The following is a 72,089-nucleotide window of genomic DNA, read 5'->3' as shown; positions in this document are numbered from 1 at the left end:
TCGCATGGCACTTACCTGGTGTGTCTTGGGTGGGTCGGGAGGAGTCAAGCTGGGTCATACCCACGCAAGCCTGTGGGTCGATGGTCTCCTACACCTGGTCCTCCATTGGGGTGTTCGGTGGGACGGTGGGCTCCCCTCCACCTGTCGCCAATTGCTCCCCCAGCCTCTCTGCAATCTTTTCTTTTGCCCGCCCTCTCAAGTCATACCAGCGCTTTTTCAGCTCGTCCACCGAGCGCTGAGTCACCCCCACGGCATTAACTTTGGCCCGGATGCGCAGCCATATGCGTCTTTTGTCCGCCTCTGGCACCCTTCGGGAGTCTCTGCCAAATAGGCGGTTGTGATCCCTGGAGACTCCTTCAATTAGGTGTTCGAGCTCCTGCTCCGAAAACTTAATTTTGCGTTTCCTCCCACTGGTGGAAGCTCCTGCTGCATCCTCTACCATGGCTGCCACTGTGGTATCTCTTGCTGTGGTCCTGTTGGAATGCTGGAGGGGAGCTCTGGTACTGCTGCCTGTGCTTCAGACTCTCACTGCTGAATGAGGGTGGGACCTACCTACTTCCTGGTTGTGATGTCATCACTGTGCGACTTCCCGTTTTTACGATCTTGCAGTTAGCGAGATCGCAATTTGCGATATCGGTAATTGTGAAATCGCAATTTCAACAGGAGTTTCGGCCGATTCTGCAATTATTTACCGATTTCGGACTTATCGCAATCGGCAATTGCGATCGCTTGCGATCGCATTTTTACATCGCAAAACATCTTGAATTCCGTTCTGCGATTTCTAAATTGCGATTCGCATTTACTCGCAATTTAAAAATCGCAGAATTGGACATTGATGAATCTGGCTGATAGTGTTTAAACAATTGTGGGTAATTTAGAAGAATTGCTTTTTGCCCACATTATTAAAATTGTCAATTATTACAGCTTTGTCAAACAAAAAATGCACATACATAGAGAGATCCTCGAGCCTATGTGAATAATCTAATGTTAGAGAGGGTGGACGAGAGGGCAAAATATACACAGCCAGTTCTATCTCTCCATTCACAATAAACAAAGTTTCAGATACATCACATTTTTCAACATTTTTGGGGCGTTATCTTAAAAGAAGTGTGTAAAATAACTTGAAACCACCAAACTTTTCCTTTACGATCATGGAGATTTAAAAATGATCAGATAGAGTAATTTCTATTTTGAAATTGCAGCCATGTTTCAGCTAAAACATATCCTGGAGTTGGTCCTTTTCTGTTAGATTGTATACCACCAATTGCACGTTACATAGGCCTGAGTCAATCAAGTTACTCAGTTTAACTTTTCAATTGCATTTTCTAAAGTTTTGAATTGACTTTTTTTCTGCCGAATAGATGATATAAATGTTCTTTTAGCAGTATAAAGATTGCTTCTTGGGTCAAGCCGCGATAGAATAACTCACCTATACTCGAGTAGTGTATGGAACACAAGGTTTATCAATACTGTGCGTTTCATTTGTGTGTTGTGTATGGAGTATTTTAATATTGCTACACACCTGAGTTTCTACATACCCACATGTCCAGAGTTTGGGCATTGAATAAGATTTGTATATCAAACTGTTGCATGTTAGTTATGTATTTCAGCATTTCTTCCCTTATCGGTACTTTGCCGCAAAGACTTCAACCTGTGTCTGTGTGTGTATAGCATTGTAGTTGGATTCATAAATGTCATACTCCAATCTACCCCACTCTAACCCAATTTACTCCACTCCAATCTACCCCATCCCACTCCCCTATGATCCACTCTACCCCACTCCAAGCCAATCAACTCCACTCAATCTAATCAAATTAACCTTCACCCCACTCCAATCTACCTCACTTCACCCAAATATACCGCCACTAAGATCCAATCTACCTCACATTACTCCACTCAAATCTAATCCAATCTACCCCACTTCAATTTACCCCAATCCAAACCACTCCACTCCAATCTACCTGACTCCACTCCAATGTACCCACGTCCAGTTTACCCCAATACATTCTAATCTACCCCGACTCCATTCCAAATTCCACTGCAATCTATTCAACTCCTCTCCACTCTAATCTACCTCACTCCAATCTACTCCACTCCAATCCAATCCAGTCTTCCCCACTCTACTTGGTCCAAATCTGCCTCACTTCAGTTCAAAATACCCCACTCAAATCTAGGACACTCCACTCCACTCCACCCTGATCCAATCCACTCCAATTTACCCCGGTCTAGCCCATTCCAATCTACCCCATCTACCAAAATCTACTCCACTTTACCCCAATCTACTTCACTTTCCCCAATCTACCCCAAACTACCCCAATCTACCCTACCCCACCCCACACCAATCTACACTACCCCCAATCTACCCCACTCCGTTTTACCCCCAGTCTACCCCATTCCACTGCTCTCCACTCTTCCCCAATATACTCCACTCCAATATATCACACTGCATCCAATCTATCCCACTCCAATCTGTCCCAACTCTATCCAATATACCATACTAAGTTCAATCCAATCTACCCCACTGCATCCCAATCTACCCACTACACACCAATCTATCCCAATTCAACCTACCTCACTCCTCCACTCCAAACTACCCACTCTCCCACTCCAATCTACCTACTCCCCCACTCCAATCTACTCCACTACACTCTACACCACTTCACTCCACTCCATTGTACCCCACTCCATCCCAATCTACCCCACACCACTCTAATGTATGCCACTTCCCCAATCTACCCCACTCCAAACTACCTCAATCTACCCCACTCCATTCCATTGTACCCTACTATAATCCACCCAATCTAGCCCACTTCAATCTATCCCACTCCAATCTCCCCATTCCAATCTGCCCCACTCCACTCCTATCTTCCTGACTCCACTCCAATCTACCCCACACCACTCCAATCTACCCAATCCACCACACTCCACTCTACCCCACTCCAATCTACCCCACACCACTCCAATCTACCCAATCCACCTCACTCCACTCTACCCCACTCCAATCTACTATGCTAATCTACCCAACTGCCCCTCCCCAATCTGCCCCACCCCAATTCAATTTACCCCACTCAACTCTACCACATTAATCTACTCAACTACCCCACTCCAAATCTACCCCACTCCACCACAATCTACCCCACTCCAAGTTACCACGCTAATCTACACAACTCCCTCACGCCGATTTATCCCACCCCAACCTATCCCAATCAATCTGCCCCATTCCAATCTACCCCACTCCAGTCTACCCCACTCCAGTCTACCCCACTCCAGTCTACCCCACTCCATTCTTCCCCACTCAACTCTAGGCCGATCTATCCCACTCCACTCTACCCCAATCTACCCCATTGCATTCTACCCCACCCGACTCCACGTCACAAACTTTTAGCCATGCTGAACAGCAGCTTCACTGGGGTACATAATGGCTAAAGCACATTGCCAAAGCCAATAACTCTTGTATGGGCACAACCTATTGGCTTTGTCAATGCTTGTTTTTCAATAACTTTCAAACGTGTTGCACAGCACAGTAGCTGTGCTCAGAGGCATATCTTCAAGGGGGAGTTACACCTCTCTAATAAATGTATTATTTAACAAATAGTTTGGTCCAGGAGCTTTCAGTCGGCTGTGGTACCTTGTCTGTCTGATTTCACTTGGGATTTTAAAATACTCAGGAAGAAAAAAAGACACACACATTCTCTCTCTCATCTGATTTTAAGGCCCTAAAAGTGGTTATTTTACAATTACCCCTACCTACCCTCTCCGCCCCCCCATCTTTCTGTCTAAACTGCGCCCCTGGTTGTGCTGCAGTACAGCACGGCTAACAACAAATTGACAAAGCTAATAACGAGCACAGGTGAGAACTATTGACTTTACCAATGCTTGTTTTCCCTGTGAGTGGAGTCCTTCCGTGCTAACGGTTGCTAACCTCATCAGTTCCTGTCTGCGCGAGCTGGGGTTGAGCCTTGGACGTGAGTTCTGTGCGTGGCGTCCTCGGGGAGCCTCTAAGTGCTGATCTCGGCGCAGGCCCAGCGCTCACAGGAGGCTCTCTCTGCTCTTCACATGCGCGGCAGACAGCGCCGGCTTTGATAGGATAATATCTTTAATTAGCTGCGCTGCTCCAGCTGTGTTTAATCCGGCCCCAGCTGCCGCTCACTCCCGCCCTGGCTCTGATGCACTTTATCTCGCGCCCGCAGACTGCTCCATGTGTGTCTGGTGGGAGGGGGGGCGGCCGCGGCTGGGAATGTACAGCTTCCTTGTTAGGTGAATTGCTGGCACTATATTCACAGCTGTCTTGGTGCCTCTTTTAAAGACCACCTGTGATGTACGGATCAAAAAGGAAAGCCTATTATAATTGCATTTACATAGCGCTTTCTCGATTTGTAGTTTCCGTGTGCTCTAACAAACAGAGAACCACTGCAAATATGTCCTCTTGCCAACATAAACGGATCTTTCAACGCGACAATGCGCTGTTGACCACTGCTTCAGAAGGAGGAAACGAGGTCAGTTGTCAGAAACGTCTTCCAGAGTCAGACAGGCACAGAAAATAGTCCCAGCTACCAAAATAAAAGTGGGCCATGTAGGCAAATCAGTAGCTAATATTAGCAGAGCCTAAGAGTCTCACATACGCAAGGTTTTGTGTTTTTAGCCTGTTGTACAGTATATTGACTGCTTTGCAGCATACCTAAAAATTTAAACAAGCATTTGCAATGCAATAGGTCACTCATTTACGAGTTTCGTAAATGCAACACCTATTGCATTGCAAATGTTTATTTGTAAACACGGACACACACAGACACCCTTTTTGGTCAGAAAGGGAGAGGGAACAGGAGGCTATGGGGAAAACAGAGTAAGCTGGCCTCCAACCAACATGTATAACACAACGAGAAGCTACCCTGGTTAAATGTCTGATCCTTAGTGAAGGTTAGCGTACATTTGTGCGCGTGGTTCAGGTAGTGTTGGACATCTCAAAAAAATGTATGGACTGACCAAACACACCACCAGGTGTCATGCTTCATCATCAGCTGTCCTCTCCCTTTTAAAAACCACGTTTGATAAAGGGCAGGCCTACACCTGGAGACAGGGAGGCACTTCTAAAACTAAGGGGCAGATTTATGTTAACTGGCGCATCCCCAGGGATGCGCCAGTTAATGTGCGCCATAGTGCGCCACAGCTACGCCACCCATGGTGCACCGCATTTACAATGCGGCGCACCATGGTGCAAAAACGGCACAGATGCGTGACGCATCTGTGCCGGAAATGTGGCGCATTGCTGGCGTTGCGTCGCAAGCGCGATGCAGCTCCAGCAAGGATCGGGGGTGCCCCATCTTCACAATGCTGCGTCAAGACCTACGCCTGCTTCAAGCAGGCGCAGGGTTTTGACGCAGCATTGGCCTGAAAGTGACTGAGTGAAATCTCATAGATTTCACTCAGCCACTTTTAGGAGGCGTTCCTGCGCAGGAACGCCCCCCCCCTGCGCAGGAACGCCTCCTTATGGCGCAGGGCTTTACAACGTGACGCATCTCCTAGATGCGTCACGTTGTAAATAGGGCGCATTGTTTGCGCCGCCGTTGCGTCAAATAAAGTGACGCAATTGCAGCGCAAAGAGGCGCAAGGGCATCATAAATATGAAAATAATTGAGTGAGTGATGTCTAAAAATCGATGCACAATCCTGTGTGAAATTTAATGATGCAGAGTGTGCTTGATATTAAAAGAAATGGTGGAGACTAGGGAGTCTAGTACCCCATCTCCATATGTGTTGCCAACATGTTTCTGCCGTTGCGGCCTGGAGGGTCCATGGCATTCATCAGGGAGTAAGTAAGAACAAGCATTGGCATAGCCAATAGGTCTTGCTTTTGGGACCTTATAAGTATTTAGTTATGCTTGGTGCAATAACATCAACTGTTGCATGGCTAAAAATTTATAAAGTCCCAAAGGCAAGACCTGTTGGCTATGCCAATGCTTGTTTCTGCTGTGACCTGTTGGCAATTTGCCCTCTAAAGCATAATTTTTGCAAACCAACATAATGTGCTTTGAGATAATTGTATGGCTGCACGTATATGTATACTTACACTTTGCTAAGTGCTGCAATGTCATTATCCTGCCGCCAATGTAGAGGTCTTATGATGGTCACCCACCATAGATTGCACAAGTGTGCAAAGTGCAGTAGTTTCTTTTTCAATAACACACATTTATCGGCAAATATATTTAATATCAAGGGCTGTTTCTTTTCTTTATACAAAAAAATATTTTGGTGTGAAATATGTCCTTGTGTCTATTTTTGACCCAAGGATGCATTTTGATTTAAAATAATAGTGCAAGAAAAACAGAAGCACCGTGAATAACAGCAGGTCATGTTCTCATTCTCCTGTGCATTCCCGGTCATTTTTTACCACGATTGGTGCATTCAAACTAAATTTATACTGCAAATGGCAAATAATGACTCAAAGTGACCTACTGCCAGAATTTTTCTTATTAAGTGTATGTAATCTTGGAATTTCACATAGCAAACGTAATTTGAAATTTCTGAAATTACACGAATTAAGCCCGTGTAATTTACATTTTGTCCCGGGCCTACTTTTCTCCTCTAACTCCATTTTTGATCTAGGCCAGCTCTGTTATCAATCTTCTCTTCACTTTGTCTTCCACTGCTTGTCAGAACCTCTGCTAGTCCCTTTAATGGACATGGGCTACTTTTCGAAAATGAGTTTCACATATGGAAAAGCAAATGAAGAGACTGAGGTCTGCTGTCCCTTGAAGTCCATAATCCCTGAATTTGGACAATCACAGGGGTTGCAAATTTCACCACCCTAATTAATATTAAATACTTGGTCATTTTGCGACCTATTGCAAAAGTTCAATGTGCAGAGTGAACACTTAGCGCGGAGGTCTTATTATAAAGTGGGCACCCATTTGCAACGAGTCAATGTACAAATTGCACATCACGGTTTGTAAATAGGTATTGGTTGATCGGGTCCCTAGAGCAAAGGAATCGCCTCTGATCTTTGCAGATTAAATGTACTCTATGATTGCAAGTAAAGCATTTCACCCGGGTGCGTGTCTATTGCAAAACCTTTGATAAAGAAGATGTGACCAATTGCATCTATCTCACTCTGAAAGAGGAGCGGTAGATCTGGTTGTAAACCAACTCAAGGAATGCGACAACATAGGATGTATTCAGCAAGCTTCTGCAAGCTAGTGAGAAGTGGAAAAGTAAATCCTGATTAATTACCTAATTCTTAAGGTATAGTGTCTAAGCAGCAATGCTAATATGTAAACATATCTCGGTGAGCACTACAGGTGCTGGCTGTTAGCATATGTGCCCCTTTTAGATGTGGACAAACAGGCACACTCACCTAAAACTTTAGAGCAAAAACGGAATAGAATACGAGTCATATCTAGAAGGGCATATTTTGCAAAACAAAGTGAAAGTGTGAGACGTGGAAAATATATGAGGTGAATAAAATTGTATACTGTATTGTTATTGGCCCAAGACTAAAAGTACGATAGATAGATAGATAGATAGATAGATAGATAGATAGATAGATAGATAGATAGATAGATAGATAGATAGATAGATAGATATGGCCAGTTAAATGAAGAACCTTGCAACCTTGTACAAAGAAGTAAAGGACAGGGTTCTAGGGTATCCACAATCGTAAACTAGGTATGCTCTGAGATTAGATATTTTATTTCCACCCGATTGAACCAACAGCAACCACCAATTAACACTACATCGAACATTCCAACCATCTCAAATTCAACAATTTCCCACTATATCAAGATGAATACAGTAAACAAGAATTCCCAGGATCTAGATTTCGGAGATCACTGCGAGGCCATACAAGTATAGAAATAGACGGAATTATGAAAACAGTGATCACAAAATAACATATAATTCAACTGTTAACAGTAGCCTCTGATATTTACAGTGTTTAGAATAAAGCAGAAGGGCGGGTTGGTTTCATTATGGGCGAGTAATCCGGGCTGACTGCTGCTCTGTGGGTCATCTCTGAAATATCCATTAACACTGAATGGTGCTCATGTATTCCTTTAGACTCTCCATCCTGAGACAATGCTGTAGTGCTTCGTTAGGGCAACGAGGCGCTATAAAGACTCATATAAAGACTCACCTATACTCATGCTCACACACAAAATTTGGTGGAGACCTATTTAGATACTGGTACGGGCTTAGGTTCTTCAGAACGATTACACATTTCAAAATAATACATGGTTACTTGCTGAGAATATAGAACAAAGGCATTCTGCACATTGTAATTCTACCTACCCTTAGACTGAGACCAGACACGCTGAATGTATCAGAGCATGGGCCCTGGGATGTATATAGCACACACTGCCTAATGCCTCTATTTTTAAGACGTTAGCCATCCTTTAACAATACTCTCTACAATTTTTGATCCAGTTGCAGCCAGGTTGGAACCAGCAAAACGGTCTGGAACACAGAGACAAAAACTCACTCTTTTTGTGACAAACATCTTTTTTTTGTGCAGTGGCTACCACATGCCAACCAGATATCATACGGCTTATTAATATGAAAATATTGTATGCCACCCACCGGTGCCCTGCTGAAGGCTGTCCATACAGAGTGGAAATAGGATTCACCCAGTGCACGAGAAGAAACAAATGTATAAAACCAAATGATAAATGGCAATGTGCGAGTGTCAGTAACAACTCCCCCCCCGCCCCACAAAAAAAAAATCACATTTGAACATTCTTCATTGCTCGGACCCCTTTCTTACGTAAACCATGTATCTGGAAATACTCAGCTCAATAGTAATGAATATGAAATATGTACATTTTGTAAGTAACAAAAATATGCTTATCAAGTGGTTTCATTTATTCACCTCCTTTGGTTAGCATATTCAAAGCAGCGGAGCCTCGCGCGCCCTGCTCTGTGCCCACACTCTATGGTGCTTGCTGAAATAGGAAGAAATGGTGCCAATGTCTAGATAATTGGGTCAAAGTTTCACCCTCCCTTCTAATTGAAACCATCAAAGACACCAGGTAAAGGTGTGAATGAGCAGGGACAGCTGTGCAAAAAAGTGCCTCTCCCATTATCAGAAACGGCGCTGACAAGGTCTGAAATAATTGAAAGTGACTCCAGATTTCAACACCTCTCTTTGTTCATAACTCTTTCCTCATAACAACCACTGCTGTAAGTCACTTTTAGAGATGTGTTTCATTTACACGCTGCGCACCACATGGACTACAACCAGAGACGAATCACAAAGGGAAACAGCCACCCGTACCCCACCTGACTGCACTATCATTCCCCGTTAAATCCAGCCTCCTGCTGACTTTAAACAGTGCCCTATAGATGTGGGGTTTGGGCAAAAACATGTTTATGTTTCTGCATTTGCCCGGCGTGTGGGCGCGAATATAGATCCAGCCGCTGCATCCCGGGGATGCTGGACTCAGAGCGGGTGGAGAGGGAGCTGAGGCAGCAGAAGGGCTCGGATGTAGGTGGAAACTGTAAAGCACACGCAAAATCAAAGCTGCGTCTTCTGAGCCCTCCAGAAATAAACATTCACAGAACAGAAAAAAGGGGAAAGAAAGAAATATGAGTAACTCAAAGCACACAGGCAAAAGCACACATGAGCACGCGAGGATACAAGAGATGAAAAGACACAACTCACCTTGACAGGTGGTTTTGGATGGGGTCAAAGAGGAGGAGGAAGGAGGTTTGATTTTAGAAGAGGTTGGTGGTGGTATTAATGAAAACACACAAGGGTTGGGAGCGGGGAGGAGAGTAGAACAAGAGCAAGAATGTCATTGTTGATCGGGTATGTGTTAGATAAATCTATGACATTCTTATATGGTGTCAAGGCTGCTTGTCATCATGGCAGGCGCCAACTGAAAAAGTGATGATAAGGCACAGCGGGCGGAACAGATTATGCCAGTGTGTGCGTAAGGGGCTATTGAAATATAAGCGAGAAAAAGATATAATCAAGCACGTCGATATTGCTAAAGGAACAAGCAAGAGATAAGAGAGGCAGATGCGGCCGTGAAAGTGAAAGTAATGGTCAGCAATGCGGGGAAAGAGATAAGAAAGGCAGATGGCGGCTGTGCGCGTGCACGCAAGCTTGAGGCCAGCAAAAGCTTTTGAGTAGCAATTTGAAAACCCCCTTACTAAAAGTCGTGCAAGCAGCGCATGCGCTGCTCTAGGCTCGACCTAATAAAGGGCTCCTATCCAGTCTCTAAGAGACAGAGATGCAACCACTTGCGTAGGTTAGCTTGTGGTCTAACTCTACTAGGCCTTTAATTAGAACTCCTGCAAAACAATGACATATCACAGCATAAGTGAAACAGTTTGATATGCACTCATACTGGTCAAAAAGGAAAACAGACAGCAATGGCATGCACATGGTACATTAAGAGTTCATGTGGTGAGCACACGTGTCACTGCATACGTGGTGCTCAAGATATAAAATGGATGAGAGACCAGCTCACACTCTTACCCTATTGTAGGTGTAGGGATGTCCCATGGGGAGGGAGGGGTAGAGGGACCCCTGTAGTCAAACTCTAGTTAAATTAATGAAAGAGTTGAGAATGCCTTGATTGTAGCCATGCAAGAAGCTCCATACATTCTTATCCTCAGTGGCTATTTATATCACCATATAACTCAGTCATACATCCATTCATTCCCTTACAACTCCAAGGTGTGTCCCTCGTGTCCTTCCTATGATCCTGCCTCGCTGCTCACCCGACCATAAAGGGTTTAGGTGGAGGCGCCGTATTTATACCATTGGTAATAGGCTTAATTGATAATTAAATTCTTAATTGGATGCCCCTGGGGCATCGACAAAGTTAGAGCCTGACGCTTTAATCCCTGTTGTGTTTCTGTTGTCCTAGAGATCACAGCCTGATCTGAGCGTCATGGCCTGGCCAACGCACTCCTGCGCATTGGTCCTGTTAGGAAGTTTTCAGGGTGGCGCAGGCGTGAGCTGACATCGGTGTGTCCCGAGTATCGCACATGCATTCAGAAATGCAGTCAGGAAGTTTCCTGGCTGGCGCATGCGCGAGCGGGTATCGCTATGTCCAGCTTATTGCGCATGCGTTCCAATGTGCAGCACGGTGCTTACTGTTGTGGCCCGTTCTCTGCCTCCCTCTGAGTTAAAAAGTAAGACAGACATATAGAGTATCATTACACGAGAGGTGGCAAAAATAAACCCTTAACCCCTTGGGCACGGCTGGAATTCTCCTGCGGTTCGGGCCAATTCCACGTGTGGGCAAATCGGACCGCCCCTGGCCGTCCGACGCACACACGCCCACCGTGAGGTTGGACGGCGGGGGCTGTCCGACGCATGGAAGGGGTTAATCGGAGGTATTTCTAGGGTATACATGGTTACGTATTAACCCATATCATTATGGACGGAAAACCAGGGTTCTTTTTTAGATCTATAAAGCAAGGCAAGGAGTACAGAGCGCATAGGGACCACACTCATGGAGGTAAAAGAGTGAAGGGCACTTTAAAAATACACCTTTATGGGGAGCATTTACACTGTCATAGATGAGACCATGTTAGTAAATATCAGTCAAGGACTGGGACCCAGGCTAGAAGATCTGATTTTACTCTTGCGTCTAGTACCATGAGTAGATGTAACAAATGGGCATGGGGGCCCCATTCTGTGCCATGTGAACTAGGCGTCTGCCCACGTGGTTGCTCATGTGGGTTTTTTTGTTTTTTTTAAACTGGAAGGACACATTATATTGTTCTCTGTTTAAACTGGTGGTTAAGTGATGTCCACATAACATCAAGTTGGGCCTAGCCTAGCCATGGTATTTCGTCATTTCACCCATGGTCCCTTGATTTTAGGCATGGTGTGTGAGGCCAGTCCATAAATTTTTTGGAGATGTCCAACACCACCTGAACTATGGGCACAAATAAGCGCTAACCTTCACAAAGGATCAGACATTGAACCAGGGTAGCTTCTCGTCTTGTTATAGATGTTTGTAAACAGGCCCATATAGCGCTTTAACTTTAATGTCGGCCGCGCCCCTTTATTTAGACAGCTGTGTCTAAAGAAAGGGCAGTAGCCACCATTAAGCAATTGTTTGTCAAGTTCACAAACAATGCTTTTTTTTGTAAAAGCGCCCCATGCCATGCTTTCACTTTAATCGAGGTTGCGCCCCTTTCCTTAGACTCAGCTGGTTTAAGGAAAGGGCATGCCCGCCATTAAAGAGTAAAACAAGCAAATATATATAATTTTGTTCTGCCTCCATAGGGAGAGGATGTGGCTCAATGTTCAGAGCTACAGACTCAGGACCTGGGGACCAGTGTTGGAGCCAACATCAAATCGGTTAATCTATCTATTAATGTAAATTAAAAAAAAAACAGCTTGGTCAAGTGGGGGAAAAGAAAGAAAAAAATAAACATACATCTGAGAGATGGTTGTGGCAGTGAGGAGTGAAGGGGTGGAGCTGTAGCAAAGGAGCGAGAGAGCAGCTGCTGTTGCAGGAAAGCATGTCCAGTTTGCAGTAGGAGAAAGTCATTAAAGAAAACAGTGCTTACAGACTAAATAAGACATACTGTATACCAACAGAGGTAAAAGGGCCAGTCCTCATGGGAGGGTACAAATGAAGACAAGGCGGGACAATGACACAAGCCAATGAAAAATATGGGCCGAGAGTGGGTGGAGCTTCAAGTCCATACTCGAATACAGCATGCTTCGCAGAATAGCGCATGCGCTGCCCAGAGTCGACCTAAAAAAATGTGTTAAGATGTGGCCAGCGTTGGCTGCGTTATACCATTTTAATTTTTTAAAAATTTTATTGCTGACGTGGCAGAAGGCAACACTGAAACAAGGGAGGAGGTAACATGCGAGGCATAAGTAGTGGGGAAAAAATTTCACTATGACGTGGGCAGCGGTGTCTCCATATAACTTTTTATTATTATGGTTAGTGGGGGGGGGGACATGGGCCACGGAAGGAGTGTAGTATCAAGGCAACAAGAACAATGTAAACAGGGAAGGTGAGTGGGGGTGAGGCGAGTCAACCCAGACAAAAAACAAAGGGTGGGAAGAATAGAAGGATGGTGGGGTCAAAAAAACATGGACAAGGAATGGAGGGAGGGTTATGATAAGCCACCCACTAAGGGAGAGTGGGTGGGAGGTAAAAAAACAAAGAACCAGCTGATTAAATATACACTCAGGTAGAGTGCTTAAATCAAAAGAAAAAAGTATTGCCCAAAAAATGAGCAGTGAAGGACACAAGTAATGCATTCACGCTCAAGGCAAGGACAAACACACAAAGATGAAGGAATCCTACGGCAGCTGACCAATTAGAAGCAAGCAAATGAGAGTGACAATGAAGCCAACCAAAGGTCAGCATTGAGCTTTCTCTAAACACACTAATAGAAAACAAAAGGTCTTGAAGAGACAGTGCAAGCAAGACCTAAAAAAGTAGCCCATGTTCAATCAGGACAGTTTGAACTTGTAAAGGTAAACTGTATAGAGGTTTTTCATGGTGTGGGAGACGGAATGCATGTGTCCTTGCTGCAGGAAATATTTGTGATAATATCAGGGAAAACAACAGAAAAATCAGCTCCCCAGGCCCTAAAACAGGCCCACAAATGATTAAACAAATTACCCATACTCTGACATGTAGACTAGCCCTTCTTGCACTGATGTATTACCCTTCTGCCCAGTCTGACCTTGACCTCTTTGAGCATCTTCAGATGACATGGCTTTTGATTGGCATCTCTAACATCACATAATAGTGATATAGAATCACAGCATTGATTCTACATACTAGAGCATTGGAAATGATCAATCAGGATTTATAAAGCAAGGCTAATCACCCAATAGTGTATCCAGGCATTTGCAGGTCCCGTAGGCACATTCGAACAGCAAGGTCTTGAGGGCTCTTTGGAATTCCGGAAGTGAGGTGATGGTCCGAAGTTGTGTTGGGAGGCTGTTCCAGGTCTTTGCTGAGTTATGGGAGAAGGTGCACCCTCCACTACAGTTTTGGTAGATGTGTGGAGAATGTGCAAGTGATAGGAAGGTGGAGCCTCGTCTTCCCAACAGTTAGTGGAAGCTCAGGCGGTGGTTAATGTAGGTGGGCGCTTAGTTGTGTAGGGCCTTGTGTGCGTGGGCCAGTAGCTTGAATTGACATTTCTTCTGTAGGGGGAGCCAGTGGAGTTGCCTGAGGTGGGGTGTAATGTGAGTTCGTCAGGGAAGGTCAAGGATGAGCATAATCGGGTGTAAGGAAATTTAGCACAAATTGCTGCACTGTCTTATTCTGCCATTGGTAGACGTTCCATGGGTGTTGTTGTTGGTGTTCCCACGCAACTCCCATGGATTTAGATGCATTCCTGGGAATTGAGGCGTAATGAAGGGAAATATCTTTATTTCTCCTCGTTTTTTTCCTCTTTCTATGTGTATTGCATTCTGCAGCACACATAGAAAGAGGAAAAAGCTTCTCAGGATTGTTTTCAACTATCCTGCCTATAACACAGGCAAACGTGCCACTGGGGAGAGGAGTTGGCCTAACGGCTAGGGCGGTCGGCCTTGAATCTGGGGAACCGGGTCTCGGTATTGACGCTGAACATCCTGTGATTCTGGGCAAATCACTCAATCTCCCAGTGCCTAACAAAAAGGAATGTGTCCTCATGTAACGCAACTGGTGCTATGTAAAGCGCTCTGACACCCAATACCGGGTCATGTTTGCGCTATATAAAACTTTGTTAGAAAAAAAAAACGTGCACCGTGGTGCAAGGGTGTTTGCATTGGCTATAGGTTGCCGACACCAGCGCCAGGGAAACGGACATGAATGAGCTGTATTGTATAAATACAGCGCATTTCTGACATTTCCCAATAACGCAGGACAGCGCAGCAAGGTGGTTTTCTGCGCTGCCCTGCGCCACACTTTTCATAAATATGTCCCTTCATGTCCTAACATACTTTTATCATGGTAGCAAGATAGAAGTGTGGAGGGTGGGAAAGCATTTGTGTCAGCGTGAACAAGATCCTTAGAGATGTCTGGATTGGTCTGTTCAAGGCTATGGTGGGTAGCTGGGTAAGGATCGAAGTCAGACAGGTTCTTAGACGTTCATGCATTGATAATGACCAAGGATAAACAAAATAATAGTTTATCCAGCCAACATTGTTATTATTACATTTAGGACAAAGAAGGGATTTCCTCTCTTCTTTTTAACATGGCTGGCTAAAGTTTGACCTGAATCTCTTTTGTTGCTTTCATTTGGGTCATCCATAATCAACTGATTTAGAAATACTTGCAATTTGAAGAACCTTGGAGTCGAAGGCCTCTTTTCTCTCCTATGATGTCTTGTGAGAGTGTCAGAAAGAAGGTGATGGATGAAATACTTGAATGCATCTCACCTATGGCAAACGCTTGGGGCCGCATCTCTGTCCATCATTTCTCACCCACTATGTCACCTCAGTTGGGACCCAGGTATATGCAAATCAGTCCCTGTTCTAGTGGGAATAGTCCAGCTCAAACTGCCAGTCAATGCCCTCCCTGAACCAGAACACAAGCAACTCAGGACCGGTTTCACATTTATTAGGGCTCATCAGCCAGGTATAGCTTGGTTCCGGTGGCACAGTGAGCAAGGGACTCACGTCTGGGCATACCTGCATCAAAAACAGAGCGATGTGGCATGGTGGGTGAAAAACAGTGGATTGGGATGAGGACCCATGCGACTGACAGTGGATGAGATGAATTCAAGCATTTTAATGTCTTGTGAGGACAAAGGTTTATAGGTGAATATATGGAAAACAAAAGGTGGGAGTAGGCAGGAACCTCGGGATCCATCTCTTGGAGGTGAGTCTGGGATTGGCCAAGTGTCTGAGAGTCTGTCTGGTGCCAGTAGAGTCAGGTCTAGGAAATGTTATGGTGCCACAACTACAGCCACAGGAATGGCCAAACATGGCTTCATTTCAACGGAAAAGGAGCAACAAATTATCACTTGGCCTAGGTAGTGCACAAATCGTTGTACACAGCTGGTGGTGGTGAGTGTGGGATTACTCCACCGTCCAGTGATTTGCCTGTCCTGTGAGGCTGTTTCCGAACAGGAGACTCAGGGTCTGTTTGTCAGAGTGAGGAGGGTGAGAATCTTATGGTCTATAGAGGAGTGGACAGAACACTTCGGTTACATCTGTACGACTTAGGACGATCATGAGCAGGCGCCTCAAGTCTTTAGGAGAACTGGTTTTGGTTATGGACAGCAGCAGTCTTACTTTAGTCATTGTGGGTGGGGTCACATGTGGTGTTTGAGTGTTTGGGGTCTGGTGAAACCTGGTAGAAGTAGTTGGATGTAAGTATAAAGGTTCTGGACTGAGATGGACAGGAAATAAATTTACCAATTTTTTATGGGCAGAGATTTGTTCTAGAGATGGTATGACCTGGACCCCTGGGGGTTTACGTATGTGACACACAATGGCAGAGATGAGGAGACCTCTCAAAGGTTTGCAGCTTCCGCAGTCACTGCACAGCAGTATGGTAGAAAGGGGGCTGCCGCTAAGGAGGAAGAAAGCCTGCAGTGGTTCTTTGAAGGCAGCTGTGCCATGCTTGACTGCTCCAATCACAGTGATGTTACACGACAGTGGAAGGAGGGGGAAGAGAAAGGTGGTAGCGTGGCTGGACCAGGCTGATACAAGGCACCGCTGCCAGGGAGATTAGCTGGGAATTGCAGCTTCAGCGCAGCAGCCCTTGAATCATTTACGGAGAGGCGGGCGCTTGATGTCAGCATCATCAGCGACAGGCATGGGCTGCGTCGGTTGTAGTCGATGAGGCAGCAAGTCATTTTCTCTCTCCGGAAACAGAAACCTCCATCTGGAAAGTGACCTTTGCTTTGTTGATGAAACGTGGGCCACATATGTCATGGCTCTCAACTCCCCTTCATATTCAAGGCATGTCCCTCACTGGAACCATATGCACGCTCACTACATCCCAAAAGCCCTTTTCGACTTTGATTGAGTCACTATCTCAGATCTGCACCCTCTTTCATAATGGGCTTTATTAAGATGTCCTCTTCAAACATCTGGCCACTTCTTCAAGGTAGAGTTAACCATTGAGAGCTCTCTGTTGGGCAGAGGTTACCTCTGAAGGTCTTGCTATTGGACATGGCTCGTGGGAAACGGATTGAGAGGGTGAGCCTGTGCTGGAGACCCCTCAAAGCACTGTACCTGGCATTAAGAATTCAGACTGCGAATCATCACGAATGAAGACCGTCCCCTGTGCACACCATCTCTGGCAGAACCTCACCAGACGGACCTGCAAGAAGACAAGGTTACAGATGGAGAGTGAAGGAATAGCCAGTGGGCCAACAGAGGGCACCTCCTGTGGGGACCTGTCTCCAGGGGGCCTGCCTGACTTCGAGGTGCAGGAGTCCTCTCTGCTTTTTCTCATGCGCTCCATCTTCTTTTTCTGCTGCAAAGGGATGATCGAGGGGATTGTGGTCATCCTGTTCATCTGGCTTCTCGTACAGGTCCTGCTCAACAAACACCAAGAAGGTCAGACCTCTTCTCTTTCCATGTGTTCTTATAGTGTGCCTGTTATAATTCTTACCCGAATTCCAGATCTTGCTTTGAATAGCCCTCCTTTTTCTTTCATTGTCCCTCTTCCTTTTCTATCTTCTTCTTTCACTTCTCACTGCCTTCCTCATGTCCTTCCTTTCTCCCTTTCTCCCTCCATCCTTTCCTTCCTTCTCTCCTTCCTTGTTCCCTCCTTACCTCCATCCCCCCTCCCTCTCTTCCTTCCTTCCTTGTGTTCACCTTTCTTTCCTTCTTTCATATGTCGCTTATTTCGATGGTTTCTTGTTTTCTTCCTTTTCCTTCCATTCTCTACTCCCTTCCTTCTTTTCTACTTTCCTTTCTTGGCGCCCTCCCACCACCTTCTTCCTTCTATCCTTCCCTTTCCTTGAATTATTCTACCCATATTCCTTCCTTTCCCTTTCTTCCTTTCTTTCATCCTTCTTCTCTCATCTCGCTCCCATCTGTCTCTCCTTCCCTTCTATTTAAATCCACTTGTATCTCAATTTTTTGCTTGTTTTTCTCTCTCTCTCTCTCTCTCTCTCTCTCTCTCTCTCTTTCTCTCTCTCTCTCCTGTTTCAACCTCGCCTCTTTCTCCTTTGTCCTCGTTTTTGCCTTTTTAAAGTATCTCACGTTATCTCCTGTGTTTCTTGCCCTCGCCAAGGGAATGTTGTGAACATTTCTGGGTTGTGTTAGATTTTTGTGAATGAGAAGTAGATATCCCCTCTCTTTCTGTCGCCTCTGGAGATTAAATGCTTATCACCGATTTACAATTACTAACACACCACCGGCGCTCACAGTCTGGTACCCAAGCGCCGATTGTTCCTGGCAGCATTGGATTGGCAGGGCGGGCAATCGGCCATTGCCCGGGGGTCCTGAGGCCAAATCCAGCTGGTGGGCCCTTTTTTGTGAGATGTAGATAGCATCATAGATATTTGCCTGGGCAGCTTTACCGCTGGCGCGCGACCCTAAAGGCTGCTGCAGCCTTCGAGGAAAGATCTGAGCTCATTATAACTAATGTCCGGTTCGTTGTCTTGTGCAGTGTGACAATGAGCCAAACTGAGCAGCCACAGGAGGCTGGCCCCCCCTCTCTCCCTGTCTCAGAATAAACGCGGCACTACTGTAGCGCTGGAGGTCAGTAATTAATAGAATAAGTGAGATGCTATTGAAGTGTAGGAGGTCAGTAATGTATGAAATACATGAGACACTATTGAAGTGTAGGAGGCCATTAATGTATGGAATAAGTGAAACGCCACTGAAGTGTGCAAGGGCAGTAATGGATAGAATAAGAGAGATGCTATTGAAGTGTAGGAGGTCAGTAATGTATGAAATACATGAGACACTATTGAAGTGTAGGAGGTCATTAATGTATGGAATAAGTGAAATGCCACTGAAGTGTGCAAGGGCAGTAATTAATAGAATAAGTGAGATGCTATTGAATTGTAGGAGGTCAGTAATGTATGAAATACACGAGACACTATTAAAGTGTAGGAGGTCATTAATGTATGGAATAAGTGAAACGCCACTGAAGTGTGCAAGGTCAGTAATTAATAGAATAAGTGAGATGCTATTGAAGTGTAGGAGCCCAGTAATGTATGAAATACATGAGACACCATTGAAGTGTAGGAGGCCATTAATGTATGGAATAAGTGAAATGCCACTGAAGTGTGCAAGGGCAGTAATTAATAGAATAAGTGAGATGCTATTGAATTGTAGGAGGTCAGTAATGTATGAAATACACGAGACACTATTAAAGTGTAGGAGGTCATTAATGTATGGAATAAGTGAAACGCCACTGAAGTGTGCAGGGGCAGTAATTAATAGAATAAGTGAGATGCTATTGAATTGTAGGAGCCCAGTAATGTATGAAATACACGAGACACTATTAAAGTGTAGGAGGTCTGTAATGAACTAAATTAGTGTGTTTCTATTTCTATTGAAGGGTTAGAGGACAATCATTTAGGGAATAAGCAATTGCTATTGAAGTGTAAAAGTTCAGTAATGTGCAGAATACATGAGTCTTGACAGAAGTGTGGGAGGCGAGTATAATAATAAATATGTGTAATGTTATTGAGGGGCAAGAGATCTGTAATGTGAAGAGGACTTGACAACAGCAATGGTGACCAGGAGCAGTCTGTAAACGGAGGGCCTTCCACGAACACTGTACCACAGTGTTCGTGGTACATCTAAGCGCCGGACCGCTTAGATGTTTTCAAAAAGCTCAAAAATCTTATCAGAAATTGTGTTAGCCAAGTTAACATTGATTAGAGATTTTCCATTGCTGTTATCAGCCTGGACAAGGCTGAGGTCTTTGTGTAACCTCTGAGCTGCGCTTTTTCCATTGCCTTGCGTCATTATCACTGCTTGCTCCGTAAGTGACGCAGGTGCGAGAATCCTCCTGCCTTCAGTCCTTCCTGTTCTAGGTATTGCATCAGATGCGGGTGATGACCCCAGAGTGCTGCTGCACCAGAGCTGACGCTCTGGACAGTGCCCTTGCTTCCATGCATTGGCGGTGGGAGCTCGAGCATTTCTTTTTCTCAATGAAACTGAGTCCATTGGGCTGAATTAGAATTTGGCGATGGAGTACCTTCTCTGGCAAACTGAAGGTCTGCCCTCTTGATTTACAGATGGGCGGATCTTAAGCATGTCAGCAACGGAGAATACTATGTCTCCAACGCTGACACACTCCTCCAATGGCCCGACATAGTTATGGCCATCAGAGGTTTGGCCATTCGAAAGTCTGCCTGATTTAGAGTGGGCGTTTGAATGGCCAGTTTTTAATCTCCCTAATCGCTGTGAAAACAAGCACTGGCGTTGCCAATAGGTCTCGCAGTAGGAAAGTTTGAGCTATTGGTTTTCTAAATGACTTTTTTTTGTGTGATTTACAATGCCCATACTTTTAACTTTTCGCATTAGGAAAGTTTGAGCGATTGGTATTGTAAATGACACTTTTTTAATTTATGTGTTGGTTTTGTAAATAGCAAAATTAATAGCTTTGTCAGTTACAATGTCAATAGTTTTAACTTTCGCAAATGTGACACCTATAGCCTTTGTAATGTAATGTATGTTGTATTTACGTGACTTAGATGTATTGATATTACAAATAACAAGGGCTTTTAATTTTGTAAATAATTAATACTTAAATAAGTTATTGTAATTTATAATGGCAATAGCTTAAACGTTTGTAAATAAATTTTGTGAAGATTATGTTCAGTGTATTTTATTGTGACGAAAATCCAAGAACATTGCATTTGCACCTACACACACATATGTGTTGTAGCGCTGAGTGGTGTGAGGGTGAGGGGGTGTGAGGGTGAGTGGGTGTGTGAGTGTGTGATTGTGAGTGAGGGTGAGAGTGTGTGAGGGTGAGGGTGTGAGGCTGAGTGAGGGTGAGAGGGTTGTGAGGGGGGTGAGGATGAGGGGGTGAGTGAGGGGGTGTGAGGGTGGGAGAGGGTGTGACGGTTAAAAAGAATCGTCGAGAGAGGGGTGTAGAGAGAGAGGGGTGTAGAGAGAGAGGGGTGTAGAGAGAGAGGGGTGTAGAGAGAGAGGGGTGTAGAGAGAGAGGGGTGTAGAGAGAGGAGTGTAGAGAGAGAGAGGAGTGTAGAGAGAGAGAGGAGTGTAGAGAGAGAGAGGGGTGTAGAGAGAGAGAGGAGTGTAGAGAGAGAGAGGAGTGTAGAGAGAGAGAGGAGTGTAGAGAGAGAGAGGAGTGTAGAGAGAGAGGAGTGTAGAGAGAGAGAGGAGTGTAGAGAGAGAGGGGTGTAGAGAGAGAGGGGTGTAGAGAGAGAGGGGTAGAGAGGGGTGTAGAGAGAGAGGGGTGTAGAGAGAGAGGGTGTAGAGAGCGAGGGGTGTAGAGAGAGAGGGGTGTAGAGAGAGAGGGGTGTAGAGAGAGAGAGGGGTGTAGAGAGAGAGGGGTGTAGAGAGAGAGGGGGTGTAGAGAGAGAGGGGGTGTAGAGAGAGAGGGGTGTAGAGAGAGGGGTGTAGAGAGAGAGGGGTGTAGAGAGAGAGGGGTGTAGAGAGAGGGGTGTAGAGAGAGGGGTGTAGAGAGGGGTGTAGAGAGAGAGGGGTGTAGAGAGAGAGGGGTGTAGAGAGAGAGGGGTGTAGAAAGAGAGGGGTGTAGAGAGAGAGGGGGTGTAGAGAGAGAGGGGGTGTAGAGAGAGAGGGTGTAGAGAGAGGGGTGTAGAGAGAGAGGGGTGTAGAGAGAGAGAGGGGTATAGAGAGAGTTAAGGAGGTCCTTTATCTAAGATGACTTATTCATTACACTTCCTTAATTCACCAAGAAATCGTGAGAATATATCTTCACATTACCATACATTGAAAACGTCTTAAAGTATGTGCTTGCAACAAAGTGTAAACCGATCAGTGGCCTGTTCGCTCACACTAAAGATTTTACATTTATTCTCCTTGCCTGCGACCAGAGGATGCCAAAGACAGTGTTTGATAAAGCTTTGCAGTGATCTGCTGGACAACAAGCTCTGGCATTGCGCAGAGGGGGCGGGGGAGCGGATTCCGGATCAAAAGCAGCTGGGGTGTTGTCTGTAAACAACAAGCTCTCTGCATTGCGTGGCGGGGGGCGGGGAAGCAGATTCCTTTGAAGTGTGAGTGCAGAGAGAGGCTCACAGGCTTCCAAATGGACCAGCAAGTAACAAGAGAAGTTGTGCAACAAAAGTTTCTAAGAACACCTTCAATTTCCACAGCTAAGAAACAGACGTCAGGTTGAAAGTCCACGCCTGGTTGTGACTGCAGGCTGGTAGGCTTATCATTTCAACGAGCCTGAAATGTTGAGAGGTAGCGCCTGGGGTACACCAGAGAAGTTTTGATGACTTACAGGTTAAATAATTAGCTGCATATGTCAAGAAAGCACTTAACTAGTCTGTTCCAACAAAAAAAAAACTAGTTGCGCTTTCCATGATGCTCTACCTTCCTTTCCCAGATCACTTAAATTAGTCGTCCCTGCCCTCCTGAAGGCTTAGCACAGCTCCCTGCAGCGCCCAGTGCAGCATGTCTGGTGGCAACTACGTGGAACGCCCGCTCTCTAAACCGCTGTCACGCTCGGTGGGTCGTGGTAGTGGCATCACGGTGGTCTGAGCCAGTGTAGCCCAGGTATGTGCCGCTGGCACGCGCTGCACCTATCGCTCTTGCTCATCTCTAGGAGGAGTGGGGCATGCACAGACCAAAACCCCAGTGCTCTGTTCCCTCGCTGGCTCTGCTGGGGGGGACGTGATATGTGCAGATGTGGGTATGAAAAGGTGGCATTGGCCACTCTGCCACGGTGTCTACTTGCCATGGGATTTACCGAGCTACCTTGTGACATTTCTGGTGTTATATAGGTGTGGGAGTGGGGGCGGTGGTGGGGGTGGGAATTGGGGCGCGGGGGAGGTTGCTGCAGAGTTCCAGGTCCGTAATCCTTGTGTTTTAGCATGTGGGAGCTGGTGAGAGTACCAATGTTGAGGCTCCCGCGTCCCCCACACACGCTAATTTTTCCCACGGTTCTGGTGTGTCTGCCCTCAGCTAAGACCATCCCGCAGTTACTTGAGTGGGGAAGCTTGTTTTCCGTGCGTCAGTGAGTGTACCAGAGTACTGGGTGGTGCGGTAGGTGTGTGTGCGCTGGTACTGGATGGTATGGTAGGTGTGTGTGCGCTGGTACTGGGTGGTGCGGTAGGTGTGTGTGCGCTTGCTTGAGTGTTTGTGTGTGAATGGTATGGCGATGTTTGTTTGGAGGTTAGGCGAATGTGTGGGCTGTGTGTTTGGCTGTCGGCACACAAGTATGGAATAATTATCTTTTTCTACAGTACTGACTACATGCTTCTACGTGTGGCTGGGCTTGGGGGCATTGGAGTTTGAAAGTAAGTATGTGTGCTTTTGGAGTGGATTACCGTGAATCACGCATTAAACACAGAACATGTAGCAAGGAAAACTTCAATGCAGAAACTACTTCAAGGTATGGCATCAATGTGAATGTCTAAGGAAAACAAAACCGGCATTAAAAAAACACTGACTGCTTCAGAGAAATGCACCGTAGGTCACACACAGAGAGGAAAAGGAAGTTAAACTTATAGGGATGTCTAAGGAAAACAGAACCGGCATTAAAAAAAACAACACAGACTGCTATAGAAAAATGCACTGTATGTCATACACAGAGAGGAAAAAGAAGTTAAACTTACAGGGATGTGCTGAAGAGTCAACGTCCTCGATACAATCATTTAAAAAAAAGCCGCCATCGGCGGGCGGCAGGTTGCAATTCTGGGAAGATGGGGGGGGAGAGAGGGAAATAGAATGAACACTTCTCGGGATTTGGGAGACTAAGGTATGGCAGTATGTGCGTCGGGGAGGGGGCCGCGCACTGGGTTCAGGGAAACGGCAAATACCTGTGGGCTGTAGACAATCCAGCGTCCCACACGGGGATCGAGTCCTGAATGGCAAGAAGGGAAAGGGTTCGGCAGTGCCGTTATATGCTGTTCACAATGTGACGCTCTCGCGTGCACGTTGTCTTACACATAATGCGCGGCCAAAAAAGCAAGGAAAGACTCCGTGTGCCGAGTCAAGGTCTCAGTAACAATTGTAAAATTGGCAGTGGTTGATCCAGGATGTACTAAAGCCACGCGTACTTGTCTCACAGGATGGTATAAGGGCTCGTGAACAGAAGATGAGTATAATAGAATAATCAAAATTAATAAACGCTAAACAGTGGAATTTAGCGGAAATAAGGTGGAAAAGGAGAGTGGATTACCGTGAATCACGCATTAAACACAGAACATGTAGCAAGGAAAACTTCAATGCAGAAACTACTTCAAGGTATGGCATCAATGTGAATGTCTAAGGAAAACAAAACCGGCATTAAAAAAACACTGACTGCTTCAGAGAAATGCACCGTAGGTCACACACAGAGAGGAAAAGGAAGTTAAACTTACAGGGATGTCTAAGGAAAACAGAACCGGCATTAAAAAAACAAGAACAAGTCGGGTTGGGGCGGGAGAGTGAGAGAGTGGGAGGGAAGAGCTGGAAAAGCCCAGGCTCGGCAGTGCAGCATGGCTGTGATTGCGTGGAGAGAGAGGGGAGGTGCTGGTGTGGGAGGGGGAGGCTGTGATTGCGTGGAGAGAGAGGGGAGGTGCTGGTGTGGGAGGGGGGAGGTGCTGGTGTGGGAGGGGGAGGCTGTGATTGCGTGGAAAGAGAGGGGAGGTGCTGGTGTGGGAGGGGGGAGGTGCTGGTGTGGGAGGGGGAGGCTGTGATTGCGTGGAGAGAAAGGGGAGGTGCTGGTGTGGGAGGGGGGAGTTGCTGGTGTGGGAGGAGTGCTGCTAGGGGAGGAGAAGCCTGATGCCGGATGGGGGCGGGAGAGGCTGGGCTTGCATGCGATGCGCGTGCTTGTTCACGTGAACTTCATGAAAACCGCGGGGCTGAAAGCCCTTTGGTTTGACTTGTGTTTTGCCGACATGAATTCTCGCTCCGCTCGATGCGCTTGCGCACATCGATAGGTCGCGAGACCTAAAACTGGTGGTAAGGGACAGTAAAACCGGTTAAATGACCCAGCGCTTGGGAACAACTCTAAACTTGGCGGGTGGAGGACCATTGGTATATAAGGAGTAAAGTACTCTGTCATCCAGACAGACGTAACTTCGCCCACCAAACTCTAAATCAGCCTCTAAGATGCTTCCATTCCAGTACTGAATCACCAGTGCCAAGGACAGTCTCTTATTATCTGGTTGCTACCCACGAACGTGCATATTAAAAAACATTTTCCTACTATTGTGTGAGTAGTTTATGTTGCTTAGCTTGTTTATCCAATTTTAGTCTTTTATTGGACACATGGAGCATTAGCACATCAAATAAACATTGAAAGTACTAACTTAGAGCCCAGTCTCTGCTGCAGTTGTGGGCTGACGGGTGTCCTAAATGGTGCTGGAGCAGGTTTTGTTTACACCTTAGACGGTGATAAATCATTGCTTGTCGGGGGAGCTGTAAAGGAATTTGCTGCTTTTGGCTGGAAATGTAGCAGCATTTGTTGACAGGTTGATATATGTAAACTCAAGTCCAGATAGGCCAAAGAAAAAAGTGTATATTTGTCACAGCATACCAGCATGCCCTACTGCTTCAAAGCCATCCCTCAACCGTGCCCATCTGCCACAGTGGAAACTTCATGACAGAGCCATCAACATTCTATGGGGGAAGAGTATGAGTAGCTAAGAATGGTTGCACCAAATACAACACACATCTAAAGTAAACAAGCATTTGCAATGCAATAGGTCGCACATTTACGAGAGTTTGCGCTATTGCATTGTAAATGATAATGCCTTTTTTAATTTTTAGTTTTTAAAACATACATAACGACTAATCCATCGACTGATAATCTGAAATGTCATTACAAATGTTACCTTTCAGAAACCAAATAAATGGTGTAAATATTGTTATCCTAAATTGGCCAGAGCATGAAAAGGAATAGTGCGCTTATGAAATAACGGCATCTGCCCTCAATTTATTAGTTGCCATGTCTCTTGCATAAAAATGTGATTTTTGTTTTTTTCAGATAAGACATTCCGTGTCTGCGTTTTGATTCACTCAAGGCTTCCAAGATCAACTCAAAGTCTTAAAAAAAGAGTAATAAAAAAAATGCCCTGGGCACATGGGGAGCAAACTCAAAAGCTGAGAGGGAGGAAGGAGTACACTTAATGGTGAAATTGCAAGTTCCAAGAAACGTGCTTAATTGCTTTTTATTTTACTGTGGGAAATTGTTGGCTTGTCAGATCGGGCACCCGCCTGGCTGGCTAGCTCACATGCCATCCAGGCCCCAGGAAATGAGGCATTGTGCCTCACCGCTGTGCGCCCTTCGCTGGGATTGTGTTCTTCCATTTACCAGGGCAAATGATGATCATCCCCTCCTTTCATTTAAGCCCATGTTTGAGTTAGCGATCCAGTGTGCATCATAGGCATTAGCCTATATAGTCCCGAAGCAAACGGATGCATGCGCAGCTGATAGCGGTAGAATTTAGTGTTTCCAGCCCTGCTACTAGGTTTTTAATACTTTTTAAATTGCGTACGTATGGCTGAATTTCTCTGTGCTTAACAATTTCTCCTACCTACGCTCACCTGCACTTTACTTGATTCTGCTTGCCTACACCTCCTTAGCTGCTTTGATTCGCATCTCGCTTTTCCTCCAGTACTGGTCCGCCGTGGCTGATATTCCGATTATGTGGAGGGCTGGGGCTACTACTGGGCTCCTCACTTTCGCCCACGCAGTTTCCACTTCCTCAGCTGCGTTACTGTTCCAGTTTGCATCATAGGCATTAGCCTCTATATTCCCAATGCAAACGGATGCACGCAGCGGGCATGCCGCTGTCACTCAAAAGGCACACCAAAGGCAAGCCCGTCTGTGCCCGGAGGCGTCCGGCGCCGGCCATGCTGCCCCGTTCCGCTCCGGCGAGTTTCTTCCACTATATTACAATTGGGAAAAACTGCTTGGCCTTAGGTGGCTACCTTTATGTCAGTGTACAGCGGCTGATCCGAGCGTGGAGATAGACTTTCAATGCAATAAGTGCAACTTGTCTCTCTTCCAGCCCAGGAAACTCACACCCAAGATCCTCCCACGCAACAATAAGTGTAAAAACAATAAGAAAACAGAGGACTTAAAGGCCACCCTTTTAAATTGTCTCTCTAGGCAAAAGCATGAACAACACATTTATGGCCTACTTTTAGACAAACAGCCTGATCTTTTATTTCTCACTGAGACCTGGCTGTCTGAAGCATCCAACCCTACTATCACCTCGGCCATCCCTACAGGTTATAAAATCTTTACCGTCGGAAGCACCGGAGGGACGCGGCTCTACGGGCTTGAGTTGTTGTACCAAGCTATCGAGGGACAAGTGATCGGATGACACGAAGTCCCATGTATGGTTGCCGGTACGTCTGGAGGTGGCAACCTAAAGGTCATATACACGCATGAGCGTGGTGGTTATGAACCAAGAAACCCCAGTTTGCCCTGATGAATTTGCTGAGCTATGAGCAATGAAACATGTCGGCACTTTGAAATTCCTTGGTATATGAGAATCCAATTTTAATTTGGACAGGCTTGCAGCACCAGAATAAAAGAGAGTGAGCTAGCAACCTTGACCTATTTTGCTATTTTAACCAACTTTGGTTGCACGCTTTACACTTAATAGATAATTATTTTGGAGTGATTGGTGCACTGTTACAGTTTTCTGCACCCTGGTATTAGATATATTTCTTTATCACCATTACGATTATGCACACAGTTTATTGTTGCTACATGGTTATCTTCTTCACACACCACACATATAGAGAGTGACTGATGATGAGAAGTGGGTACACTGGATATCATTAAACCAGGAACCCCCTCGGGTGTTACGTCCGTGAGGCACTCTCTCTTTCTCCATACACTTTTTCGGGGAGGTGTGGGCACCTGTATCTATTGTTCAACATTACATCCTTACTCCTACGAGAATAGTGTAAATCAACACATTTAGGATGATCTAGATGACACATCAGAGCATCCGGTTTGGTCTATAAAGGTTGGATGTTTGGAATGAGGTAAGGCTATTTTTGTTTACACGACCCCCGCAAGGTAGCCCCACCCTGTAAAGAACAAGCAGAGTAAGAGCCCATTGTAGCCGGGCCTGTGAACCCCGAAAAATACAAGCCAACCTTGCATGCTGGGCACACTGCCCCCCCCACCTCCTTCCGCTGACTGCAGGTGTGGTTAACGTCCCAGATATCCTGCACCCCTTCCACAGCCACCAGACAATAAATACACTTAAAATCTCTGTGCCCCCATTTCTAGGTGTCCGAAATGTTGTCCATATCTATGTTCTAGTTCCCCACTATTATTTATGCCACCTTCTGAATTTGCGTCACTGCACCTCTATTTTCGTGTTCGGTGTTGTTACACCGCTAGTGCCTGCCTTCACGTCTCTTGGTGCACTTGCCCTTCATGGTTTCTGTGCCTTCCTTCATCATTCCAGGGCTTGGTGCTTCCTTCTTTTCTGCCCCGACGCACTCCCCCCGCCCGCTACTATTTATATGTATCCCCTTCACACCCTGCTCGTTCTGTGCTCCCACCGTGCATGCATCCACCCTGTGCGCCTTTCCAAATAAGAGCGAAGCCCCTGCATGCTCGATCTTAGTCTAGCACCTACATGCGGGGGAGTTTGTGCACCCCTTGACGAGAGCGCAGTGGGAAACGTATCTAGTGTTCAAAAGTGGGTATTCAGCAATTTTGCTCATTGCCTAGTGTACTTGCGTGCTTCTCTGAAGTGCTGGTGCTCTGCTAGTTAAATTATTGCACCTCTGCTAAGAAGTGCTGGGTGGGTAGGTTCTGTCATTGTAATCAATCAATCAATCAATCAAAGACATTTATAGAGCGCACTACCTACCCGTAGGGTCTCGAGGCGCTTTGGGGGGGGGGGGGTGCCGCTACTGCTCGAACAGCCAGGTCTTGAGCTTCTTCCTGAAGGAGAGGTGGTCTTGGGTCAGGCGCAGGTCGGCCGGGAGGGAGTTCCAGGTCTTGGCGGCCAGGTAGGAGAAGGACCTTCCTCCTGTAGTGGCTCTGCGGATGCGTGGGACGGCGGCGAGGGCGTGGCTGGCGGATCGGAGGTGGCGTTTGGGAGCGTAGAAGTTGATTCGGTTGTTGAGGTAGCTCGGGCCTTGGTCGTGGAGAGCTTTGTGTGCGTGGGTAAGGAGGCGGAAGGTGATTCTCTTGTTGACCGGGAGCCAGTGCAGGTCTCTTAGGTGTCCGGAGATGTGGCTGTGTTGTGGGATGTCGAGGATGAGTCTGGCTGAGGCGTTCTGGATGCGCTGGAGTCTCTTCTGGATCTTGGCGGTGGTTCCGGCGTAGAGTGCGTTGCCGTAGTCCAGTCGGCTGGTGACGAGGGCTGGGTGACGGTCTTCCTGGTCTCTGTGGGGATCCACCAGAAGATTTTCCGAAGCATGCGCAGGATGTTGAAGCATGACGAGGAGACGGCGTTGACTTGCCTGGTCATGGAGAGGGAGGAGTCCAAGATGAAACCCAGGTTGCGTGCGTGGTCGTCGGTCTGGGTGCGGTGCCCAGGGCGGGGGGCCACCAGGAGTCGTCCCAGGCGGAGGGCGAGGAGCCCAGGATGAGGACCTCCGTCTTATCTGTGTTCAGCTTCAGGCGGCTCGTCGTCATCCACTCGGCTACCTCTCTCATCCCTTCGTGCAGGTTGGCTCTGGCGGCGGTGGGTCGTTGGTCAGGGAGAGGATCAGCTGGGTGTCGTCGGCGTAGGAGATTATGTTGAGGTTGTGTTGGCGTGCAATGGCCGCGAGGGGGCTCATGTAGACGTTGAAGAGAGTCGGGCTCAGTGAGGATCCTTGAGGGACGCCGCAGATGACTTTGGTGGCCTCTGACTTGTACGGTGGTAGGCGGACTCTTTGTGTTCTTCCGTCGAGAAAGGAGACGATCCATTCCAGCGCCTTCTCCTGGATTCCGACGTTGCTGAGGCGCTGCACTAGGGTGCGGTGGCAGACCGTGTCGAAGGCCGCGGAGAGGTCTAGGAGGATGAGGGCCGCTGTTTCCCCATTGTCCATCAGGGCTCGGATGTCGTCGGTGGCGGCGATGAGGGCGGTCTCGGTGCTGTGGTTGGCACGGAATCCGGACTGCGATGGGTCGAGGGATCCATTCGTCTCGAGGAAGGTGGCCAGCTGTTTGTTGACGGTCTTCTCGATGACTTTGGCTGGAAACGGGAGTAGCGAGATGGGGCGGTAATTCTTGAGTTCGGTGGGGTCCGCTGTAGGTTTCTTCAGTAGAGCGCTGAGTTCGGCGTGCTTCCAGCTCTCGGGGAAGGTGGCGGTGTCGAATGAGGTGTTGATGATGTCCCGCAGGTGGGGTGCGATGACAGCGTCGGCTTTGTTGAAGACGTGGTGAGGGCAGGGGTCGGTTGGAGATCCGGAGTGGACTGAGTTCATCGTGTGGACGGTGTCTTCGGTGTTGACCGGGGTCCAGGCGCGGAGGGTGGTGGTGGGTGGCTGGTCCTGCGGTCGTGGCGTGCGTCGGTTGAGTGCTGAAGCTGTTGTGTATGTCCGCGATCTTGTTGTGGAAGTAGGAGGCGAGGGAGTTGCAGAGGTCTTGCGAAGGGGTGATGTCGTTGTTTCCGGCGTTGGGGTTGGAGAGCTCTTTCACGATGTTGAAGAGTTCCTTGCAGTTGTGTGCGTTGTTGTCCAGTCGGTTTTTGAAAGCCGTTTTCTTGGCGATGCGGATCAGTTGGTGGTGTTTCCGGGTGGCGAGCTTGAGGGTGGTCCTGTTGTCCGGCGTGGGTTCCCTTCTCCAGGCTTTCTCGAGGGCTCGGCAGTTCTTCTTGGAGCTCTTGAGTTCGTCGGTGAACCATGGGGCTCTCTTACTGCCGGGTCTGCTGGGCGGGGTCCTCAGTGGGGCGAGTTCGTCCGCGCAGTTGCTGATCCACTTTGTGAGGTTGTCGGAGGCCTGGCTGGGGTTCGCTGAGCTGGCCGGAGGGTGCTGGCTCAGGGAGGCGGCGAGCTGGTCGGCTGTGATCTTGTTCCAGCTTCTTCGGGCAACCTGTTGCTGGTGGTGGTGGGTCGTCGTTCTTCTGAAGGTGAAGTGGATGCATCTGTGATCTGTCCAGTGGAGTTCTGTGGCGTGGCTGAAGGCGATGTCTCTGCTGGATGAGAAGATGGCGTCGAGTGTGTGTCCGGCGAGGTGGGTGGGGGTGGACACCAGCTGCTTGAGTCCAAGGTTGGCAAGGTTGTCGAGCAGGGTGCTGGTGTTGCAGTTGTTCTCCAGGTGGAAGTTGAAGTCCCCCAGGAGGATGTAGTCAGCGGAGGGGAGGGCGTGCGGGCTGACGAAGTCGGCGATGTCCTCACTGAATTGAGTGCGTGGTCCCGGAGGTCGGTAGATCAGGGTGCCTCTGAGGGTGGTTTTCGGGTCGGTGTGGATCTGGAAGTGCAGGTGTTCGGCGGAGGGTGGGGTGTTGTCGGTGCTGGTCGTGATGCGGATGGTGTTCTTGTGGATGATGGCGATGCCTCCTCCTACCTGGTTGGTGTTGCGGTCCTTCCGGGTGATCTTGTATCCTTCTGGGATGGCGATGGCGATGTCGGGCGCTGAGGAGGCGTTCATCCAGGTCTCCGTGATGAAGGCAACGTCAGGGGCTGTGGTGTCGAGGAGGTTCCAGAGTTCGATGGCGTGTCTGTGGACGGAGCGGATGTTGAGCAGGATGCACTTGAGGTGGTTGCTGCTGGTGTTCGGTTTGGCAGGTGCTGGTGTCGGGCGGGTCCGGATGCAGGTGAACTTGCAGGTGTTGCAGCTGAAGGGTCCGTGGACGCGTCGTGGGGTGGCTCTGCAGCATCCCGGGACTCGGCCGGTGTTGAGTGCGATGAGGGTGGCGGCGGTGTACGTCAGGCGGGTCGGTCTGGGTCCTCGAGGGCCAGGGATCCTGGCACTGGGCACGGTCCAGGCGCGGACGGGCGTAGACGGGCTTACCTTTGGCGCGCCTTCGGCGCACAATCGGCGCGCCCGCTGCGCGTGACCGCTGCGCGTGACCGCTGCGCGTTCGCACGGTCGCCATATAAGGCGAAGTGCGCGGGTGGGCGAAGCAGCTGGGAGGCGGGAGCGGGGAGGGAACAGAAGGAAAAAAGGGGCGGGGTCAGCGGTGGTGGCGGGAAGCGGGGAGCGGGGAGGGAAGACGGAGGGCGGCGAGGTAGGCGGGCAAACAGGAAGGAGAACGCTAACACGGGCACAAACTGACAAAATACAGGCACAAATGGATATCAAAAACGCTAACACGGGCAAAAAATACTAATTAAACAAGCACAAATGGAGAACAAAACAAAAACAAAACAAACGACAGCAGAGTCAACCGGCAGCGAGGCAGGCAGCGAGGCAGAGGGCAAGGCAATGGGGCACACGCAGCAGCTGGTGGCCGTGCGGCGCGGGGGTGTCCCACAAGTAAGGTCTTTCATGTGCTTTGTGGAACACAAGCAGGGCGTTGCGCTGAAGCAACAGGCACTGGTGTGAAAGGAAACAGAAGAGTTCCTGGAGAAGTGACACCAGATGAGCCGAGCTGAGTGATATTGTGGAACTCGTGGTAAAGACACATTCGTGGTATTGACTGATTCCACTGTGCGCAACACATACCACAGACGTGCATTATGCAGAGTTAACTGGTGCATTTCAGTTTTGTTTTTGTACGTGTTTGCTGAACCTTAACTGACCTTTAACTGTATTTATTCAGTGAATATTTCTATATATTCTAAAATTGATAATGGCCTAAAAATAATCCAAGTTTACCTAAGGCGTAGGCGTCAAACTATACCTGTGGGAGTGTCCTTTGTGTTCATAGATTGCACAACCTTGGTCTCTTATTGGATGCTTAGATTGCATCCTTGGAATGTTAGTTTGGTCTGTGTGTGTGTGTGTGTGGGTGGGTGGCTCTGTGTGTGGGTGGGTGGCTCTGTGTGTGGGTGAGTGGCTCTGTATATGGGTGGCTCTGTGTGTGGGTGTGTGGGGCTCTGTGTGTGGGTGTGTGGGGCTCTGTGTGTGGGTGTGTGGGGCTCTGTGTGTGGGTGTGGGGCTCTGTGTGTGGGTGGCTTTCTGTGTGGGTGGTTGGCTCTGTGTGTGTGGGGCTCTGTGTGTGGGTGTGTGGGGCTCTGTGTGTGGGTGTGTGGGGCTCTGTGTGTGTGTGGCTCTGTGTCCGCGAATACTCTCTACTACTCTCTAATGCTCACCTATTGCCACTGTAAATGACAATACCATTTATTTATGTTTTTTAAAAAAAGGATTTTTTTTTATGAGCAATGCCAATAGCTCTGCCTTTAATAATGCCGAGACCATTGCATTATAAATGCTTGTTGAGCGTGGTGTTGTGACGGTTACTGCGGTAGCGCCACAATCTGAAGACTCAATGATGCCCAGGGCCCTGGCCTAGCTGTACGCGTTATATCACGATAGGGCCACTGGGGTTAAGTTAAAGGCCCTGCCCGGCTCCTGCCCTTGAATTGTCCTCCTCTAAATAATTTACTGCTTAACTCGAGTGGTTAAATGCCATGAAAAGCAGGATGTTAATTAAACTTGTTGCCGTCTTTTTTACGTATAGTTGCACACCTAATGAATGAGCCTATACTCTTCAAGGCTCTTTAGGCGTGCCATGGTTTGTGCTTGTAATAGTGCCTTAATATGTGTTAAAGTGATATGCAAAACCAACTGACAGGGGTAGGTATGCCTCACAATAATTTCCTCCATTAATTTAATTCGAAGTAATCTATACAGCGTGGCGTAGCGGCTTCCCGCCTTCTACTCCTGGCCAGGGACTAATGAAGATCACGCGCCATCTAAGCATTCGATTAAACAGGTTCTTCGTGCCATTGGCTTTCCTGAGTGACTCGTGCGGATTTATTTTTCCAAAGATTTTTTTCTTTTATTTATGTCGAAGGCTGGCAGAGCTGCAGTATGTATGTGTCTACTATGGAAATACCTTAATCAATAATCGAAAAACCTCCAAGTATAGGCTTAATGTAGGCTCGACCTTTATTAATTTATTGCAATTTTATATAGCGCGAACAGTACCCGAAGGTGTCAGAATACTTTACAAAAGAACCAGTTGCGTTACATTAGGACTTTGGATTACATGAGTCACAAAGGAGATATCAACAGGAAAAATTGCAAATATACAAGTTGTAAAGTCACTCAAGGAAGAGATACAAACAGATATTCTCTAAAATCACATAGGAATGGTAGTAAGTACAAATGACTACTCCATATATTAGTGGAGTACCACAAGGATCATCCCTCAGCCCCACCCTCTTCAACGTTTACATGAGTCCCCTCGCATCCATCGCGCGACTACACAACCGTAACATCATCTCTTACGCTGACGACACCCAGCTGATCCTTTCCCTCACCAAAGACCCTACCACCGCCAAAACCAATCTTCACGAAGGCATGAAAGAAGTAGCCGAATGGATGAAAATCAGCCGCCTAAAACTTAACTCAGACAAAATGGAAGTCCTCATCCTAGGATCATCCCCCTCTGCCTGGGACGACTCATAGTGGCCATCGGCCCTGGGCACGGCACCCATACCCACAGACCCGTAACCTAGGCTTCATCCTAGACTCCTCCCTCTCGATGACCAGACAAGTCAACGCTGTCTCATCCTCTTGCTTCAACGTACTTCGTATGCTCAAGAAAATCTTTCGTTGGATCCCCACCGAAACAAGAGACTGTCACCCACGCACTGGTCACTGGCCGACTGGACTATGGAAACACCCTCTACGCTGGTACCACAGCCAAATTACAGAAAAAACTCCAACGCATCCAAAACGCATCAGCCAGACTCATATTGGACATCCCTCGCCCAGCTCACATTACCAGTCACCTGAAAGACCTCCACCGGCTTCCCGTCAACAAGAGAATTACATTCCGTCTCCTCACCCACGCACACAAGGCCCTTTACAAACTAGGACCCGAATGCCTCAACACACGACTGTCCTTCTACACACCCACCCGACAACTAAGATCCTCCAATCAAGCCCTCGCCGCAGTTCCGCGCATCCACAGATCCACCATGGGAGGAAGATCTTTCTCCTACTTGGCGGCCAAGACCTGGAATTCTCTCCCCACTCACCTCCGCCTTACACAGAACCACATCTCCTTCAGAAAGGAACTTAAAACCTGGCTGTTCGATAAATAATGCACCCCCTCCCCAAGCGCCTTGAGACCCTCTGGGTGAGTAGTGCGCTATACAAATTCTTGAACTTGAACTTGAACTTGGTTAGAGATAAAAATATATACAAATTGCAAATTCACTCAGGATTACATATATTACATATTTACAGATCAGGGAATTCTTGCCATAGTTCAGCCAGGTGTTCAGGGGGCACGGGAAGGAAGGGAGAGAAGAACAGAAATAAAAGGAAAGGAAGGCAGGACAGGAAAGTAGACTAGAGGGGGAAATGAGTAAGAGAGTCAGGAGGAGGAGGGCAGTCGGTTTCAAAGTCATAGCTGTACTGTCCATGACCAAAAGTTGAGGACGTGCCTGAAGAGCAGTCCCTCACGGTCCAAGAAGAGGTGGCCGTCGGCGTCCAGCGGGAAGGGCGTGCGGCCACTCACTGCGCCTTCCAGGAGCGAGTCTGGGTAGCGCTGCCCCATCTGCCACTGCGTTATGTTCAGTTAGCCGCCGATGATTAGTGTGAGCAGCGGGGCTGGGGCGGCGACAGGGACTGCGGGGCGCCCTCTTCGTTCTTATCTCTGTGGGTGGCTGCACTCCATGCCGGGACCGGGAGCCGCAGCTGTTAAGTTTACGGTCGGGCGTGCTGCACTCACCGCCTCATGTGAGTCAGAGCCGTCTGATTAGCTACGACGTCTCCTCAATCATGGCGCCTCCGCACATGCACCCTCAGCGCTACAATACTCAGGGGCAACCCGGCCACTCACTCCGGCGTAAGAGTGATATAGTCGTCTGCCACCACTTTGTATAACAGCCACTATCACACACTGGTCTGCACAGTATCTGGCAATGGTCGGGAGTATGCGACATCCAGATCCCCAGGCAGACTCCCAATCCAATATTCCGCTGTTAGGGGCAGCGCCGCAACAGATCCCCAGCACTCACCATCTACCTCCGTTTCCAAGGCTGTGACGGCCTGGCCCAGCTGCCATTATTTGCGCTCAGAAAGTTATGGGGAAGGAACACAAAAGTTGTGTTCTTGCGGAATCAGCTACATGATTAGCACTGCGATTCTCCGGGCGGCTTCTCACCAGCTCCACTGCAAAACGTTGTCATTTTTGGGAATCGATTGTCGGAGGATCCACAGATATTGATTGGATCTTTAGCCCGGCTGTCAAAGCCTCACTCCTGTGCGGCTATCTTGCCACCCACTGGCGGCCCTGCCAAGACGACCTCATTACTGCCCGCCTTCAGCATCCCCGTCACGGCAAAGACCGATTCCCAGCGCCGGCCGACGGCTCCTCAGAGTTTCTTCCCTCTCCCCCAGCCGCTAAACAACCTGAATCTGGCACACATCCCTCGCGTGGCCTTCAGAAGTTAAAAAGAGCCTCTTTAATGGACACAAATATTGTTTCATGGATGTAATTTACTATTTTTCAGTGTTATGATGACCAGACCAAGAAACACTGTCTACATTTTACATGTGGCCGGAAGAAAAGAGAAGATTTTAATGTTTCAATGTATTTAAATTCAAACCTTGGTACAAAGAGCATTTAATTTGCACAAAAAATGTATACTTTTGAGCAGACAAGGCTGACTTCCAGTGGGTTAGTGTTTGTTGAAGGGAGCATCTTAGTTTATACCCCCACCTCTGCCATCACACCTGCACTTTAATTGTGGCAAATCACCACGTTTTGCGGGTCCTTCGCCCCTGACTCGTGGCGGCCATCTTGGGTGAGTGGGTCCCAGCGCGTCAGCAAGTCCTCTCTCCATCTCGTTAGGAGAGTACTTAGGTAGGCAAGTTTTAGCAGCGCGCCCTATTCCAGCGCGAGCGCTATTCATGCAGCGCTTGTTTTGTGGCAGCTCCTGATTTTAATTACCCGTTTTTTGCATTTGATTTAAAATTCGTTTTTACAGTTATTCCCTGTTCTTACCTGCCTGGCCTCGCATACCCCCACCTCTGCCATCACACCTGCACTTTCATTGTGGCAAATCACCGCGTTATGCGGGTCCTTCGCCCCTGACTCGTGGCGGCCATCTTGGGTGAGTGGGTCCCAGCGCGTCAGCAAGTCCTCTCGTTAGGAGAGTACTTAGGTAGCCATGCTAACGCACAGCGGCCACGCGCAGCGGGGACGCCGGACTGACGCCGGAGTTACGCCAGAGTTCAGCCCGTCTGTGCCGGTCAGCCCGTCTGTGCCCGTCCGGGCCCAGACGGGCTTAGGGCTGGTCCTTATGCCCGATCCACTGGAGCCACCTCACATTCCTATTGGGTATGGGAGGGAGGAACTCATGTCTTGGCGGTCTTTGAAACCCACCACATGCAGATTCGCCCACGAGGGAGGACAACCGTTCCTACCTTGCGGGCCTGTATTGCGGGTCAGGATAGGGCCCCTGACAAATCGGTGCTCTCAATAGCTTTGTTGAACTGCCGGTCTTTACCCAGTCACGCCACTGAAATTAACTCCCTCATTCTGGACCACAAGTTGGATGTGTTATTTTTAACAGAGACCTGGATTTCCTCCTGCTCAGGCCCTGACATGGTGAGAGCACTTCCTCCAGACTTTCTTATATCACATCTGGACAGACCTGTGGGGCGGGGAGGAGGAATCGCCATCCTTTATAGAGATTCGCTAGTGTGTAAGGTTCAGGAGGGAGGGATGAGCGATTGCGAGAGCTGTCAGTTCTCTCTTCGCTTGTCACCCACTGCGTCCTTGGCGGGCCTTCTGATCTATCGTCCACCGGGGTCTTTGGGGAATTTTCTTAATTCTTTCTTAGAAACAACCGCGCTCCTTGCTTCCTCTACTGGTAACTTTGTAGCTCTGGGTGATCTTAATATCCATTTCGATGACCCCTCCAACTCTCTGGGAATAGATTTGCAAGGCGATCTTAAAGCATTTGGGATCAACTTGGCTAACTCGGGTGCCACACATGGGAAGGGTCACTTGCTGGACCCTATATTTTCAAACTCAGATTGCCTTAAAGTACTACCTACATTGGCTCTGCCTTGGTCAGACCATTTCTTGGTGCCTGCCCAGTGGCAGTTTGATGTCCCAGTGGCATCAGCTCCCAGGGTATATACCGTGGAAAGAGCCTGGTCCAGGCTCCCAGTGGACACCTGGGCGGTACATCTGGAGGCGTCTCGGCCTCCCCCTGGGTCTAATCTGTTAGCTGCCGATGAGAACTTAAACATCTGGCTCACTAACTCGCTCGATGCTCTCCTCCCCAAGAAGAAACAACTCACCAGGGGTAAGAGAGTGGGATCCGCGCCCTGGTATACACCTGAGCTGAGAACACTGAGGAAGGGCTGCAAGAGGCTGGAGCGGACCTGGAGGAAAGATTGGAGCGAAACGAGCCGGAGAGAATATCGGGCGGCTCTTAGTACCTACAAATCCGCAATTCGGGCAGCGAAATCTGTGTTCTTTGAGGAGAGAATAGGCTCTTCTGCCAATTCCTCGAAAGAATCGTTTAGGGTCATCAAAGAACTCCTGAAAGCTCCCGAACCTCAGGTCATTCACGACAATCCACGTGAAAAATGTTCAGATCTTGCCTCCTTCTTTAAAACCAAAATAGTTAACATCTTGGCATCTCTCCCCCGGCTAGCCCAGGAGACCCCCTCCGGTGGTAACCTAGGGTCTCAGCCCAGGGTGCGGTCAGCGGAGTTGGCTTCTTTCGGCCCTGTCACTGTGGAAGAAGTTCTTGCAGTCCTGACGACCATGAAAAGTGGTTCTCCAAAAGACCCTGCACCAATGAAATATCTTAAGCAGGTAGCCTCCACCAGCGGCGGCCCAGTGACGGACCTTATAAATCTATCTTTCACCCAAGGAGTGGTGCCCCCCAGTTGGAAGGGAGCGGTTGTCAAGGCTCTCTTGAAGAAGCCTAACCTGGACCCCGCCGACCTTGCCAACTTTAGGCCCATTTCCCTGCTCCCCGGCCTTAGCAAGGTGGCGAGAAGTTGGTGAATAGTCGCCTATCGGGCTTTCTGGAGTCCAACTCCCTTCTGGGTGACTCCCAAACGGGCTTTCGCCCCGGTCAGGGGACCGACACTGCCCTGCTGGCAGTCGTGGAGAATGCCAGGAGCATTTTGGATTCAGGGGGATCGGTGGCAGTGATCCTCCTGGACCTCAGTGCGGCATTTGACATCGTAGACCATCAGGTGCTTCTCCAACGGCTGTCGGGGGTGGGGGTCTCCGGGATGGCCCTGAAGTGGTTCGCTTCCTTTTTGGAAGGCCGGACGTTTGAGGTGTGGGAAGGCCACGAGAAGTCATCATCGGTCCCTCTCCAGTGTGGTGTGCCACAGGGCTCATCGCTGAGCCCTACTTTATTTAACATTTACATGGTCCCACTGGAGAGTGTGGTACTGCCTCTGGGTATCAAGATCATCAGCTACGCTGATGATACTCAGTTGGTGGTAGGGCTTCCCCAGTCGGCTTACCATTCCGACCGGCTGCACATGTGTTTGGCTAAGATCTTTACGTGGATGTGTAGCTCAGCACTCAAGCTTAACGGCTCAAAAACGGAACTGATGATGTTGGGGAACTCCCCTCCCTCCTTATCACTGAGCAGCTGGCCCAGCTGTCTGGGAGCGGCACCCACCCCCAAACAGGAGATCAAGAGCTTGGGGGTGTGGTTGGAGCAGGACCTTTCCTTCAAGACACACGCTAAAAAGACCTCAGGCGTGTGCTTCGGTCTGCTCCGGTCAGCCCGGAAGATCTTACCACTCCTCCCAGTGGCCTCTAGGAGGTTATTCATCCAGGGGCTCATCATCTCACGGCTGGATTTCAGTAACGCGCTGTTTCTGGGGGCCCCAGAAGCCACCCTAAACAAACTGCAGCAAGTGCAGAATGCGGCCGCCAGGCTCCTGATGGACCTTCCCAGGCGTCAGTCGGCTCGCCCTGCGCTGAAGGCGCTACATTGGCTCCCTGTCAGAGAGAGGGTGAAATTTAAAGCACTCTGTATGGCCCACAAAATTCTATGTTAGCAACAAGGACCCCCTGATAAGGATCTCCCTGTTAGCACACACCAAACATAATAGGGCTTGTTCTAGAGTTTTTGGGTATACGCATAGGTGTCTGATATTTAGTTATAAAAAGCGGTATATCATAAATTTAAATACCTTTCTTACCAATAGAATTTTGTGAACAAACATGAAACTAGTTCAGTTATATCATTTGATGATAGGAAACGAAAATATTAAAACATTGTTATGATCTTTTTACAGAAATTGATGGTAAAGTCCTGATGAAGGCATATTCTTAATGTCGAAACGCGTCGACTGGATGCCATCTAACCTTTTTTAACTTTTTGTGAATACACCTGTATCACCATATTGTTATTTTATCAAGTCTGACTAATTGCACTGAATTTTATCATTCCTTCTTTTAATTATATTAAAAATGTATTTTTTCTAAACTGCACTAGTTTGTTTGTTTAATCTATTGTGTAATTCATTGTATGCCTGGGAGCGTTATTTCACACATATTGGCCCACAAAATTCTGCAGGGGAAAGGCCCACCCAATATACGGGATATGGTTCAATCCTATAAGGCCTCCCGCGCCCTCCGCTCAGACCATCAACACCTGCTGCAAGTTACGAGGGTAAGGAAGGCAAGAACCGGTGGCAGAAGATTTTCCATAAATGTGGCCACACTGTGGAACTCTCTTCCTCTGTACTTGCGCTCGGAAACGAGCGTCTTAGGTTTCCGCAAACTTTTAAAAACTCATCTGTTCCCTGCCTAATTCCTGTGTCTCTTGTTTTGGCGTTTCTCTCTGGATGAGCGCGGGGATGCCCAAGGGAAACCAGGCGCGATATAAAACTCATTAATAATAATAATAATAATAATAATAATAATTCTTAGCTACCAATATATGATCAATTATTGAAAATGTCAGTAAATTTCAATGCATTTAATATGCAATCTCAGTCTAGAGAATGTGACCACGAGACAGAGAGGACAACAGAATTATGCCCCAACTGCATCAAAAGTATATATTTTACTCAGGTTCATTGTAGGCCTGGCAACGTGTTCCTCTGTAAATACGCTAACACAATGGCAATAATTTCTTCATATTTTTGTTAATTTTACATTTTCCTATAGCGCTTCTTTTTATAGAGCCATTGAACTTTCTACTACACCATTCATTTCATTGTAATCTGTGACTTTAACCACATGCGTGCAGGGGTTATTTTTGCGCTGTGCGGCTTTTTTCCAAAAGCTGCGTTAGATGACGAGCTCAGCTCGTCATCCGCAGACGACCACCGTGGCTGATGACGAGCTGAGCTCGTCATCAGCAGCGAAGGGGTTAATAAGGACTCTAGCACTGGCCACTATGTCGAGTCAATATAAACAAGGGTTCTTACTTATATGGCTTGTGATTGAAAAGGGTTAGAGAGCACAGAAACAGAGACCAAATTAAGGCAGGTGTGACAAACAAATACGAAGCAAGTGCCATAGAGAGATTTTACTGTTTGTTAACTTTAGAAATTGCACCTGAAGTGCCACTGAGATCTACATTTTTCCCCATTGTCAGACGTTTTCATGTCTTCTGGAACTTAAATTTCTGCCTCTGCCGTTGGTAAGAGAGAGGAGAGCTCTCTCTCTCCTACCAACACTTTGTTCCAGGCAGCGCCACTGGCTTGGGTGCCTTTGTGTGACATTTCCATGCTTCCTGGTCTGAGTACTTGTGTGTGACATTTCCATGCTTTCTGGGATTACAACTGATTTACAGCAGTGCCAGTTGAGGATTTGGGTAGAACCAATAGAGTAAGTGGGTGGAGCCAGTGGAGGAAGAGGGTGGAGCCCGGGGAAAGTAGGTGTGGCCTCCGACAAACATTTGAGCACCTGCACTTCATATTTTACAATACTACCACCCTGCATACATTATACCTAACACAGGTATAATATAGCGCAGGGCTTTGCAAAGTGATGAATCTCCTTGGATACGTCACTTTGTAAATAGGGCGCAAAATTGGTGCATTTTTTATGCCAATGGCGTAAAAGTGACGCAGCGGCTCATAAATAAGCACCACAGGGTTTACCTTGCAGCCAAGTAACCTAGAAGTGCAAACACATTAAAATGTCATAATTTCATACAACCATATTTCTTTGCATATAACCAACCACAGCACAATATTCCTACGGGAAATAATATGTACCATCAACAAACACACCCATCCTACATGTAAGCACTTGCCTACACACCAATTTATATGCTACTGAGTATAAATACAACTAGTATAATACAAAGGCCAAGAAACAAAAAGGGCCACAGTGTCCTTTCTTTTCACTGAGCTTGCCATCTTAGAGAGAGCCAGTGGGTGGGCTTCCAAGGTCCTGGACAGAGGGTGTACCTTGAAGTACAGAGTTGAGTCATGTTTGCAGTGCAGGACAGATAGAATGCAGTACTGACATATTTCGTTCATTGTTTCTAAACAATTTGCCATCTTGGTTTATCCCTTAGTCACCAAGAAAAGCACCCAAAGTCAAAGAGACTATGAGAGGGCCAACCTTCTGAACAGTGGACTTTATGGAATGTGCATAAACTGAAACACATTTTTATGCAATGAACAAACAAAGTGAGGAGTGAGGTTGAAACTCTTCTAACTGTGTCTTTTCTTTTCAGTCCATTTGCAGGTGCTCCTGGGAGCCGGGCTGGCCCTCCTCTGCTTCTGCCTCCTTCTTGGTTGCGCTATGTGTTGGCGTCATGTAAAGAGACGCAGTTCCAGTACCTGTAAAACATGTCGCAAACCTGAAGCCACAGCGGTGGACTTGGCGCTGGCTGTGCCCCCAAAGACCACGCCCATACCTATCAGAGTGCAGTATCAAGAAATGGATGGAGAGGTACTGGAAGAGGTGTCGACAGCAAAAATTGGTTCCCCTAGTCCTGGATTTCTGAGCCCAGGCCAAAGCAACTTTCATGGGCAGAGCTCTCTCTCAAGTCCCTCCCCCTTAAGTCTCTCCCCCTCAAGTCCCATCCCCTCTCCTAGACTCAGCCTGTACTCCAAGACCAAGAGAGCGCTGGAGCGCCGATGCACTGTCTCTGGAGACAGCTTGTTGTACAACGAGCACAGCCAGTTGGTGAGCTCTCAGTTTGGCTCTCAGGTGTCCCACTCGCACACGCTGCCGAACAACCTCTCGGGCATGAAGCCCAAGCAGCGTCCTCTGCTCCATTTCACGCTCTTCTACTCACATGCTGAGGCTACGCTCACCGTGACAGTCATTGGTGTGTCCAGCCTACCCAAGCGGATGCGCAATACCTGTGATTCTTATGTCAAGGTCTACTTGTTGCCAAAGTTCATCGAGCCCCGACAGACAACCCTGCGGCGCAAGAGCCTGAACCCTGAATTTAGAGAGACATTTCACTTTGGGACTTACAGCATGGAGGAGCTGCAAGGGTTTGCTGTTCGCCTGGCTGTCTATGTCCGGGAGTTCCACAGTCTGAGGGACTCCTTCGTCGGAGAGGTGGTCTTCCCCTGCTCGCAGGGCATCTGGAACCCCGAAGAACCATCGGGCTACACCAGGGAACTGTCCAGCAGGAAAACTAAACTCAAGAAGGTGAGGGTCTGTGTTGGATCAAGTTCCCTTTCAAAGTATGAGTTTGGGGAAAGTGTTTCCTGCAGGAAAGATGGAGGGTGCAGGGTGAGAAAGGCAGCAACCACACAATGCAAGAGGCCAGTACAAGATGTAATGTCTCTTGATTCTTTTTCAGGCAAACTAGTGGGTACAAATGGGTGGTACTACTTAAATCAACACCATAAGGGTCAATCCTAGACTAGTGACAAATCTAGGGGCCAAATTATCAAGGTTGCAGTTAACGCAGCAGAAGACCTTGCTGTGCTGTGATGCACGAAAGGGAGAGGCCAGGATGTGCCATATTTAACATTATGTGGCGCATTCCTGATCTCTCCTTGCACTGTCACACAATGTGCTGCCTTGCGCCTATTGTAGGGAGGATCATTTTTGTGCACAAAGAGGCACCTTCCTACACAAAAATAATCCTCAGAGGCATTTTGATCTTTCAAAGTCTGCTGCCTCTGCAGCACACTTAGGAAGAGAGAAAACAAGTCCAAATATAGACATTCCCCCTTGTTGCGCCTCTGGTGGGAAGACATACAACTCTGATGCATTCCCAGATCTACCAGTGTTGGTAAATCTGGGAATGCGTCAGTATATATAGCCACACTCCACCCATGTAATGCCACCAACATGCAGTGTAACGCAAGGCAGCGCCATGCACTGCCTTGCATTACATCAGATTTATCCAATAACTCATGGCTATGCATGGTGGCATTGCATGTCTTGGTAAATCTGAATCTAGGTTTTGCAGCACACAAAGTCACCTTTTGTGGTGCAAGAGCAACGCAAACCGTTGATAAGTGTGACCCCTAGTGGTTGCGGCCCGACAGGTGCCCTTTTTTCTCCCTCCATTGACTGTAGCATCTTCAGCAGGTGGCTCCGTCATTGGGAATACCTGGGTCAGGGGAAATTCCAATTTTTGTGGATATCCTATTTATACCCTTCTCTCCAAAATGCAGTTTCTAGCATTTCCCTCTTCCTTGGCTGTGAAGAAGTAAGTCATGACCTTGCCTGCTGATCCTTAGAAGCATTAGCAAAAATGAGTCTCCTGAGCCCCGCATGGTCTCTGGTAGCAGTCCAATACTTGTAATGTCTGCAATATTATAGCCTCCCAAAGATGGCTTATTCTAACAAACCTTGAATGATCACCCCTCTAGTGATTCATCTGAGAAGTGGATGAATATTGGTTCAGGTGGAGCCAGAATATAACCCATTCCTTCTTATGTTTAAGTATCTCCTCTCCAGAATCTTCAGAGCAGACACACTAGGCAACTTAGGTGGAGGATAACCATTTCTGAGCAACAACAGAGGGGTGGGCATTCATTTTCAGTGCAATCTGTCCAACCCTACCTCAGACTAATGGCCTCATTTATGATGTGCCAGGGGGCCAGCAAGGTAAGCAGATGCCCCTACCCTACTTCCCCCTGGCAGAAGAACACCTGCCTTTTATACAGGTGCACACCTGCCTAGCAGGGATCTTTCTTCCTGCAGTACATTAATCATTGCAGTGGATTCTCTGTAGATGGGGCTGAATGTCAAGCAGACGCCAAAATGATTTGTGTGCTTGGCATTTATTCTTTTTTTGCTTTACACAAACACAGTCCTAAAGCCAATCTTTGGTAGTGCTCCTCTGATGCTTTATGTGATGCATCTTGTTACCTGATTTGACCTATGTGCACTACATGTGTGCACGATATTGTTATGCTGTTCCAACTTCCTAGATTCTGGCCCCTGTGCAAAGGAATGCACAGATGTATCCCACAGGCAAGTTCTACCTCTACCTTAGTGGAAAGTCTAGGGGGCCTCATTTATGATAAATTACACATCGCTGCCTGAAAGCAGTGATGCAACACTTCTCAGTGCGCACTCCTTGCAACATACCTGATGTGTCATATTTAATGTATGACTCATCATGTCGCAAGGAGTTACAGATACGTCAGTATTTCTGACTTATCGGTAAGCGCAAAAGTAACACATTGCTGGAGTGTGTCACAAAAGTTAGGCAACTCCAGCAATGCGTCCTTTCACATGGGGCAAGACCCATGTGAAAGGGCCTGCGTCAGTCTTACGCCTGCTATGAGGCAGGTGCAAGATTTTGATGCAACGGCGTCCTAGAAGTGACGCAGTGAAATCTCATAGATTTCGCTGCGTCACTTCTACGAGGCTTTTTGGGGGGGAACACCCCCTGCATACATTATACCTGTTTCAGATATAATGTAAGCAGGGGTTTACAAAGTGACGCATCTGCTTAGATGCGTCACTTTGTGAATAGTGCACAACAGGAGGCATGTTTTAAGCCGCCGATGCCTCACAGAAAGTGACGCATCGGAAGCACAAAACTGACGTAAGGCCTCATAAATGAGGCCCTAAATCTTTTACTGGTTTTGATGCACAGTATATTTCAGGGTAACTGAGAAAAAATCCAGACTTTTTCACCTTCCAGCCATCATAAAAACTTAAGTGCAATATGAGTGCCACTTTGCCAGGACTTGTCTTCTTTCTTTGTTAATTCTGATAGAAATGCTATGAGAAGATGGCTTTTAGGCTGTTGTAGTGTCATGAGACCTAAGAGCCTTGTGGTTCTGGGTGGACTCAACAGAAGAACTGGGGGGCATATTATCAAGAACGCCGTTAAAAATTATCACCGGTTTTGCGTCAGAAAACTGCCGCTAAAGCGGCGATAATGGGCTTGATTATATGCCCTTGAGAATTCCAATAGAAGTCCTTGTTCTGGTGTGAACATGGGCTTTGAGAGTGCAGTGTGTGATGGTATGCTGAGGAATGAAGATGTTTGTAACAGAAATCCGTGTGTGGCGTATTTAGCTGCATGCTCCCAAGCTGGGGAGGACGCTACAGATGTCTGCACTCTGGAGGCAGTCGCTGGTCTGCGAGTACAGAGGAGCCGTGGGAGAAGATGAGTCTGATATTATGGGTTTGAAATAGAGTGGCATTAATAGTGACATCTGAGGCAATGTTGGTTTGGGGTGTCCGACCCTTTAGGTAATAAGAGCTATTTATTTTTAATGAAATTCATCCTGAGATCTAATAATATTAGTGATGTAACAGCACCCATATCAAACAAGATTGCATTAGCAACCTCCATATGAAAGAGCACCAGCATTTATCACTCCATTCCATCACGCTTAGCTGCCAGCAGTATTTTACAAAAGGTTGTGTCAATCTAGAATACCTCTACATGGGCAACACATAACAGCCATATGTACAATGCCCCTAGCACCAAGGTAATAATGCTGTAATAAGTCTCCCAAATGCCACCTGATTTGCCACTCAAATATCAGCTATAAATATATTTGGGAAATTCTGCCATTTTTCTCTGAACATCAGCTTATGAGTGCTGACAATGCAAGCATTTCCATCTCGTATTGACACTCTCAATTTCGTAATACGTCACTTATTCAAACAAGCAAAATAACTTAATATAGTAGGCTGGGCTACACACAGGAGAGCTGCATAGACGGTAGCTCACACGCTACTCGTTGTAAATGCCTGGTTCATGTCAATATGAGGCCTCTTCCTCCCATCTTCTTATGTTGTGTGTAGGCCTTCTGATGCTCTGGGTTGGTAGTTGACAAAGACAGAGCCATACTGTTGCTCTCCAACCCAAAGGTGTGCATATCTCATTAATCAACTCTGCCGTCTTCAGACTCACAACATTACATTCTAATTATCTCCGTAAGACATTGTCCTGCAGCAATCCAGGCAGCATGCCAAGCTGCCTGGAATGCACTTTAGACTGTGGGAAAATATCCTGCTCCACCAGTGCTTAATTTGAGCCGGTGGTTTCTGGTGCTAGGCACCGGCACTTAATTTTCAACATCGGTGCTTATGATAGACTGCCACATGGTGGCGCTGTTTACAAACTATAGAGACAAACAGATAAACAGTTAAATGGCTATTGCCTGCCTTCCAAGCCCATCCTACAGCTTTGGGCGCCTGGAATAGTTTGAATTGTCACACTTGCAGGGTTTTAGGTCAGTAGTTGTGTGGGTTCTGACATAGGTGGCGCTGACAGGGGCAATGGGCTTGTGCAAGCTGCAGTGGCATCGTGACGAGAGCCTGGCACATCTTTTTTCACAAAGTAAGCACTGCTCTCAAGCCCTCTGTAAATATCGGATGCATAGGTGCCCGCAGACATTTTTTATGGGGGGGAGGGAGGAGCCTTTTCATAAAAAAAAGATCACGCTGCCGGTGTTATACCAGCAGCAGGATCTTGAAATTTTTTTAAGAGGCAAGTGAAAAATCCAGGGGGCGGGGTCGGGGCGAAGCACACCCCCTACTTACCCCACTTGTGTAATCCATGATCTGATGCATGAAAAATAAGTGCTATTCCCCAAAATTAAGAACTGGTGGCCCAACTGGCAGTTACGACAGTGGGGGCCATCACATACAAAAAGAGGAGGGGTAGGGGGAAGGGTTGCATGGGGTGGAGCGCAAGGGCACGAGGTAGTGTTAAAATAATATTAAAAAATCAAAAGTTTTTACCTGCTGCCGGCCGCCTCGCTCATGCCTCAGTGCTGGAACTTCCTTGTCCCAGCAGACACACTGTGACTATGTCACAGACTCCCTGTCCAATCCCCGTGTTGCAGAGCAGTGCTGAGATTGGTCTGAGCCGGCTGGAAAGAATCTCCACTCAGGTCAGGGAGTCTGTGGGGTTTCTCTAACCTGGCTGTTCAATACAGCCCGGTTACAGAAACTTAAGTGCAAATGTGTGTTTTGGTCGGCCTGAGACGGCCGCTCAAACACACATGAGCACTTAGGGAGTGCACCTTGCACTCCTCCACCCCCACCCATGCCTCAGCCCCTCCCTTCCCTGAACACTCTGGCAGAGCCAGCGGCTTAAAAATAAAACAATATTGAAATATTGTTTTATTTTTTTTGCTACTGACACTGAGCCACTGGGGCGACGCGGAGGGCCACTGGCTCAAATTAAGCACTGAAAGTGAAGCACCTCATTCATGTCGAGCAGGTAGAGACATGGAATCAGTGTGTATCACTGTAGAAAAATCAAGTCCTTTTTGTTTTTGTTTTGTTTGAAAGTTAAATGTGTATTAAAAGCAAGTAATCCAGAATCATCCTGTCAGGCAATGACAACTTGATAAGTTGCATAACCAAACAAATATATGAGCAAACAATATGTCTGTTTCTGAGAGTCATTCAAGTACACCTTATCTTCTAGTTGTTGTCCTCCACAGTGGTATCCTGGGTACTGTAGTGTGTGGTCTAGCTCCCGCGGTCACATGATCCAGTGAATGATTGCAAGAGATCGTGACACGGGGGGCTGGCCACTGGAGACCGCGATACCAGAGATGGCGGACCGGCTCTCCCCTTTATATATTGTATGCAGATAAATGAATGCCATTAAAGTACCGATAAGCTGTCCCATAGTCTCCGCATCATTCTTCTGAGGGACATCTTCCCTCTCCCACAATGGTGACGAGAGGAGATGGACCAGCGCGCCGCTGGACTGCGGTACGGTAGGAGAGCGCCGGCTCTCACCATCGGGGGGGCGGCGCACTGATCATGCGCCCACTTCAGCCCCGTTCCCAGCGGCTAAGCTTCCTGCTGTTCAGCTTCCCAGCTCCAGGGACACTGGCGCATGCTGTCGCGGAGCGCGGCCTTGCCGCAGTGATCTCGGCGCGCAGTTCGGCGCGCAGCAGGGCTCCACCCACTAAGCTTCTTCCTGCGCCACGCTGCCAGTGCACAGAGCAGCCTTCCTCCTGGCCCCAGTAAGGAAGATCCAGCCAGTAAACTGCCCTGCATGCAAGCTACTAGCAGCCATCAACAGGAGCAGTCACCTCCTGGCCCCATATTAAGGACAATCCAGCTGCTACATCGCCCAGCATGCACGCTACAGGCAGCCATTAACATACTTAGGTATCAAGTGCATATCCAGCCAATACACGAGGTCGTGCACAGCACAGGACTTCCAGCGCATAGAGCAGCCGCCTCCTGGCTCCAATTTACAAGGATCCAGTCATCAGACCGCCCAGCAGGCACCCTACAGGCTGCCACCACCAAGCGTGAGCAGTGACGGAGCAACCAACCACTGCGTCAAGTAGTGCGAAGGGCACAGTCCCCAGGTCCACCTGCACGGGTGTTCTCCGCTGCACGCAATCAGCTCGGCGCGCATATCGGCGCGCACCACCCAGGCCGCCAGCATTCCCAAAGGGCTGTGGTCCACACCGCCTCCTCCATCTAGAGGCTTCAGATTGCCCTCCTGCTACCGAAGCCTAACGAACCGGCCATGAAGTGGGACGATTGGAAGGGGTACTTCTTAAATTACCTCTCAGCACTGGAGGACAACGGCGAAGAGGAATTCTCCAGCAAGCGCCGGAAGAAGATACTGCTACATAAGCTGGGACCGGGGGGTCTGCTAGTTTACGACTAGATGGTTAAGAAGACCAGGGCCTCGACGGACGACGATGTATGCCTACATGGCCTCGAAGATCTGGACAGCCACTACCAGCCCATGATATGCACAGCCATCGACTGTTATCATTTCTTCCAATGGAAACAGGCGGAAGCAGAGTCGGTGGAGGACTATGTGTCGGCCCTCAAGAAACTGCCCAGTAGCTGCAAGTTTGGCACCCTACATGATGACCTCATATGGGACCAAATCATCATGCAATCCACCCACATGAGTGTTCAGGAAAAACTCTGGGTAAGCGGTGACGCACCCCTTTCAGAGATCATCGCAATAGTGAAACAAGCTGAATTATCTAAACGGTTATGTTATGTTATTTTATTTTATAAAGCGCAACGGATGCCGCAGCCAAGAGGTGTCCCGGCGCTTAGGAGAAGGTAAAAAACACAACACGGGAGCTAGTGACCAGAAAAGACTAAACAGTGGAAAATAAAAAGGTCTTCAAGGCTTTCCTGAACGGGAGCAGATTAGGAATGGAGCGGAGAAAGGCAGGCAGGGAATTCCAGAGAGCTGCTGCCATCACAGCAAAAGAGCGTCCGCCCATCCTTGCTCTTTTAAAACGTGGCACTACAGCAAGGTTAGTCCCTGAGGATCGGAGAGCTCTGGAAGGCTCATAATGACAGATTAATTGAGACAAAATAGGGGGAGAAGCCAACTTCAAGATTTTAAAAGTTAGACAAAGGGTTTTAAATTTGATTCTTTGCCCCACAGGCAGCCAGTGAAGATCCTGAATAGTACGACGCACAGAAACAAACTTCGGAAGACCAACCAACATCCTGGCTGCCGCATTTTGCACCCGCTGGAGGCGAACTAGTTCTGCTTGATTAACGCCTAAGAACAAAGAGCTGGCGTAATCTAATCTAGCCAAGACTGTGGCCTGGACAATGATCTGTCTCGTGTCAGCATCAAAAAACTTAAAAATGGGTCGCAAACACCTCAGGGCACCAAAACAAGTTCCGGCAACCCGTTTAGTGTGGGAGGTGAATGAAAGTTTATCATCCAACCACACCCCAAGGTTCCTAACTTCAGCCACTGGGGTGGGAGCAGGGCCTAATTCAGATGGCCACCACTGATCGCCCCAAAGCTCACTTTCCCTACCAAAAATAATAACCTCGGTTTTAGAGGCATTCAGTTGGAGGCGATTATTCGCCATCCAGCCCGCCACAGCTTTTAACGCGGTCTGAAAAGAGGCAGCATCCATGTTGGTCTCTCCATTAAGTGCCACCGCCAGCTGCGTGTCATCGGCGTATGACACCGCCCTAGCTGCCAAGAAAGACGCAGCACCACAAGCCACAGTGTGCAAGATCTCCGACCGCAAAGTTCCATCTCCAAAAACCACGACAGACTCTGCCAACCCCGCCAATCTACATCTAGGAACAGAGGTCCCGGTTGTGCCCCTCCAAGCAAACAAGGAGACTGCTACAGATGCGGCAGCCACTCCCACATGGGTAATGACAAAAGATACCCGGCGTTTCACGTCAAGTGCTCGTTCTGTGGCATCACAGGACACTTTGGCAAAGTTTGCTGCCAGAGACCCAGAAACGCAGCAGTCAAATACGTCCAGGACGTCTCTGAAGACCAAGAAGGGGCAAAGCTTTCGGACCCGGACAGCATCCTGTGCATCGACGACTGCATCCTGGGCATAGGGGGTACCCCAACAAAAAAACCCTCTTGCGAGCTGCCCTTAGGGGGCATCAAAGTCATTATGGTAGCGGACTCGGGCTCACCCTACACCATCATACAGAAACAGATCTGAGATTAAGACTTCACACAAGTGGTGGGTGACCATCTGCACCCCATGGACGTCCATCCAGTCATATACACAGGTCAAAGGATCCCAATGGTGGGCTTCAGGCAGCTCCCGTTCAAGTTCAAAGGACGACACACCACAGCGAAGTTGTACGTGGCACAAAAGGGCCCATCGGTTTTGGGTTGGGCTGACCAGGGTGCATTGGGTATTGAGCTCAACCCGGGCAGCGACATGCAGGTGCTACTAATGGAGGATACATCCATGCCATCCTCACTCCTAGCAGAGTTCCCCATTGTATTCAGCAACCAGATCGGGAAGTTGAGCAAGTTCTCCCACAAGATCGTCCTAAAAGATGGAGCCGTACCGGTTGCCCACAAAGTCAGGAACATCCCGTTCAACTGCCGAGAGGCAGTTCAGCTAGAACTGAAACGCTTAGAAGACGGGGGCATTATTGAACCAATTGAATGGGCTGAATGGCTCGCACCTTTAGTGGTGGTGCGCAAGCCGAGTGGGCAGATCCGCTTATGCATAAATCTCCGCGAACTCAACAAGAACATCATTGTGGAAAAATTTCCGCTGCCAAAAATCAACGAATTAGTCGCCCAGACCAAAGGCGTCAAGTGGTTCTCTACCATCGACCTGAAAGCCGTGTACCACCAGGTATCACTTCACCCGCCATTTCGCAAACTTACATCCTTCATCACACCCTTTGGGTGCTACAGGTTCAGATGCATGTCCTTTGGCCTCGCATCCGTGTCGCCGTTTTCCAAAAACGAATGCACAAGCTGTTCCACGTTGTCCATGGTGTCCTATACTTCCAAGACGACATCCTCGTCATGGGGAAAACCAAAGCTGAACACGATGACACACTGCGCACCGTCCTACGCATGCTTTCAGCCGATGGCCTCACGGCCGAATTAGAGAAGTGCAAACTCGGTCTCAGCAGGGCTACTTATCTAAGGCATGAAATCAGCAACACGGGCATCACCCCCCAAAGCAGAAAATGTAGAGGCCATCTGGTCATCTCCCTCCCCAACATCCAAAGACGACGTTCGTTCGTTCCTGGGGCTGGCGGAGTTCTATAGCAAGTTCGTCAGAAACTTTGCGACGAAGACGCACAATTTACGCCAACTGCTTAAGGAAAAGAACAAGTTCACCTGGTCGGAGGAAACAGAGGCGGAGTTCTTAGCCATCAAACAAGACATATGCAAGGTGGTTCCCTTACAAGGATTTGATGGCGCTGTGTCCAGCATACTCACCATGGATGCCAGCGAAAAAGGGCTGGGAGCAGTCCTCTCCCAGCGGGTCTCCGATGGCACAGAGACTACTGTGGGCTTCGCGTCACGATCCCTCACCCGCAGTGAAGAGAAGTACAGCGTGATTAAAAAGGAAATGCTGGCTGCCATATAGGCGATGGAAAAATTTCGACAGTATCTGTGGGGGCCAAGATTCACACTCCGCACTGATCATAAGCCTTTTATCAAAGTCCTTACATCCAGCGGCAATGTAACAGCCACACCACGCATCGCAAAAATGACGTTGCGTCTGTTGGACTTTGTCTATGATGTGGAATACATCCCAGGCTCAAAGAACAAAGTGGCGGACTTCCTGAGCAGAGAGGCAGCCATGGAAAAACCCATCACATCATCAGAGTGTGATGAGTACAGTGTCGCTTTCATGACCGATCATGAACACACCATCAGGGCCCAAGACTGGTCAGAAGCCTACACGCAAGACACGGAACTCTCCCAGATCAAAGGGTACATCACGCGAGGCTGGCCGGAGAAAAGACACATTGAGGGCAACCTCAGGAAATACTGGGAAGTCCGCGAAGAACTCTTCATCTGTGAAGATGCCATATTCCTGCTACGGGGAGACAAAGTGGTGCCCCCGAAGGCGCTGTATGACCGCATTCTTCACATCAACCACGAAGGCCACCTGGGCATGGTAAAAGGCAAATGGCGGATAAAACTACTATACTGGTGGCCCGCCATGGTCGTCCAAGTGGAAAGGTTTGTGAGGGACTGCGCCCATTGTGCCAGAGCGGACAAAACCCTGGTCACCCTGAGACCCGCCATGGGAGAGTTCTCTACTCCCAACAACCCATGGGAGGATTTGTTCATCGACATCGTAGGCCCAGTCCTAGACACCTGGAACACACCCAAACACCTCCTTGTCATAGTGGACTGCTACTCCAAGTGGCCAGAGGTCGAAATCAGAGACTCTGCAGATTTCGATGCCATCATCACTTTCCTCACCAACATCTTTTTGAGGGAGGGTATTCCCAAGTCCATCACCAGCGACAATGGACCCCAGTTCACGTGGGCGAAATGGACAGCCTTTACCAGCAGAAATGGGATCCGGACGAGGCACACCCCGGTCTACCACCCTGAAGGTAACGGCCAAGTAGAACGCTTCAACCGGGTGATCATGGGCTCGATACAACCAGCCATCAGTGCCAGAAAAACTGGGAGTCCGGAACACAGTATGGGTATACCGCATCACACCCACCTTGACAGGCTACAGACCGTTTAAGATCTTAAGAGGCAGAGAACCGTTCACCAGAGACAATACAGCCTGGATGACCATGAGACTCCAAAGCAAATGGTCACCAGCCACTGTCCGCAGCAACATAACGAAGGCACAAAGTATCTACAAAGCACATTATGACAAAAGAAACAATGTGCGTGACACCTCATTGGCAGAGGGCGAGTGGGTCCGTGTTAAGAAGGGCCAACCAGGACTCAAAAGAGACAGCAAATTCAGCGAGCCCCTATGGGTGGTAGAAGCATACTCCCACTCTGCCTTATTGAGTGACAGCAAGATCTGGTCCCAATCCAGAATGGCCAAGTGCAACAAAATCCTACATTGGGGCATAGGCGACAGTGAGCTGGGAGAAAGCCCTGGTGCAGCGGGAGCTGCCTGTCGCACCCTTTACAGACCACATGAGTGAGACAGGACCAGCCAGGGTGGAAGGACAATCACCTGGACAACCAACGCCGTGTCCGCCCAACCAGAACGCAGAGGAAGGGGGCATCCTGGGCGAAACACCCACCGCCATCCAGAGATATCAGGTAGAAGGCAAAAGGTCAGATGAACCCCGTGGAAGAAGAGAGCAGAGTTCTGGGACACACAGAGGGCCATGTGGTGAAGCTACCGAAATACCTCAGTGACTTTCAGTTGTAAACCCTCTATTATATTTTCTCTGTCCTTGCCTCTTTTCTTTTCTTTTCTTTCTCTCTCTCTCTCTCTCTCTCTCTCTCTCTCTCTCATTCTACCAGTTTTCCCCCATCTCGGGGGGTGCACCTACAGTTGTCTGTGCTTATTAAGGGGGAAGATATGTAGTGTGTGGTCTAGCTCCCCACGGTCACGTGACCCAGCGAATAATCGCAAGAGATCGTGACGCAGGGGGCTGGCCACTGGAGACGCAATACCAAAGACCGCGGACCCGCTCTCCCCTTTATGTATTGTAGGCAGAAAAATGAATGCCATTAAAGTACCATTAAGCAGCCCCATAGTCTATGCATCATTCTTCTGAGGGACATCTTCCCTCTCCCACAGGTACCACTACCCATAATACGCCTCAAAGCAGGGGGTGACAAAGGAGGACGCCTTGACTGGATACCCCTAAGGGACTCCAGAGTCATGCTGAACTAGCAGAAAAAACACTAAAGGCAAAGGAGAAGTTGGAGGTTGCAGATAGAAGAGAAATAGTAAACAGGTGAGGGGCGTGCAGAGGGGCAATTAAGAAGTGGAAAAACGTTTAGGATTTGCAACTGCAAAATATTTTTACATATGTACTAACCCAATTTTGTGATTCGGGAGATGTTTTCCGATTGCAAAATAGGTTTAGAAATGAATACTGAATCGTAATTTGGAAGGAGCGTGTTGTGAGCCTTACTTCCAAATTGTGATTTGGCAACCTATGTAACAATGGGTTGCATCAGTAATCCCAGTTGCAAACCATTGATAGGTTACCAACCCCCAAGCTGGGGTGGTAACTGATTCTCAACGGAGAAATGCCATTTTGCACTATTCCCCAGTGGGATTTGAGGTGGCTGCTTCAACAACTATAGGCAGACCCTGTCCCATCTCCCATAAGTTTTCAAGGACGTAATTTAACTTAAAACAGCACAGATTTACTTAAGGAATCAGGGCTGCTTTAAAAAAAAGTGGGAAAAAATCTGTTTTGTAATGTAATCACCTTGATGGTGGTCTGCTGTACCTTGAAGGCCATCATCCCTGTTACTTTAGCCAATCACAAGGGGTTGCAAATTGCAACCTGGCTATTGAATAGCAGTTAGGCAGGTCATTTTATGACCTTGTACGATTCATTATTTTGTCAACTGACTTATTAGTACATGGGTTGATTCACAAAGTAAAGCAGTGCTCTCAAAATGTCAGTATGCAATTTACGACCAGACTTTGACCACTTTCTTAGTACATCTGGCTCCAAGAGTTGTGGTGGTGGTGGAGGCTTGTAAATATGCCCCCTGAATTTCTCAATGTTCATTCTCCAAGAACTTTGGATCTGAATTTTCTTCTAAGTGGCAAAAGATCCGTTCTCCTTTTCTCTTGCATGAGGAAAGTGTCCAGGAAAGAATAGGCTGGATTTGCCTTCACCAGCTCTATTCTCCTTTGCCATGCAACCACCAGCATCTGGACCGTCAAGTCTTCCTCTATCGATCAGGGCTCACTATCCTCCTCACTAGGGCTATGCGAAAGTATAATTTGGGTGTGAAAAATACACCTGAGACATTTACCACACCAACATGGTTGGTGCAAAATGTGCCATGCCAATGTCACTGGTAATATTTTAAACTTAAAAAAACAAAACCTGGGGTCCGTACACCGGCTTGCCATCTCACAAAGTGCCCGAGATGGGGTTCCACAAGCCCTGGGAAGGGTTCCCTGCTTGACCGATTGACGCAGGATAGAAGTACCCCATCCTGGCCTCTGTTATCTGACTACCCATCTCACAAAGTGCCCTGAAAGGGATCCTGCAGGCAACAGGAGGGTTCCTCTGCTTGGTGACAAAGCAGTGACAGGGCCCCAGGTCAGAGCTCCTGTTGGCCCTAAGGTAGAATCGCCTGAACTGGGGTGTATTATCTGGCATGCCATGTTTCAAAGTCCCAGGGATGAGGTCCTGCCGGCACTGGAAGGGCTTCCCTGCCTGGCTGGTTTCAGAAGTTCTGACCGGGGACCAGGGTCAGAGGTCCAGCTAGGCTGTGGGTGGAAGCCTCCATCCCTGGACTCTGTTCTCCAGCCTTCAGTGTCACAGAGTGCTCTGGTAGGGCTTCCCTGCTTGGATGGGTAAAGAAGTTCTGAAGAGACCCATGCAGACCCCGGGTCAGAGCCTCAGCTAGCCCTGAGTTGAAGCCCCCAACCCTGGGCTACCTACTCCAGCCCACTGTAGCCATGGGCATGGTCCCGCAGACCCGGGGAGGTCCTCCCTGCTTGACTGGGTTAAGAAGCTCTGACCGGGGATCAGGGTCAGAGCTCCAGCCCGCAGTGTCACAGAGTGTCCTAGAAGGGGTCCTGCAGGCCCGGGGGGGAGCTTCCCTGCTTGGATGTGTAAGAAAGCTCTCAACAGACCCCTGCAGACCCTGGGTCAGAACTTCAACTAGCCCTGGTGTGTACCCCCCAGCCCTGTGCTACCTACTTTATCCCACTGTGTCACTTATAGCCAGGGGCAGTGTCCTGCAGACCTGCTTTCCTACTTGGCCTGGTTGGGTCTGAACTCAAATGGTCCATGGGTGGAATCCTCCATACCTAGGCTCCATTCTCCAGGCTGCTGTGTTGCAAATTGGGCTGAGAGCAGTATCACACACTGTTCCAAAGCTTTCTATTCTCACACAGCAGAGACAGAGTACCAGAGGGAAAAGATGCATGCAGTACCAGAGCTTTCTATTCTCACACAGCAGACAGAGAGTACCAGAGGGCAGCGACACACACACTACCAGAGCTTTCTATTCTCACACAGCTGGCAGAGAGTACCAGAGGGAAAAGATGCATACAGTACCAGAGCTTCCTATTCTCACACAGCAGACAGAGAGTACCAGAGGGCAGCGACACACACACTACCAGAGCTTTCTATTCTCACACAGCTGGCAGAGAGTACCAGAGGGAAAAGATGCATACAGTACCAGAGCTTTCTATTCTCACACAGCAGACAGAGAGTACCAGAGGGCAGCGACACACACACTACCAGAGCTTTCTATTCTCACACAGCTGGCAGAGAGTACCAGAGGGAAAAGATGCATACAGTACCAGAGCTTCCTATTCTCACACAGCAGACAGAGAGTACCAGAGGGCAGCGACACACACAGTACCAGAGCTTCCTATTCTCACACAGCAGAACGAGAGTACCAGAGGGCAGCGACACACACACTACCAGAGCTTTCTATTCTCACACAGCTGGCAGAGAGTACCAGAGGGAAAAGATGCATACAGTACCAGAGCTTCCTATTCTCACACAGCAGGCAGAGAGTACCAGAGGGCAGCAACACACACATTAACAGAGCTTCCTGTTCTGAGACAAGAGAAACAGAGTACTCAGGGCAGAGATACACCCAGTACTGAAGCTTCCTATTCTTATGCAACAGAGAGTATCACACGGTGCATGAGCTTCTCATATTCACACAGCAAAGACCGAGAGTACCAGAGCAACAGCATTACACATAGTACCAGAGCTTCTTATACAGCATAGACAGATATTGCCAGAGGGAAGGGCTGCATACAGTACCAGAGCTTACCGTTCTCACACAGCTAAGACAATGAGTACCAGAGGGCAACAATACATACATTATTAGGGCGTCCCATAATCACACAGCAGAGGCAGAGAGTACCAGAAGGCAGTGACACACACATTAGCAGAGCTTCCTGTTCTGACACAGCAGAGACAGAGAGTACCAGAGGACAGCGACACCCACATTACTAGAGCTTCCTGTTCTGACACAGCAGAGACAGAGAGTACCAGAAGGCAGTGACACACACATTAGCAGAGCTTCCTGTTCTGACACAGCAGAGACAGAGAGTACCAGAGGGCAGCGACACACACATTAGCAGAGCTTCATGTTCTCACACGGCAGAGACAGAGAGTACCAGAGGGCAGCGACACACACATTACTAGAGCTTCCTGTTCTGACACAGCAGAGACAGAGAGTACCAGAGGGCAGTGACACACACATTACCGGAGCTTCCTGTTCTCACACGGCAGAGACAGAGAGTACCAGAGGGCAGCGACACACACATTAGCAGAGCTTCATGTTCTCACACGGCAGAGACAGAGAGTACCAGAGGGCAGCGACACACACATTACCGGAGCTTCCAGTTCACACACAGCAGAGACAGCGAGTACCAGAGGGCAGCGACACACACATTAGCAGAGCTTCATGTTCTCACACGGCAGAGACAGAGAGTACCAGAGGGCAGCGACACACACATTACTAGAGCTTCCTGTTCTGACACAGCAGAGACAGAGAGTACCAGAAGGCAGTGACACACACATTACCGGAGCTTCCTGTTCTCACACGGCAGAGACAGAGAGTACCAGAGGGCAGCGACACACACATTAGCAGAGCTTCATGTTCTCACACGGCAGAGACAGAGAGTACCAGAGGGCAGCGACACACACATTACAGGAGCTTCCAGTTCTCACACACCAGAAACAGAGAGTACCAGAGGGCAGTGACACACACATTACTGGAGCTTCCTGCTCCCACACAGAAGCGACAGAGAGTCCCAGAGGGCAGCGGCACACACATTACTGGAGCTTCCTGTTCTCACACAACAGAGACAGAGAGTACCAGAGGGCAGTGACACACACATTACCGGAGCTTCTTGTTCTCACACGGCAGAGACAGAGAGTACCAGAGGGCAGCGACACACACATTAGCAGAGCTTCATGTTCTCACACGGCAGAGACAGAGAGTACCAGAGGGCAGCGACACACACATTACCGGAGCTTCCAGTTCTCACACACCAGAAACAGAGAGTACCAGAGGGCAGTGACACACACATTACTGGAGCTTCCTGCTCCCACACAGAAGCGACAGAGAGTCCCAGAGGGCAGCGGCACACACATTACTGGAGCTTCCTGTTCTCACACAACAGAGACAGAGAGTACCAGAAGGCAGTGACACACACATTACTAGAGCTTCCTGTTCTGACACAGCAGAGACAGAGAGTACCAGAAGGCAGTGACACACACATTACCGGAGCTTCCTGTTCTCACACAGCAGAGACAGAGAGTACCAGAGGGCAGCGACACACACATTAGCAGAGCTTCATGTTCTCACACGGCAGAGACAGAGAGTACCAGAGGGCAGTGACACACACATTACTGGAGCTTCCTGCTCCCACACAGAAGCGACAGAGAGTGCCAGAGGGCAGCGGCACACACATTACTGGAGCTTCCTGTTCTCACACAACAGAGACAGAGAGTACCAGAGGGCAGTGACACACACATTACCGGAGCTTCTTGTTCTCACACAGCAGAGACAGAGAGTACCAGAGGGCAGCGACGCACATATTAGCAGAGCTTCCTGTTCTCACACAGAAGAGACAGGGAGTACCAGAGGGCAGCGACACACACATTAGCAGAGCTTCCTGTTCTCACACAGAAGAGACAGAGAGTAGCAGAGGGCAGCGACGCACACATTACCAGAGCTTCCAATTCTCACACAGCAGAGACAGAGAGTTTCAGAGGGCAGCGACACACACATTACCAGAGCTTCCTATCCTCACACAGCAGAGATACACAGAGAACAAGAGAATCTCATTCCTATGGAGCAGAGGGACATAGGGAACAAAATAATCCAATTCTCACAGAGCAGACAGACCGAAGGAACCAGATAGTCTTATTCTCAAAGAGCGGAGACAGGCAGGGTACTTGTTGGTGTTTCATTCTTACAGACCAGAGATACACAAGGAACCAGAGACTCTCATTCCTTCAGAGCAGGGAGGCATACGAAACCTGAGAATTCCATTAATTAAAAGCAGAGACAAGCATGGACATTTGTGTGCCTCATTTCTGAAGAAAGAACACAGAGAATCTCATTCCCAAAGAGCAGAGATACAGAGAGAACAAAGAGAAACTCATTCTCGAAGAGAAGAGATACCTAGGTAACCAGAGAATCTCATTCCTGCAGAGCAGAGAGACCTGGAGAAGCTCATCCCGGTAGAGCAGAGAGACTTAGGAAACCAGAGAAACTCATTTTTGCAGAGCAGAGATACATAGGGAACCAGAGACTCTCATTCCTGCAGAGCAGAGAGACCTCGAGAAGTTCACCCGCTAGAGCAGAGAGACATAGGAAACCAGAGAATATCATTCTTGCAGAGATACATAGGGAACCAGAGATTCTCCTTCCTGCAGAGCAGAGAGGCCTAGAGAAGCTCATCCTGTTAGAGCAGAGAGACATAGGACACCAGAGAATTTCATTCTTGCAGTGATACACAGGGAACCAGAGAATCACAGTCTTGCAGAGCAGAGATACATAGGGAACCAGAGAATCTAATTCCTTCAGAGCAGAGAGACCTAGAGAAGTTCATTCCACTAGAGCAGAGAGACATAGGAAACCAGAGAAGCTCAGTCTTGCACAGATAAACAGGGAACCAGAGAATCTCATTCCTGCAGAACAGAGATACCTAAAGAAGCTCATCCCGTTAGAGCAGAGAGACATAGGAAACCAGAGAATCTTATTCTTGCAGAGATACATAGGGAACCAGAGAATCTCCTTCCTGCAGAGCAGAGAGACCTAGAGAAGCTCATCCTGTTAGACCAGAGAGACATAGGAAACCAGAGAATGTCATTCTTGCAGTGATACACAGGGAACCAGAGAATCAGAGTCTTGCAGAGCAGAGATACATAGGGAACCAGAGAATCTAATTCCTTCAGAGCAGAGAGACCTAGAGAAGTTCATTCCGCTAGAGCAGAGATACATAGGGAACCAGAGAATCTCCTTCCTGCAGAGCAGAGAGGCCTAGAGAAGCTCATCCTGTTAGAGCAGCGAGACATAGGAAACCAGAGAATCTCGTTCTTGCAGAGATACATAGGGAACCAAAGAATCGAATTCCTTCAGAGCAGAGAGACCTAGAGAAGTTCATTCCACTAGAGCAGAGAGACATAGGAAACCAGAGAATCTCATTCTTGCAGAGGTACGTAGGGAACCAGAGAATCGAATTCCTTCAGAGCAGAGAGACCTAGAGAAGTTCATTCCACTAGAGCAGAGAGACATAGGAAACCAGAGAATTTCATTCTTGCAGCGATACATAGGGAACCAGAGAATCTCAGTCTTGCAGAACAGAGATACATAGGGAACCAGAGAATCGAATTCCTTCAGAGCAGAGAAACATAGAGAAGCTCATCCCGTTAGAGCAGAGAGACATAGGAAACCAGAGAATTTCATTTACTCACAGCAGAGAGATATAGAGAAGCTTATCCCGTTAGAGCAGAGAGATATAGGAAACCTGAGAAGCTCATTCTTGCAGAGCAGAGATACATAGGGAAACAGAGAATCTCAGTCTTACAGAGCAAAGATACATAGGGAACCAGAGAATCTAATTCCTTTAGAGCAGAGTGACATAGAGAAGCTCATCCCGTTAGAGCAGAGAGATATAGGAAACCAGAGAATCTCATTCTTGCAGAGATATGTAGGGAACCAGAGAATCTCCTTCCTGCAGAGCAGAGAGACCTAGAGAAGTTCATCCCTTTAGAGCAGAGAGACATAGGAAATCAGAGAATCTCATTCTTGCAGAGATAGATAGGGAACCAGAGAATCTCAGTCTTGCAGAGCAGAGATACATAGGGAACCAGAGAATCTAAGGCCAGATGTAGGTAAATCACATTTACCGATTTTGAAATACCGAATATTACCGAATTTTACCGATTCGGTATTTCAAAATCGGTAAATGGGATGTAGGTACTAACATCTGGATTTTTTACCGATTCCTTAAAATTCGGTATTTACCGATTCGGTAAATACCGAATCGGTATTTGCTATTGAATCCTATGGGCCTTGAAGCCCATAGGATTCAATTCAAATACCGATTCGGTATTTACCGAATCTGTAAATACCGAATTTGTCAAGGGTGCAGGGGGTGTCACTTTGACACCCTCTAGCACCCCCAAAATGGGCATGTGTGCAATGTGGCACACAGACATGCCCTAAGGGCACATCTGCCTGTCACATGGCACATGTGTACATGCACAGATGTGCATGTACCCAGGAATCGTATTTTACCATGGATTTGTATTCCATGGTAAAATACCGATTCTGAAAGCCATGTGCCAATGGAAAATTGGCTACCCACATTTCAATTTTGCATTTTCTGTAATTTTACCGAATCGGTTAAATTACCGATTCGGTAACTTTACCGATTGGCTACATGTAGCTAATCGGTAAAATTACCGAAAATGCCAGATTTAAGGGCCCCTACATGTCAATGGCCATTTAGCGGTCGGTAACGGCCGAATTCGGCCGTTACCGGTCGGTAAATGGCTATTTTTCGCCACCTACATCTGGCCCCTAATTCCTTCAGAGCAGAGAGACGTAGAGAAGCTCATCCTGTTAGAGTAGAGGGACATAGGAAACCAGAGAATCTTATTTACTTACAGCAGAGAGCTATAGAGAATCTCACCCTGTTAGAGCAGAGAGACATAGGAAACCTGAAAAGCTAATTCTTGCAGAGCAGAGATTCAAAGGGAACCAGAGAATCTCAGTCTTGCAGAGCAAAGATACATAGGAAACCAGAGAATCTCATTCCTGCAGAGCAGAGAGACCTAGAGAAGCTCATCCCTTTATGGCAGTGACACATAGGAAACCAGAGAATCTTATTCTTGCAGAGATACGTAGGGAACCAGAGAATCTCAGACTAGCAGAGCAGAGAGACCTAGAGAAGCTCATCCCTTTAGAAGCAAAGACAAGCATGGAACTTTTGTGTGCCTCATTTCTAAAGAGAGAACGCAGAGAATCTCATTCCCAAAGAGCTGAGATACAGAGAGAACACAGAGAAAATAATTCTCAAAAAGCAGCGATACCGAGAGAACAGAGAGAAACTCATTCTCAAAGAGCAGAGAGACATAGGAAACTATAGAATCTCATTTAATCACAGCAGAGAGATATAGGGCCAGATGTAGGTGCCCGAAAATAGCCATTTACCGACCGGTAAATGGCCATTGACAGGTAGGGGCCCTTAAATGTTGCATTTTCGGTAATTTTACTGATTCGGTAATGTTACCGATTCGGTAATTTACCGATTCGGTAATTTTACCGAAAATGCAAGATTGAAATGTGGGTAGCCAATTTTCCATTGGCACATGGCTTTCAGAATCGGTATTTTACCATGGAATACAAATCCATGGTAAAATACCGATTCCTGTGTACATGCACATCTGTGCATGTACACATGTGCCATGTGACAGACAGACGTGCCCTTAGGGCATGTCTGTGTGCCACATTGCACACATGCCCATTTTGGGGGTGCTAGAGGGTGTCAAAGTGACACCCCCTGCACCCTTGACAAATTCGGTATTTACCGATTCGGTAAATACCGAATCGGTATTTGAATTGAATCCTATGGGCTTCAAGGCCCATAGGATTCAATAGCAAATACCGATTCGGTATTTACCGAATCGGTAAATACCGAATTTTTAAGGAATCGGTAATAAATCCAGATGTTGGTACCTACATCCCATTTACCGATTTTGAAATACCGAATCGGTAAAATTCGGTAATATTCGGTATTTCAAAATCGGTAAATGTGATTTACCTACATCTGGCCCCTAGAGAAGCTCCTCCTGTTAGAGCAAAAATACATAGGGAACCAGAGAATCTCATTTCTGCAGAGCAGAGAGACCTAGAGAAGCTCATCCCGTTAGAGCAGAGAAACATAGGAAACAGAGAATCTCATTTACTCACAGCAGAGTGACACATGGAACAAGAGGATATCATTCTCACAAAGCATAGATAAGAAGGGAACTTGGGTGTGTCTCATTCTTTCAGCTCATTGATACAGAGGTAACCAGAGAATCTCATTCTAAGAGAGCAGAGAGGCGTGTCAAGAGATCAAATGTATCTCACTCTCATATTGCCTAGACTACCACAGAGAACTCAGATTCTCACAAAATGATTCATAAAGTTGGTTCTGTGAGTAGTTGAAAGTTACTTCTGACTTGCTCCTGCATTTGCAGGCACAAGTTATACCTACTGATGGAATAAACCTTTGTGACTGCTCATAGAGTACTGTAGGATCTCATTGACATACAACATGCACATTTTAGACTTTCAGGCAACTTAAATATGATGCATAGTGAGTTAGAGTATTGGATGTACAAAAGCTGACCACATTTCTGGGGACTAATGTTTCTTTCCCTCTGCTTTCAGTGCCTGAGCACCCAAGATGTTTCCAGTTTTGCACTTTCAGAGCCCCAAGCGCTTGGCCAACTCTTCATCGTTCTGCAGTACCAGTCCCTGGCCAATCGCATTAAGGTGATGGTGCGAAAGGCGGAGAACCTTGGCAGACGGACTCGCATGCCTGGAGCCCCAGGTACCGTACCCCCTCTTTATTAAAGGCGTGCTTTCCTAACGGAAATGTTAAATTATAGTCCTGATATGATTGAAACATGGGAGCGGCCACCATGATTCTAATCTTGTCTTTTTCAAAGCAGAGTGTTGAAAGAACTACTCTTCCCATGAGCTGTAGGAAGAAAACCAACCAATGAAAATGCAATGAATTCCAACAATCACAGCCCAGCCCTTTCTCCAAAACGCCCAGTTGGAGACAGCAATCTTTTTTTCATGGTGTAAGGGAAGACATGAACATGTCTCTTATAGAAAATGAAGTCACCATGTCTCGCAGGAAAGGGAAAAGGTACCAGCAGGTATAACAGAGCTACTTCCCACTTGACTGGAACCATATTCTGCTTAGATCGGACTAAAACTGGTCAAAGTTGGAGCCAGAAAAGAATGTAAGAACAAATGAACCGAAAAAAACAAGGTAGACTATTATTTTCACCTAGGCTTGAAAAGATAGAAGCAGGTTAATACTTGGTTCAATGTCTTTAATGAAATTATGACTTTACTGTCTATTAGAAAACAGCCAGCAGGCATGAACACTAGCATTCTTGGAGTTTTCCCAACCAGGTTAGCAGCAGATTGAAAAGCGTTTTGAGTTTGAGGTCTTTTCCAGGAATGGTTGAAATAGAATACGTTTAGGATATGTTCTTTGGGGGGGGGGGGGGGCGAAGATGCATGCTTTTAGGAAAGTTATTATTTATTTATAGGTTTTATATAGTGTTAGCTAGACCCGAAGGTATCAGAGCACCTTACATAACCATGAAAAAAAAACGCTTAACATATAATGCAAGACACTTAGATTCGAGCATAAGCATAAATAAAGACAAAGAGAATTGTTAGGCAATGCGGGTTGTTATAGTATGCGGCCAATTAGTACAGTATGAGTTCAGGGAGAAAACAACATAATAGACAGCTGAAGCAATCAAACAACTGACTATCACAGAGGGTCTAATGAGAGAGAGAAAGAGAGAAAGAGAGAGAGATAGATAAATATATATATTACATATATATATATATATATGTATAGTTATTGGAACACATATCAGTTAGCTTGCGTGTTAAAGTATCAATATACCTTGAATGGGCATTATAGGAGCTTTATGTAGCCAGAAAATTCTGATTCCATATTCTAGCTGGCACTTCTGGTGAAAGTGGCTTATGAACCAGAGACATGGGTTTCTGATATATTTTCAGAAGTTAAGAGGAAGAGGGGGGGGTTCTGTGAATGCAGGTGCTGGACTCAGACACCGTTAAACAATGAACCACACACAGCTTCGCATAATAAGAAAATTATTGGTGTTGAATCACCTTGAGAATGGGATTGAGAGAATCTTATTTCCCCATAGTAAACAGAAAAGCAGACAGTGCTCTTCTATGAGTTTACCATACATTTGTCCATGCTCTAATAAAAATAGAAGACCTGTAAAGATTATATTGATGGGAGTTTCACTGGGTTTCTAAAGACCTTAAAATATGAATGCATTGAATGATATCTACACAAAACAGATTCACGGTTCCCATCTACACACCAGTGATACACAGGTGCCCAAGTAGTTTTGAAAGAACTGGGGTCCTGGAACCCAAAGACCCTTGATGAATGAGCAAGAATGTGACCAAAGTTGTGGGAGAGACAAAAGTGATGCAAGATTCTCCATACCATTAATTCTATGGCTCCAGACAGAATGACATGGGGGTGGTGGTTCTTTACTGAGGTTTTGCACATGAGGGAAGGTGGTGTAAAGTGGTGTAAAGCATTGTTATGTTATGTTTTTTTTTGTTTTTTTAAAATATATTTTTATTGCAGGAAACACGTATGAGTACAACATTGGCACCTGAAATGTAATCCGGGTTCGTGTTGGTTACAGTAACATTACGCCTATACACGGCCATTCAGCCCACAACCCGGAGGTCGGGCGGCGTGTGCCATTCTGCTGTTGTTGCTTTGTCTCTGTCCTCACCGGTTTTCATAGGTGATAGAATAAATCACTTCTGCTTTTCCAAACACCCCAACCCAACATATCCCCCCTCCCTCCTATCGCCTTGCCCCCCAGAGGAAGAAAAGTGTCCTTCATCATGGTACAGGATTCTAATGTTTAACGGAAGTGATCGTCGCTCCTCCCCCCCTATCCCCCACCCACCTCCCCCCTCGTCATCGGTAGTCTATCTCGAGGTTGCATGTCGTGTGCTGTTAGCTGTGATTGTCTATGTCGGGGGCTCTCCAGCAATAGCATCTTGTTGGGAATCAGGCTGCCCCCCATCAGTGCTGTCTGAATCGGTGAATGTGTCAATGTCGCGCAGGGCCTGCACTATCGTTTCCCAAGCCTGCGCCGCCTCTAAGGCCCGCTCATCTCGTCGCCGTCCCGCCTGCTGGAATCTCAATGTGCTTTCGCTTCCCGCCCACTTGAGGAGTTCATTGCGCCATTTAGCGCCCGTTGGACCAACTCGCGCCTTCCAGTTTCTGGTAATTTCTCGTTTGGCCAAAAGTAAACCCAAATCGATGAACTTGCTAGTAAGTTTGTTTTTAGGGGTGTGTGGGAACCAGTGTAGTAACCCTGCCGCCGCATCTATCTGCAATGATCTGTCAGTCACCTCTGTCAGTGTATCTCCTACAATTGACCAAAATGGGGTCAGCCTTGGACAGGACCACAGCATGTGGAAAAGGTCCGCCGTGGCTGTCCTGCATCTAGGACAATCTGCCGTCTCCAGGCCGAAATATTTCTGCAGCTTCTCCGGGGTCAGATAGGCTCTATGCAATACATAGAAGTGGACCAGTTGAAACCGGGCGCTTCGCGTTCCCTTCCATGCCCGTTGCAATAGCTGGGGCCACGTGGTCTCTGGAATTTCCTTCCCCAAATCCGCTTCCCATCGGGTCTTAAGAGCCGTTAGGGGGGTTAGTCCCTCATCGATCATTCTAGAGTACAAGCACGACACTGCCTTGATTGTCCCTGCAGACATCATAGTATACTGGCAGGTTACCGATGTCTGTGGTTCCTCACGCCCAGTCCTCCAGTGTGCTTGGAGTGCCCTCGTGATCGCCGCGTGGAGCAAAAAGTCACCCCCAGGGACGTCGTAGCGATCTCGAAGCTCTTGGAAGGGCAGTAGTGTTCCCTCTTCGTAGAGGTCGCCTATGGTCTGCACCCCCATTTCCTCCCAGACCCCCAGCCGGGACCAATCTCCGCCGTGGGGCAACGCAGTGAGCATTCCCAGAGGAATCTCCGGGGCATAAGGTCTCGGTCTGCCCAATTTGCGGTACACTCGGTTCCAGCACGAACGTATGGTACTTTCCTCCTGAGTGAGGCCTCTCAGCTCGAGCTTTTGTTGCATCGCAATGAACGATAAGACATGTCTGGGTATGCCATTGCCTCGGGACTCCTCCGGACCTCGGAACTCCCGCGCCACCTCCTGGGTGTAGAACTGTAGTTGGGCCGCCAAGAAGTACTTCTCGAAGTCAGGCGCTGCTAATCCCCCCTCCGCTCTCGGCCTCATCAAGGTCCTAAGCGCCACTCTGCGGCGGCCCGAGCCCCACAAAAACGACACTATCATCGAATCCAGGCTTTGGAAGATGGATCGGGGGATCCATACCGGGAGTGTTCGAAAGTAGTACAGTAGGCGGGGCAGCGCCACCATTTTTAACAGTGCTATGCGCCCTGCCACCGATAAGGGGAGGGTGGACCAAAAGGACATGCTACCCCTGAGCGCCCGGATGGCTCTGGAGATGTTACCCTCTAGTATATCAGCAGGGGGGTGGTAGACATACACCCCCAGGTATTTAAAACAGGCCGGCTCCCATCTAATCTCCCTATGAGTATCAGGCTGGGGGCAACCCCTGCGGAGCGGAAATAGGCAGGTTTTAGCCCAATTCACCCGGAGTCCCGATACCTCACCAAAAGTCGTGAGTACCGTATCTGCTCCGGTCAAAGCCGTTCCAGCGTTTTCAAGGAAAAGCAGTAGGTCGTCAGCATACAGGGAGATGTGTTGGTAACCCGTTGGAGATTGTAGCCCTCTGTAGTGGGCCCCCGTACGAATCGAGATAGCCAGCGGCTCCACCGCTAGGGCGAAGAGCAGCGGGGACAGTGAGCAGCCTTGTCTCGTGCCTCGCTCCACTGGGTATTGCTGGGATATCAACGGACCCGATTTCACCCGAGCCACCGCCGAGGCGTACAACACCGTGGTCCATCTCAGGAATCCCTCTCCCAAACCAAATTTCTCAAGGACCCTGTGAAGCTACCTCCATTCCAGGCTGTCAAAGGCTTTCTCCAGGTCTATCGAGAGAATCATAGGATCGGGAGCATCTGCGTGATCGCCCTCCAGGAGTCGAAATAAGCGTCGGATGTTCATCGTGGTGTTGCGTTTCGGGATAAAGCCCGCCTGATCGATATGCACCAGTGAGCTCATGTGGTCAAGCAATCGTGTGGCCAATATGCTGCTCAGAATCTTGTAATCGACTGTGAGCATTGAGAGCGGTCTATAGGACGCTGGGTCCACTCCCTCTCGATCTGGCTTAAGTAGAGGAACCACCAGGGCCTCTCGCATCGAGCCCGGTAGCCGACCCAAGGTCTTCGCCTCTTTGTAAACCCTCACGAGCCTGGGGGCCAGGATATCTATGTATGTGGAATAAAACTCTACAGGTAGTCCGTCAAGGCCCGGTGTTTTATTACGTGCCATGTTTTTTATCGCGCTCCTGATCTCCCCCAGCTCTACATCTCGACCTAGGTCTTTCGCCTGTTCTTCCTCTAACGTGGGGATCGGCAGATCCTCCAAGAAGGTGTCTGTCGTGGAAGTGTCTGGCGGCAACCGACTGCGTTACAGCCTCTTGTAGTACCTCCAGAAGCAATTAAGGATTCTGGGTTGGGTGTAGACCTCCTCATTGCCTGTTGTCCTCATTGCCACAATTGGCGAGGTCCGTCTCGTAGGGTTAGCAAGCCAGGCCAACAGGGCACTCGACTTGTCACCCTCCGCCAGCGATCTGGTCATGTAAGCTTTGTGGTCATAACTGCGCAAGCGCTCAACCTCCACAGCTACCGCCTCCTTTGCCGCCAAAGTTTGCTGTTGAAGTTCTGGATGGCCAGGGCGTGAAAGTTCCAGTGCACGGAGGGCACGATCAGCTTTGGCCAGGTCCTCCAGTAGCACCCGGCGCACTCCAACTTTCTGCGTGATACAATAACCTCTAATCACCACCTTAAAGGCGTCCCATTCCGTGGCCCTCTCTGCAGTCGTACCTTCGTTAACCTCAAAGTACCCAGCGATCTCGTTCTCTAGGGTCCCTCGGAACACCGGGTCCTCTAGCAGCTCGGGCCGCAGCTTCCAGGTAGGTACTTGCGGTGTACACTGGAGCCACCTGAGATCAATCAGTAAAGGGTTATGGTCGGAGAGAGTCCTCGACAGATATTCAGACCGCACAGCCGAAGCAACCACCTCTCCCGATCCTAATAGGCCGTCTAGTCGCACATGTAGTTCGTGCATGCCCGAAAAGTGGGAGTAATCTCGAGTGTGTGGGTGGTGCACCCGCCAGATGTCTGTCAGTCCCCAACTAGTCTGCCAGTGTAATCTACCCTTGGCCACCCTATGTGTCGGGGAGTCTGGGAGGGGAGGATGAGACCTATCGAGGCCAATGTCCAGCACTGAGTTAAAGTCGCCCCCTAGTAGGATGGGACCTGAGAGGTATCGGGCCAAGGATCCCGACAGCCCATTTAGAAAGGCGATTTGGTCCACGTTGGGCGCGTAAAGACAGCAAATGTTTAGATCCCGTCCCCCTAGTCTCCCTGCTAATGCGACATATCTTCCTTCCGGGTCTATAGTATGGCTAACTACCTGCATGGGTACCCCCGCCCTTATCCATATTAGTGCGCCTCTTGCGTAAGCTGAGTAGGTGGTGCAGTATACCTGTCCCCGCCATCTACGCTGCAGCGCTATACCCTCAGTCTTGGTGAGATGCGTCTCCTGCAGCAGCGCGATCTGCACTCCTCTGCGCACTAAGTAAGCATGGACCTTATGACGTCTGGACATAGTGTGCAGTCCCCTGACATTCCAAGTAACACATTTCAGATTCGATAGGTCAGCCATTGTCCCATTCCACATCCTCCTGTCCCTCTGAGCCCCTTACAGCTATGGTGAAGTACCCACTGAAATCGGTACCGATGACGAGTTCCCCCTTTAACAACTGTAAAACAACTTGCAAACATAAACCCTTGTCCAACCCCCCCAGAATAGGTTCCAAACAGTACCATCCAGTCCCCATCCAAACTGCGTTCTCTATATCCTCCCCTCCTATGATCCTAACGGTAGCCACCGTAGGCATGCCTTAAGGGCAACGTGGGGGTCCGAGCGACGACGCGGGGTCCCACTGCTAGCCGCAACGCGGCCGAGCCCGATGGAATCAAGCTCCATCTAGAGAGCGCCTGCGACCCCTTCTAGAATCAGTGCACAGACAATTCCCCTTAAGGAGCCCAGTCCTCCCCGCATTTCCTCCCTCAACCCGTAACCCCGCAACCCCGCAATCAGCACTGTCTCACCCGATAGCTTCATTGTTCGTCAAGCAAATCTTCGGCCGTCCCAGGGGTGACCTTCGGGAGCTTCACACTGTCCAGTTCAGAGCCCTCCGT

At 48.2% G+C, this 72,089-nt stretch overlaps 1 protein-coding gene across 1 annotated transcript; it reads left to right on the top strand.

The window, feature by feature from the left end:
• Positions 1-17,064: 17,064 nt before the first annotated feature.
• Positions 17,065-67,323, top strand: LOC147729065 (uncharacterized). Its single transcript, XM_086959791.1, has 4 exons — positions 17,065-17,487; positions 42,763-43,694; positions 65,296-65,458; positions 67,292-67,323. Exons 1-4 carry the CDS (start codon positions 17,196-17,198, stop codon positions 67,321-67,323), a joined length of 1,419 nt encoding a protein of 472 aa, XP_086815917.1. The 5' UTR covers positions 17,065-17,195.
• The last annotated feature ends 4,766 nt before the right edge of the window (positions 67,324-72,089 follow it).

The sequence above is a fragment of the Lissotriton vulgaris genome, chromosome 2_2 (genome assembly GCF_964263255.1).
Source record: "Lissotriton vulgaris chromosome 2_2, aLisVul1.2, whole genome shotgun sequence".
NCBI lineage: Eukaryota > Metazoa > Chordata > Amphibia > Caudata > Salamandridae > Lissotriton > Lissotriton vulgaris.
This window is presented reverse-complemented; position numbering and strand designations above follow the sequence as displayed.

Coding starts and splice junctions, on each gene's coding strand:
- LOC147729065 (XM_086959791.1), top strand. CDS start 17,196: ATGAAGACCGTCCCCTGTGCACACCATCTCTGGCAGAACCTCACCAGA. Junction 17,488..42,762: donor GCTCAACAAACACCAAGAAG/GTCAGACCTCTT, acceptor TTTTCTTTTCAG/TCCATTTGCAGGTGCTCCTG. Junction 65,459..67,291: donor TCGCATGCCTGGAGCCCCAG/GTACCGTACCCC, acceptor TTTTTATTGCAG/GAAACACGTATGAGTACAAC.